At 35.7% G+C, this 72,089-nt stretch overlaps 1 protein-coding gene across 3 annotated transcripts; it reads right to left on the bottom strand.

The window, feature by feature from the left end:
- Positions 1–37,357: 37,357 nt before the first annotated feature.
- Positions 37,358–68,466, bottom strand: LOC131162440 (biotin--protein ligase 2-like). 3 transcript variants are annotated; one of them, XM_058118902.1, is made up of 10 exons: positions 68,284–68,466; positions 67,851–68,118; positions 67,711–67,772; positions 67,485–67,633; positions 62,861–62,981; positions 62,465–62,620; positions 43,443–43,488; positions 42,537–42,603; positions 40,244–40,320; positions 37,358–37,679 (listed from the first exon to the last, which is right to left on the bottom strand). In XM_058118902.1, exons 1-10 carry the CDS (start codon positions 68,414–68,416, stop codon positions 37,637–37,639), a joined length of 1,122 nt encoding a protein of 373 aa, XP_057974885.1. In that variant the 5' UTR covers positions 68,417–68,466; the 3' UTR covers positions 37,358–37,636. The 3 variants fall into 3 exon arrangements, with proteins under 3 accessions (XP_057974885.1, XP_057974887.1, XP_057974886.1); XM_058118903.1 differs by lacking the exon at positions 37,358–37,679 and adding an exon at positions 39,093–39,435; XM_058118904.1 differs by lacking the exon at positions 68,284–68,466 and having other exon boundaries at positions 67,711–67,782; positions 67,851–68,001.
- Positions 68,467–72,089: the final 3,623 nt, after the last annotated feature.

Raw genomic sequence — 72,089 nt, 5'->3', positions numbered from 1 at the left:
AATATTATCAAAACATATAAACCATGATAGTGTAGCTGTCAGGGCTAACAATATATATATATATATATATATTATTGGTTAAAATGCTTTCACTAATAGAGGCATATATAGTATCCATTAAGAGTCAAAAGTATGAATAAGGTGTAAATAATGTTTATTGTTTCATTAGAAAATGATTGATGTAGACCACACATACACGCACAATCCAAATACAATCTTGCATCGGTATGCTGCACTAATAAAAGATACCAAAAATATCTATTATTGGTCAAAAGTTCAAATCTTATGTTAGCTATAAAGACAGACAATATTTGCCGTCAGTCATAAAGTTCGAATTTATTTCTAGTACATAATGGTTAATGCAAAGTTGCGTATAAGTTACGCAACATCTTTATTTTTTTAATACTATCTCACTTTTAAAATTACAAAAATATAATATTTTATTCAAAAAAATTATGTGTTTGGTGGTCGTAAAAACAAAGCATAATTGAGTAAGAAAAAAATGTCTAATTAACCAAAATAACTAATTTATTACCACTATCACGCATAAACTTATGAACTTGTGAAGAAAGAACTTAAAAAAATTGTCACTTTACAAATTAATTAAATCTTTTATTCACTTAATGGGAGTACACTATTATTCATAATTATTTATTTATTTATTAATGTACAATATAAAAGGTACAAAGATAAAAACGGTTTTTATTACCATCTAATTGAAGTGCAAAGAAACGGAAAAAGAACTCACGAAAACAATATCTTCATATTTGTTACATCAGAATAAGGACAAAAAGCACTAACCTTCGTTGAGATTTGGTAAAAAGATATTGATCTCCTCTCACCCCCCCCCCCCCCTCTCTCTCTGAGGTTTTAAGTATTCTAGGGACTTCCCCTAAGGTTTGCCAAAAATATACAAACCTCCTTTTCTATTTTGAAAAAGGACAAGTCTTTTGAAGGGAGGCTTCTGTCGTTTTGGTAAGCCTCAAAGAGGTTAGTGTCATTTTTGAAACCTCAAGTGAGGTTAGTGAAAATTTTGAAACCTTGGGGGAAGTCCCTACCTTTTTGTCAAACCTTAGGGAAGGTCAATATTTTTTGTCCAAAAAATTAAGAAATTTTAAATTTAAAAAAAAAAAAAAAAAAAAAAAAAAAAAAAAAAAAAAAAACATGCTCTATGTTCAATCTCAAATACATCTCTCACAAAATCCCATGACCAAACAAAAGAAATAGCAAAACTTAATTTATTTTTAGGTAAGAGATGCAGATTGAGATTATCTTGAAATTTCAAGTTAGACCCCATCATTCATACTTTTGTCATTTTTTGTCATAGTTCATATAGATAAGTGATTTGAGGCATCCTTGAGAGAGAGAGAGAGAGAGAGTGATGAGAGAGCGAGTTACGATAGGCACCAATTTTCTTGCATTTGAACTTCATAATGACAAATGATAGGCCATAATTAATGGAAAGCTATTAAAGGGTAAGGAGAAAGGGTAAATACTAACAAAAGGCTTGATGATAAGGTATGAGATTTGTAATACAAGAGTTACATAAAAATATAAGGGCCAAAAAAGATACTCACCTCCCATGAGATTTGAAAAAAAGACAAAGACCTCCCCTAAAATTTTAAAAATTCTAAAGGCCTCACTTGAGGTTTGAGGTTTGGCAAAAAGACACAAACCTCCCCTTATATCTCGAGGTTTGTGCCTTTTTGTAAACTTCAAAGGAGGTATATGATATTTTTTAAACCTTATGAGAGGTCTATGGCATTTTTGAAATTTCAAGGGAGGTCTTTGTCTTTTTATCAAACTTTAGGGCAGGTAAGTGTCTTTTGTTCAAAATATAAATATAAATAATTTTTCATTAGCCAAAAAGAATGAGAATATGTGTATTTTAATAAGAATTTAAATATAAAATTATAAAAAAAATAGAATTTAAATTTTGGAGCATTTTTAGACCACAACCTCTTGATTTGAGATATTAGTATTGCTGTTGTTGAATAAAAAGATTAAAAAAAATACTTATAAGGTATGTTTCCTATATATACTAAAATTTGAAACACACCAATCATGATGTTATATTAATATTTGCATTTACACCAAATCAAAACTCTTATTGTGTGGGTTTAAATGTTAATATAATATCTTATAAATTGGTGGATTTCAAATCCTATACATGAAAGAAAAATACTTACAAGATTTTCTTGAAAAGAAAAACATTTAAATTTTCATGTTTGGGAAATCAAAATTTAAGATTGTCGCTGCCTGAAAATCGGACGATCTTCGTGAATCATTCTCCGATCACAACCACCTGAAAAAGATCAAGCAATAATGGCTTGGAGGACCCGGGGTGTACTTCGGGGGATCACTCTGATGCCTAAGTAAAGGACTAATGAGTGGCTCTGAATTGCAACAGTAGAAAGAAATTGATATGAATGAGATGCTTACCTCTTCTCCAAACCCCTTTTTTATAGTGGTGGAGGTTGATCCTTCATCAATCCAACATTGATGATCATTTATTATGCTGGTGGGGGTTATAGAGGTTTTATGAGCATTTATGTGGAGTTTTAAGTATAGTTTTGTATTGTCCCTTTCATGAATGTATATGCATTAAAGTTTAAACGTAGGTTATGCAAGGAGGTTTGATGGTGGATTCGAAACCGTTCCTCCTTTTGAGTGAAGAAATTTTGAGGTATATCAGTTGTCCCTCCCCTCTAATTTTGAATTTTCGAAACTTTTTTTCCAAAGTTTGAATGCTTTAGAAATTGTCGAGCCCCTCTTTTTTTTTTTTGGAACCCATGTTGTTCTTGCCTCATCCAAGAAAATCTAGCTTCTACTGAGCCGTGTTTTTGACTTATATCATGTCCAACTCATCTGAACCATCTTCAACTTCAGTCGAGCCATGTACTCGACTTGCTCTTTGCCTTTATCGGCTCACCCAAGCCTATTGGGCTTACACCGAGTCTTTTACCTTTTTTTATTCAAGCCATCTCAACTCATCCAAGCCATTTTAGGTGTTATCGAGTCGTTCTATCAACTCGTTTTGTTCGGCTCATCCGAGCTTATTGGTCTTATGTTGAGCCCTTGATGTATTCTGCGTTAGAGCCATCACGGCTCATCCGATCCGCTTTAGGCACTTTCCAGCCAGTCTGTTAGCTCGGTTCGTTCCATTGTCGGCTCATCCGAGCTTATTGGGCTTGTACTGATCCTTTAGCTATTCTCTGCTCGAGCCATTTTAGGTGCGGCTGAGTAGTTCTATCAACTCACTGTGTTCTGTTGTCTACTCATCCAAGTTGATTGGCTTATGCCAAGCCCTTAAGTTATGCTCCATTTGAGCCATTTTTGCTTGTGTGAGTTGTTTTGGCTTCTAATGAGCCATTTTTTGGTGGTTGTTCAGTCGTATCATTAGCATAATCTAATCAGCTTTTAAGCTTTAAATGAGCTATTTTGCACCTCCCAAGTAGCTGCTCAAACGACCTTTCGTTGTTTTTCAACAATCCGAGCAGCTATTTCATTATTTTCCACCAATCCGAGCAACTGTTTCGTTGTTTTCCATCAATCCGAGTAGCTATTTCATTATTCTCCACCAGTCCGAGCAGCTGTTTCGTTGTTTTGCATTAATTCGAGCAATTTTTTTCGTTTGTTTCCCATTAATTTGAGTAGATCTTTCGTTGCTTTCCATCAATCCAAGCCAACCTTTTGGCTAGATTTTCGTAGATTTTTTAACAATCTGAGCAACTTTTTGGTTGAATTTTTCTTGGTTTTCCAACAATCTGAGTAGCTATTCAGTCGAATCTTCATTCCATGTCAATAATTGTGTTAGGGGCCTTATGAGCCATGCTCATCTATTGGGCCTATATCGGTGAGCAGTGCTCACTTGCTTGCCTCATGTGTGGTGCTCATCAGTTGGGTCGGTCTTCAGGCCTCATAAGTTGTGCTCATTAGTTGGGTCAATCTTCAAGCCTCATAAGCCTTGATCATCAGTTGGGCTGATCTTCGGGCCTCACACCAGTTGGGCCAATCTTTGGGTCTCAAGAGCTTTGCTCATCAATTAGGCCAATCTTCAGGCCTCGTAATCTTTGCTCATAAGTTGGGGCCAATCTTCGGGCCTCATGAGCTTTGCTCATCAGTTGGGCCAGTCTTCAGGCCTTATGAGCTTTGCTCATTAATTGGGACAATCTTCGAGCCTCATGGACTTTACTCATCAGTTGGGCCAATCTTCGGTCCGCATGAGCTTTGCTCATTAGTTGGGCTAGTCTAGAGTACGAACCATTTTTGGGTTCCAACCACTTTGGGATTTGTGCCACTATAGGGTTCGTGCCGCTTTTGGGATTCATGCCTCACTAGAATTCGTGCCACTCAGTTTAAAGCCAATTTGGTTATATAAAATGCCTTCTCCCCTTCATTCTCATCTTGTTTCCAATGGAAGTTTTTCTTTAGGCATCACGCACACCCTTTCTCCTTTCTTCTTCACCTTTTATACTTTCGCTCAACATACTTTCTATTTTGTATGCATTTTGAGCCTTTTTATAAATTTTGGCATGTTCTTCACATGTTTTTTACGTGTTCTTCGAATCTTCTTTGCATGTTCTTCGTGTGCTTCTTGTGTTCTTCAAAAATTTTCTTGAAAAATTTTTTCTTGATCTTTAGTCGGTAAGAGTAAAAGATGTTTTGTGTTGTTTTCCTTTAGGAGCCCTTTGTTTATGATGGAAACTTTTGAGGCTCACTCTTCATCAGTAGTTAGTTTAAGCAATGCTAGGTCTTCCCTTACCCCCGAGGATTTGTTAACCCTACGCCGTCTATATTTTATTCCAAATACCATCCATCTCAGGGTTCCTGGCATCTCAGAATCAACCCTTCATCCTAGTCCAAATGAGGTCTATTTATATGCTAACTACTTTGATATTGGGCATAGGCTACCCTTTCATTCGTTTGTATCTAACGCTCTGCGATTTTACAACCTATCCTCTTGTCAATTAGCCCCCAACTCATAGCTTACCTTGGTATGCTTCGCGACACTCCTCATCTGAAAGGGCTATCAGCCTTTGGTTATGTTGTTTCAGTCCTAGCATCAGATGAGGAAGCTTTTTGTGGAAAAGGAGGTATTTTATTTCAACTTCCTCCCAGATTTCAAGTTTTTGACCCTTGGCACTTCATCTATCCATCAATGGAAGTATAGGTTCTTCTTTGCTTTTGGGGAATTGAACTTTCATGGGTGGGTCCCAAATCTGGTCAACCCCTCTTGATGGTGATATCTTATCATGTCTTTCCTTTTGTCTTTCTATTCACCATTCTCCACGTCTAACTCTACCTACCTTTTTAACCCACCAGTGCTACATGCTCCCTAGTTTGTTCCCTATAGAGCAAGCCATCCTTAAGGAGCTTCATCTCGAATCTCGTCAAGGAATTGTTCCGAATTCCGAGCTACTTAAGGAATGAAACCTTGTGCAATGCAGTTTCAGCCCCGTTCCATATGGTCCTCACCTTTTATTTCTATAGCTTAACTTTACAGTATTATTATTATTATTATTATTATTATTATTATTATTATATGTGTGTGCGTGTGTGTGTGTGTGCGTGTGTGTGTGAGTGTGTGTGTGCGTGTGTGTGCTTACATCACTCTTCATATGTCTTTCTCCCCTTACAGGCATGGATTGCAGTCACTTTGAGGATTTAAATTCCTAGAAAAGGAGATGGAAAACCAACAAAAAGAAAGCTTCACTAGGGGGGTCTTCCAAAGTGGAGGACATACTTGATACTATTGATGAAGTCCTAGCCCCGCCACCTCTACCTGATGCACTTGATGGGTTAGGTATGCATGACTCTGCGGTTTCAGGTACAGCCCTCTAGTGCGATGTGTTACCAGAGGATTCATATGAATTGAAGATAATGCTCCCAAAAGATCTCACTTCAATTGCCTACCATGCCGCTTACTAGATATGTTTTTGGTGTCTTTATGGGTTTGTTTGATTGTTCACCCCTTTTTACTGATTTTTATCATTACTTTTCAGCTGGCAACCTTGAAACTGACGTTAGAAGACAAGGTAAGCAAGATGTACCGGGTTTCCATAGAATCGCGATAGCAAGCCTTGGATTTACAAGAATAGTTGAGAGTAAGTGCTACCCAAGAGAAAGCCCTTGAATAGAAGATTACCCAAATTCGGAATATGGAGATCCTAGATGCTGTTGACTTTTCTTTAAACGATTACCCTAATTCGAAGAGATTTTTTCAAGATATCGTGGAGGTTTTCAAAGATGTCGTGAATAATTTAAAATGAAATACCCTGATGTCGATACATCTGGTATCTGTTCAGCGTGATATGGCAATATTAGTCCTCCATCGGGAGAAAAGGACAAGGACAAGGACAATAATGACGAAGAAGATGACGCAGCAACAAATTCTAGGAATTAAAATTTTTTCAGCGAACTTATTATTGTCATGTAGTTGCTTTGTAAGTGTAAAACTATGAATAATATTTTTTCAATATATTGTAATTCCATGTGTTCTAAATCTTTTTGCCCTCCAAGTCTTTTAATATGTATGTGCCCAACTTGATCTCTATTGCTATCTGATATGCCCCTTCCCAATTGGGCTTTTGCTTGCTAAGCCCTAGATCAGCAAGATTTTTCCACACTTTTCTTAAGACCAAATCTCCTAGCTTGAAAATACGTGCTTTAACCCGAGCGTTGTAATATTTGGCCACCCTTTGCTGGTATGCCGCCACCTTGATCTAGGCTTGATCCCATTTTTCTTCTAGCATATCTAATTCTGCTCTTAGCTCTTCGTTGTTCCCTTCTTCGTTGAAATTTTTTCTTCGCGAAGTAGGAATTCCTACCACTGCAAGGATAACCGCTTCTACTTCGGAGGAGAGAAGGAAAGGAGTTTCTCATTAGCCATTCTTCAAATTGTGTGGTATGCCCATATAATTGGAGTTCCTCCACCCACCTACCTTACGTTTACTCCATGTGTAGATACTCAAAAATAATAATAATAATAATAATAATAATAATAATAATAATAATAATAATAATAATAATAAAGTAATAAGGAAAAAAGGAAATTTGGTTTGGTACAGGACCAAACCGTCAATCATTTGGGGGAGTCTCAAGAGAACCGTCGACGGTTTTGAGTGTGTATTGTTTAGTGAGGCCAAACCGTCGACAGTTTTAGCAAGCTCAGGAAAATTGTCGACAATTTCGATATACCGAGGTTTATAAAAGCTAAAATGCAATAAAATAGTTTGGTTAAAGACCAAACCATCGACGATTTCAAGGAAACCATCAATGGTTTTGCTTAAGGACGGCAGCCTATAAAAGGCTTCCAAGGTTTTTTTTTTTTTTTTTAGGAAAATCTTTCTCTCACTCTCTCTCTCTCTCTCTCTCTCTCTCTCTCTCTCTCCTAAGTTGTGGTTCTCTCACTCTATCTCCTTAATTTCTCACCCTATTTCAGCCAAAATTGAGAAATAAACACCATTTCGGGATCCCGGCGTAGATTCTCTGCAATTTAACCGGAGCAGATTGGTTGTTTGGGGATTCTAGGCATCACTTTAGGAATAAGGTAAGTGGAATAAATTATGTCAGGTATTTTGAAAATTAACTGATTAATTTAAAGCATGAGAATATGAAAATATTGTATATGATTTTCTGACTTATCAGGCATATGAAAATAGTGGTTTTGGATTATCATATATTTTTCTGGGTAATTATTATATTATGAAATATTACTTAAAATTTGTGTCGCATGAGAAATGGTTTTGTTACTGTACAATAAACATGTGGGAATATTTTATGATGAAATGTGATTTATACTGGTTTTATGGGAAATAATGAAAACACGACAAATATTGTGAAATGATGAAATATGATTTTATATTAGAATATGTGACGAAGGTTTTATACCGAAATACAAACATGATATTTTTGATACTGAGATATGGGATGATGGTATTATATCGATAAATGAAATGATAGAAATGACAGTTTTTATACTGATATGTGGAAATGAGAACCCTGATGGACCAGTGATGTACATGAGAGCATGGTATCGTTGCTAGTGAATGAGTTAGTGCAACCACACTACTCGGAGAGAGTGTTGGTATTGGAAGTCGATTGGGCCTGCGAAGAGATGTTGACCGCCCCTAGGTCTGAACTAGACTGCGGTAGGCCAATCATACTACAAACTCGTACAGTTTGACTTAGCCTAGTAGGTCAGCCATGGTTAAGTCCTGCCTTTGGGCCGCACTACCCAGTCATGTGGGGTTATTACATGACAGTGATATAAGAATGTCCACTTAGGATGGTTCCTCAGTACATACATGATGATTCTACATTAACAGACATGTTGTGTTTCATACACAAAGAAACTTATTGAGTAGGAGCATTTTTTTGAGAAAAATATATGATTGCAAATGTAAATATATATATATATATATATATATATATATGGTTATGAGTACAGTTTTTATGATTCCTCAGTTAAATTAATTATTAAATGGATGTGTTATGATACATTGAAACTCATGTTGCCACACACTAACAATAATTTACTCCTTCTTACTAAGAGGTGTCTCACTCCTATAATCTTTAACATTTCAAGAAATCTAGCAAATCGAACCTAGAGCTCCCCAGGGTAGGAGTGCATAGTGTTTTTGTTCAGGGTAAGTAATTGTGAGATACAATGATGTATATGAATATACTTGGTGTAAATTTGGGATGTGATGGATTTTTTGTTTGAGGATATATATATATATGTTTGTATGTATATTTATGAAGACATTAGAACTCTGGTATTGTATATGAGGATTAGGTATATTATGCTTCCGCTATATTGTGGTTTGTGTTAATGGACTGGTGTATCCCCAGTACCCCACTTTGGGTCCGGGTCGATATTGTTGAGATTATTATTATTGGTATCAGAGCATGTTTATAGTAGTATTTATAGAGTTGCTACAATTGTGGTAGCAAAGCATGTTTATAGTAGTATTTACAGGGTCGCTACAGTTGTGGTATCAAAGCCTATGTTGTTAGGTTATGTAGACTTTAGTAAATAGTGGATAGCAATACCAGAGTATAGGAATGGATCTTGATGAGAGTAGGGAATGGATAGACTAGGATTTTAGTAAGTCATTGTTGGAGGTTAAGATTGGAATTTAGGATTTATCTCGCAACCTGAAGACAGGAATTTCATGGTGGTTTCTGTGATTTTCCTGAAACGACGGTTTCAGGAAAGCCATGGTAAACTAACGTCGGTTCTTATTTCTGAGTGGTAAGACTGTATCTTAAATTAGGAATAAGGACGTTAAGTTGATTGGTTGTAGGAGGATATCTTATGGTTCTTAGTTAGATAAATGCATTAGTTGTGTTATGATGATAGGATTCTAAGACTATTTTCGTTTTATTTTCAGGATGGACCCTAGGAGTAGCAATGCGAATCCTGGTGGTGGTAACAATGAGGGGCATTTCAGCATGGGCGGAAGGGATTCTAATACGGTGTTGCACAGTATCACCCAAAAATTCATGGTGGAGATAGTGAGAAACTCGGGGGAACATGGCTGCCCACCAGCTCATTAGGGTAGCACCATAGAGCAGTTCACCCGGATGAATCTCTCGGCTTTTCCAAGAAGTACTGACCCAACTATTGTAGAGAATTGGGTACAAGAGATTGAGAAGATCCTAGTAGTATTATGTTGCACTGATGAGCATAAAGTTCTTCTTGCTACATTCAAGTTGACGAGTGAGGCTGAGCAATGGTGGTTAGCAGTGAAGCTCCTAGAGGAGTGAGGCTAGTACCCATAACATTGACTTGGGGCCGTTTTAAGGAGATCTTTTTCGACTAGTACTTCCCCGCCTCCTTTAGGGATGCTAAAGTCGAGAAGTTTCTGAATCCTACTTAGGGCCACTTGACAGTGCAGCAATATGCCCCCAAATTTGTGGAACTGTCTCGTTTGGCCCCATACATGATTCTAGATGAGTCTTGAAAGGTGCAGAGGTTCAGATAGGTCTGATACAGGAGATATATGAGTAGGTGGCGATGTTGTAGGTGCGATATTTTTTAGAATTGGTGGATAAATCCACCGTAGCAAAGACGAGTTGGTAGAGAGGCACAGGGGTATTGAGTTAGAGGAATAGGCCTATGCCTCCCGGTTTTTAGGCAAGTACTAGCCAAGGTCAGTAGAGGAGAAACGATGGGGGCTAGCGGCAAGTAGTGAGACACCGAGTCCCTTAGGGTAATCCAACACCCCTTACTTGCCCTAGATGTAATAGGAGACATTCAAGGGAGTGCCGAGTTAGGGTGATTATCTACTACAGATGCAGTCGGCCTGGCCACATGGTGCGAGATTGTCGGGCATCACTAAGTAATTTTGTAATGAATCGAAGAATAATGATATTTAAATAATAGAGAAAGGGGTAAACGGGAACACAAAAAGGCAGTAGCAAACGTGGTGTTTTAGGCTCGTCGATGAGGGTACGCTTCATCGATGAGAAAATACCGAGATGACGTTTTTGGAAAATCTGAATTTCATTAACGAAGGGGAGAGTTCGTCGATGAGAAGCCTTCTTGACCTCGTCGACGAGGGACGTGGCTCGTCGACGAAGCCCATAGTATAAATAGCCTAAAACTTAGATTTTTATGCAAAAAATTAGCAAAAATTCTCTCTCTCTCTCTCTCTCTCTCTCTCTCTCTCTCTCTCTCTCTCTCTCTCTCTCTCTCTCTCTCTCTCTCCCTCCTTTGCGGTTTCTCTCTCTTCTCTCTTCGATTCCTGCCCCATTTCTTGCCGGATCGACAATCTGAGGCCACCACGACGCTCTTGGGGAAGTTCTCTCCAAGTCTACCAAAGCAGATCATTGGTGGGGTAGAGTTGGAATTCATCCCTAAGTTAAGGTAAGGTTTTTCATGCAAAATTTGGTCTTTCCATAGTTATAGGAAATGTTATTCATGGAAAAATACTGAAGTTTAGTTTTGGGAGTTGTCGTTTTCAGGGTGTTGAACGGGGAATCCTGCGGGTGCAGAACGAGTGTATTTTAGGGGGTTTCTTCTCAAGAATCAAGTAAGGGAATAAACTAAAGCAGTCATTTTCCATGCAAACTATTATTATTTATCATTAAATTAATTTTTCGAAAGAATATATTTTATATATATATATATATATATATATATATAAGTAGATTGGTAAAAATGCATATTTGGGAAAATACTGCTATTATATTGAAATGTATATATATGTATGAAATTCCATAAATTATAATTTTAGATTATAATGTATGGTTTTATACAGCAATGTGTGGCATGAATATTATTTTACGTGAGAAGTATTATGATATGGCAATTTTATGAATAAAGTATGTTTTCAGGAATTGTGAAATCATGCAGTACAATATGGTTTCAAAATACATGATAAATGAATTATTTACTCAGAATGATATGTATGAAATGTTCGGTGCAAGGCCGTGATTGATAGCCGGCGCACGGCCATGTTATATGTATGATTTCGGCGCAATGTTGTATTTATGAATGTTTGACGCGAGGCCGTAGATATGAAAGAAACTGGCATAAGGCCATATGTATGTATGTTATTTCAAAAAATGATATCAATATATTTATGTTAGACAAGTATATTATCATATATTATGTGTTATCAGAACCCTGATGTTAGTTCAGTTCAGTTACAAGAGCACGGTACCGTTGCTATACAGATTAGATTACTATGTTCAGACTTGTGCTAACCACCCCACGAGGGGGCGGGAGATGGATAGTCGATGTGGCTTTCAGTGTAGAGTTGTAGACGTCCACCTAGTAGTAGGGACCAGGGTGTGGCGAGCTTATCATACTTACAGACATTTTTAACTCGGCAGTGGTCGGCCAGCCATTGTCGGATCCTGCCTTCGGGTTGCACAACCCATTATGGGGGGTAATACATGACATCAGCTAGCTATACATCCTAGGTAAATTTTAGTATTATCAAATATATCAGATATTTCATGATCAGTATAAATTATTAGAAATTATGAAAGTGTATGATTATTCAGATAAGTTATCATGAATGTTTCCAAGCATATGAAATGTATTGTATATTTATTATAGCTCTAAATATTCATGTTGCCACACAGCTGTATTTAGTTTATTTTCCCTTATTGAGAGGTGTCTCACCCCTAACGTTAAATAATTTTCAGGAAACCCAGAAATACCGGCGGATCGAGGCCGCCGTTGAGATAGTATGTTATTACCCCGCTAGGAGGGTAAGTTTTGATCTAGGAACAGGAGATTTGCGTTATGGGTTCCTAGATATGTATATATGTCTTTTGTATTTTTTGGGATTGTATATAAACACATATATTTGGGAATGTAGTTGACTTTGGTATTTGTATTTTATGGTTGTATGAATGTCAATTTATATTTACTGCTGCTTAAGTTTCCGCTGTGAATGTCATATGTGTCCCGGTTACCCACAAGGTTCGGGTTGACTTTATTATTAAATATGTTTTATTATATGATAAGATAAGCAAGTCGTTACAAATGCTTCTGCCCCTAAATAATTTTGGGAAACAACTAAGCACCCCGAGACAACTAGTAGAGGAACACTGCTCAGGCGCGGGTCTACTCTCTCACACTAGAGGACGTAGAGACTGCAGGAGATGTGGTAACAGGTATTACTTTCATGATTTCAATTAAAGTTGTTGTTTTGTTTGATTCAAGGGCAACCCACTCATTTGTTTCTCAAGAGTATATCAAACTGTGTGGGATAGAAGTTCAGCCACTGGATGTTAGCCTATCTATAGCCACATTGATGGGAATAGTAGTAGCGTGTAGAAAAGTGCTTAAAAGTTGTCCCATGGAAATTCAGGGGAGAATGCTACCAATTGATTTAGTGGTGTTGTACATGCACGGGTTTGACGTGATCTTGGGAATGGATTGGCTAGTAGCCAATTATGGCAGCATTGATTGTCGTCAGAAAGAGGTAATATTCAGACCTCCTCGGGAGCAGGAGTACAGATTTGTGGGGTTGTGTGTGTGCTCCTCACCACAAATATTGTCAACTATTCAAGCAAAGAGGCTACTTTGGGACGGATGCTAGGGGTACTTGACTTGTGTGAAGGAAGCGCCCGAGGGAGAACTAAAGTTAGAAGATATTCCAGTGGTGAGATAATTTTTAGATGTTTTTCCAGAATATTTACTTAGATTGCCTCCTGATCGTGAAATTGAATTTGCAATTGACTTACTTCCTAGGACGGAACCAATTTCTATGGCCCCTTATAGAATGGCCACAGCTCAATTGAAAGAATTAAAGGAGTAATTACATAAATTACTGGATAAGCGGTTCATCAGACCTAGTGTGTCACCCTAAAGAGTACCGGTTCTGTTTGTAAGGAAGAAAGACGGGTTGATGAGGATGTGTATTGACTACCAAGGTGACAATTAAGAATTAGTATCCTCTTCTGCGTATTGATGATCTATTTGACAAGTTACAGAGAAAACGAGTTTATTCTAAGATTGACCTCCAATCCAGCTACCATTAGGTGAAAATTAAATCAGAGGATGTTCTAAAGACAGCTTTATGAACCAGGTATGGCCACTATAAGTTCTTGGTTATGCCTATAGGACTAACCAATGCTCTTGCGACATTTATGGATTTAATGAACAGGGTCTTCCATGAATAGCTAGCTAGATCAACTTGTGGTGGTGTTTATAGATGATATTCTGATTTATTTAAGGAATCCCGAGGAGCACGAAAATCATTTGAGGCTGGCACTTTAATTGTTAAGGGAAAAGAAGCTTTATGCTAAATTCAGAAAGTGTGAATTCTGGTTGGAACGAGTCACAATCCTCGAACATGTTATATACGGGGATAGTGTTTCTATAGATCCAGGTAAGATAGAGGCGATAGTGGACTGGGTGAAACCGAAGAATGTTTAGGAGGTCAAAAGTTTCTTGGGATTAGCACTATCACCCGTTTGTGAAAGGATTTTCCAAACTATTAGGTCCTCTGACACGATTAATGAGGAAAATATAAAGTTTGATTGGACAGATGAATGTGAATAAAGTTTTCAGGAATTAAAGTAGCGACTCATCACGGCACCGGTGCTGACTATTCCATCAGGAAATGGTGATTTTGTGATCTATAGTGAGCGTCTCAGAAAGGGCTTGGACGCGTGCTGATGCAATAGGTGAAAGTTGTAACTTATGCTTCTCGGCAACTCAAGGAGTACGAGAAAAATTATCCTACGTACGACTTGGAGATGGCAGCTGTGGTTTTTGCATTAAAAATATGGAGGCACTACCTGTATGGTGGAAAGTGCAAGATCTTTATAAGCCACAAAAGTCTTAAGTATTTCTTCACGCAGAAGAAACTAAATATGAGACGGAGAAGATGGCTTGAGCTGATTAAGGATTATGATTGTACCATCAGTTAGCACCCAGGGAAAGCTAATGTGGTAGTTGATGCGTTGATCCGTAAGTCAGGAAGTGCATCAGTATCAGCAATGGTAGCTCAACACCATATCAGGATGGATCTAGAAAGGCTTGGTGTGGAACTAGTGGAGGGAAATCATCAATCATTTATTGTTAATCTCGTACTTCAGCCAATTTTACTAGAAAGAATTAAGACTACTCAGATGAAAGATGCAGATTTGGTAAAGATTATGGATAAAGTGCAGAATGGATTAGGAGCAGATTTTAATATCTCAGATGATGGAGCTTTGAGGTTTCGTACAAGGTTATGTGTACCTGATGACACTGATATTAAAAGAACTATTTTGGAAGAGGTGCGTCGTTCCCTGTATACGGTGCATCCAGGAAGCACTAAAATGTATTGGGATTTGTGGGAATCCTTTTGGTGGAGTAATATGAAGAGAGAAATTGCCCGATACGTAGAGCAGTGCTTGACATGCCAGTAGGTGAAGGTTGAGCATTAGAGACTAGCGGGGCGATTGCAACCACTCCATATTCCAGAATGGAAATGGAAGCATATCTCCATGGACTTTGTCACAAGATTTCTATCAGCACTGCATGGGCAAAACACCATATGGGTAGTCGTTGATGGTTTAATGAAGACTGCCCATTTTCTTCCAATCAGGGCTAACTATTCCATGAATAATTCGGCCAAGTTGTATATCCAGGAGATAGTTAGATTTCATGGAGTGCCTGTGTCCATCATATCAGACCGGGACCCACAGTTCGCATCTTAGTTTTGGAAGAGCTTACAGAGAGCCTTGGGATCCTATTTGACTTTTAGCACGACATTTCACCCCCATACTGATGGATAGTCAGAAAGGACCATTAAGATATTAAAAGATATGCTGCAGGCTTGTGTGTTGGACTTTGGGGGCAGATGGATTTAGTATTTGTCACTGGTGGAGTTTGCTTATAATAATAGCTACCAAACCAGTATTGAAATGGCACCGTATGAAACATTATATGGTTAGAGGTGCCGAACTCCACTATATTGGGATGAAGTGGGTGAAAGGCAGATTTTGGGGCCGGAGATTGTACAACAGACTTATGAGAAAATTAGGCTTATTTAGGAAAGAATTAAAACAGCTCAGAGTCGATAGAAAAGTTACGTAAATACCTACCGATGAGCACTGGAATTTGGTGTAGGAGATAACGTAATTTTGAAAATTGCACCAATGAAAAGGATGATGAGATTCGAAAAGAAAGGTAAGCTAAGCCGTAGGTATATTGGACCGTTCGAGATATTAGAAAGAGTTGGTCCCGTTGCCTATAGGTTAGCACTACCCCCAGCATTATCCACGATCCACGATGTATTTCATGTATCTATGTTAAAGAAGTATGTCACAGATCCTTCACATGTAATAAGTTATGAGGCACTAGAACATGGAGATACTCTATCATGTAATGAAGTTCCGGTTCATATCTTAGACCAGAAAAAACAAGAATTATGCACCAAAAAGATCCCGCTGGTAAAAGTGCTCTGGTATAATCACGCAGTTGAGGAAGCCTCATGGGAACTAGAGGAGGAAATGCGCTAGAGGTACCCACACTTGCTCAGCGGAGCATGGAGTTAGAAAGATAATGTAATGATTTAGGTAAGAATTTAATTGAATGTATGTAAAGACCCAAAAAATTAAAATGATTAAAATAATTAGGAAAAATAATAAATAAAATAATTAAATAAACAAATAAAAGGAATAGTAAAAAAAATTAATTAAATTAAATTAAAATTATTTATTAGTAATTAATTAATTAATTAAACATTCATAAATTGAATTAATTAAATTGAGTAAAATGATGGTTATATATATATATATATATATATATATATATATATATACATGTTATATAAGTATATAATATAATATGTTATATAAGTATATAATATAATATGTTATTATGTTAAAGTAAGTGAAGGAAATTAAAGTAAGTGAAGGAAAAACAAAAAAAAAAAACAAAAAGGAAAAGGATAAAGAAAGCTTCCTGAAGATTTCAGAGAAGTTGCGCCTCTCCACTCTGCTTCTCTCTCTCTCCAATTCTCTCTCCTTCGTCCTTCTTCTCTCTCTCTCCTCAATTTCTTTTCCAACACTCGGCTGAATGGAAAACAGAAAGTACCGTTGGATTCCTAACTCCACAACCGATATTTCTACTGGAGCTATATATATATGTGTGTGTGTGTGTGTGTGTGTGTGTGTGTGTGTGTTATATAAGTATATAATATAATATGTTATTATGTTAAAGTAAGTGAAGTAAAAACAAAAAAAACAAAAAGGAAAAGGGTAAAGAAAGTTTCCTAAAGGTTTCAGAGAAGATGCGCCTCTCCACTCTACTTCTCTCTCTCACTAGTTCTCTCTCCTTCTTCCTTCTCCTCTCACTCCTCAATTTCTTTTCCAACACTCGGCCGATCAGAAAACGGAAGGTACCGTTAGATTCCTAACTCTGCCACCGATATTTCTACTGGAGTGGATTTGTCGTGAGAGCAGCGTAGACATCATTTGTTGGGGTAAGGTAACATTTCCCTATTTTCTCAATTTCTCCTTAAATCTACCGCTAAATCGACGATCGGACACCACCACGGGATCCTAGTCACGATCGTCGTTATTTTTTTTTTAGTAAATTTTCAATTTAGGTATCCTAGGCACCACTCCAAAGCGAGAGTGGGATTTGAGGAAATAAGAGAATTGGTTATATTTGAGGGTATAATTATTTATTTAGAATTTATAGGCTTAGGAAATATTAAAATAATATTTTATTTAGGGTTGATTTAATGGAATTAGGATTTTTTATTTAGGACTCGAGTGAGCGTTGCAGGTATCTTTTCGAGATCCTTATTAACGTAATTCAAGAAACCAGGTAAGGGGAAAAATATATATTAAACTAGATTTTTTATGAATTTAATGATAAATGAATTTTATTATATATACGTGTATATGTTTCGGTATGGGTTTAAAATGCCAACCATTTAAATTATGTTTTCCGAACTTAGGGCTATTTATTAGATACGTATATGCAAAAATGAACTGATCAAAGTGATAGATATTTTCAGGATAATTATGTAAGAAATGGAAGGTATTTTCAGTATAAACGTTAAATGTTGGTTGGCTTATTTTATGGGCAATGTATGAATTTTATTACTAAATTGTGTAGCATGAGTAAATGTAAGTTCTGTGCAAATATATGTTAAATGTATGAAATGCAAGCTAAGTAAGTAATGCATTGAGAATGAAATATGATATGAACTATGCTGCTTGTGTATATTAATGCAACCATGTAAATGTAAGACAGCTGAAAAGAGCCGTGTTAGCAGATTCTAGCGCATTTCTATGTGGACTAACTGATGATAGCTAAAAGGAGTTGTGTTAGCATATTCTAACACATTTCTATGTGGACTAACTGATGACGGCTAAAGAACAGCTATAGTACGAGTAAATGAAATGAAAATGGAATGAAATAATAATGAAATGACAATTGAATGAAATATGAAATGTGAACGATGTAAATGGGAAAGATTCACTTAAAGTGAAATGAAATGAAATGTTAAAGTTATGAACATGAATAGATGTGAATGGTTGAATAATGACAGAAAAAATAATGTATTATGATATTAGAAGTATTTATACTAATATAATGATATTAGAAGTATTTATACTAATAGAATATGTTACAACTGGGGCGGGGCATACTCTTCGCCCGAGGGTTTACTAAGAAAGGTGAGTGCGCTAGTTAGGGGTGTACAAAAGTTACCGAAAAACCGAAAACCGGACTGAAACCGAACCGAAACACATTTCGGTTCGATTTTTCGGTTTGCGGTTTCGGTTTCGGTTTTGAAATATCAAAAATTTCGGTTTCGGTTTCGGTTTTGGACCAAAACCGAACTGAAAAAACTGAAAATCGGATTAATAAATAATAATTGTAGAATTTTATATAATAGTGATCATGCTGCCTGTTGGATCGCTAGTCGCCGGCGAGAACCACCTCCGAATCCACCATGGCTACCGCCTACCAAAGTCAGAATAGTTCAAGTGCTTATGGTAGTTCTTCAAGGTTTAATCGTCAATCTCCATCTTCGATCTGGAATGGACTCTAACCAGTCCCGAAACTGTTTGCATCCTCGGATCTGGGTAATCAGCATTCAACACCAGATTTTTCTTTCCACGCTTGACGCCATTGGGGCCTTCAAATCTGCCGCCAACATGTTCGACGACTGCAACTCCATGAACTCCGGTGAGATAGCCTCGCTGAACAATCTAGCTTGCAGGCTGCAGCCTTTCCCAGTGGGCGGCGACCTTCTCATGCAGAAAACCAGAGAGAAGAAAGATGCAGGAGCAGGAACCACAAGAAGGGGAAGAAAGCAGAGACAGGCAGAGGTAGAGAGGGAGGTATAGACAGAGGAAGAAAGTAGAGACAGGCAGAGCCGCAGAGGTAGAGAGGGAGAGGGTGCTCCGTGCTTTCTTCCTGCATCCCACATCGGTTGGGAATGGGAAGAATACAAGTATCCCCACCCTATATATTTTATTTGGATCCGACGCTTTGCAAGTAAAGCCTTGGCCCATGAGTTATAAAATGGGTTGTGGCCTATTGATGCAGCCCAACTTGGGTTTTGTTTCATAGTTCAAAATTTAGTAAAACCGAAAATAACCGAACCGAACCGCAAAGTTTACGGTTTGGTTTGTTCATAAACCGACGGTGTACGGTTTGGTTTCGGTTTAGTCATTTTGAAAACCGAGGAGTTCGGTTCGGTTGGCGGTTTTGGCAAAAACAGAACCGAACCGAACCGTGTACACCCCTAGCGCTAGTAGTATTAGATGTAGCAGTAGGCTGCATAATGCACTAGGGCAGAGGGAACCTACTTGTATGGGCGGGTAGATTTTCCTATCCTTGGGGCCTTCGCTAGTAAACCTTTATTTGAACTGTGTGAGTACGAGTTCAATCTAACACTAGAGGGTTTACTGAGTAAAGTAAGTGTCCTAATATGCTTCAGTAGTGACCTTCGGGTTGCCAAATGTATCAGAGTAGAGGGGTGCTATTTGTATAGGTGGGTAATATAGGGTAATCTCCTTGGTTAAATCTTTTGCATGTGATTGATTAGGTTTAGAGAATGATTTCAGAAATTATGTTAACGATTTTCAAATGTTAAAGATTATGTTGTTATATAAACTCATGTTAGCCACACGCTATTTTAATATATTGTTTCTTCCCTTATTGAGATGTGTCTCACCCGAATATGAACTTATCTTTTTCAAGACCTCCACAAGATCGAGCTTAGAGAGCTCAAGGTTATTACAACATTTTTTTTGGGTTATAAAAGGGAAAAAGGGTATAATTTTGATGATATTTTTGGGATATATATTAAGTTATGCTTTACATTTAATATTTTAAGTTTTCTGAGATATGGATGATTGTGAATAGTGGATGTGTATATATGAGAATACAGGTGATGAATAGTTATTTTGGATTATAAATAGAAACAGTAAACTCTGGTATTATATTTGTGGAGATTATATTTATGTTTCCCGCTGCGTACATGATATTAGAATGTGGATTATCAGATAAATGAATGGATTAGTAGCACTCTGAGCCCATGTAGGGGGTTAGGGCGTTACAATGTATGTATGTTTTGAGTAGACTAGCAGTTGTGTAGTTAAGTGTAAATTTACATGATGTTTTGAGTAGATTGGCAATTGTGTATTTAAGTGTAAATTTACATGTAATATTTTTATATTTTGGTGTAGTTTTGGGAGAATTTTTATGTGATTAATAGTAATCTCGCAAAAACCTTTGATGTAACCACAATATTCCTCCGCCACAAGTGAGAATTATTAATAAATTTGGGACAGGGTCACTATGTGGGTGGCCGTCAGCTCTTCTTGGAATCAGGTAAAACCTTTCAGTGATTTACAGATTATGATATAAGTATGGTTTAGCAAATTTTGAGGATGAAATTTTTATTAGGAGGGGAGGATGTAGAGACCCAGAAAATAATAATAATAATAATAATAATAATAATAATAATAATAATAATAATAATAATAATAATAATAAAGTAATAAGGAAAAAGGAAAATTTGGTTTAGTACAGGACCAAACCATCGACGGTTTGGGGGAGTCTCAAGAAAACCGTCGACAGTTTTGAGTGTGTATGGTTTAGTGATGTCAAACCGTCGACACTTTTAGCAAGCTCAACCTTCTTCACTGGATCAAAATCCCTATTAGCGACTTCTGGTGGGATTAAAACCTTCCCATCTGATTTGGGTTCTACTCAGCTAGGATGAGGAGCATGTTCCTTATAATCCCTTTTCTGCTGCAGGATCATAGTGAACATGTCCTCCATCCTTTTCTGGAATGTAAGGAATTCACATCTCGTTACGCCGGAATTATCAACTAGTGTTGAATGTATGGATTCGGGTGATTGATCACCTATAGCAGGTTTTGACTTTGAATTGCATGAGATAGTCATGATCAAGGATTGGAAAAACCTCTCAAAAGAATTCCCACAGATGGCACCAACTGTTGCTGCTTGAAAATCAAACGATCTTCGTAAATCGTTCCACGATCACGACCACTTAAAAAAGATCAAGTAAGAATGACTTGAAGGACCCTAGGTGTACTCCTCACTCTGATGCCAAAGTAAGGAACTAATGAGAGGCTCTGAATTGCAACAGTAGAAGGAAGTGGATATGAATGAGACGCTTACCTCTTCTCCAAGCCCCCTTTTTACAGTGGTGGAAGTTGATCCTTCATCAATCTGACATTGATGGCCATTTATTGTGCTGGTGGGGGTTACAGAGGTTTTATGAGCATTTATGTGGAGGTTTTAAGTATAGTTTTGTAATTGTCTCTCTCATTAATGTATATGCATTAGGGCTTCAACGTCGGTTATGCAAGGAGGTTTAATAGTGGATTTGAAACCTTTCCTCCTTTTGAGTAAAGATATTTTGAGGTATATCAAAGACTTAAATTGTATTTAGATGAAATATAATATGAAATTGTGATACATGACCTAGAATTCAGATTTCAAAACATCTCCTCAAAGGAATTCAAAGTTGGGAGGATTTAGAAAGTGAGGTGGGAGGAAGAAGATGGTCCATTTTCAATTTGTCTATAATAATCTCTATTGTTACTTGAACAAAGAAAAGTGATTTTTAATTAAGATTTTCTTTTTCATAACTACAAAAAATTTTATGAGTCTTGTAAGTTTTATTAAATAATAATATTTTAAATCATGAATATATAGATCATTTGAAAAATTAGTTTTTAATTATATATTATTAAACCATTTCTAGAACTTCATTCTCTGAATACTAGACAAAGATGAAACACAAGCAGAGCATGTACATACTTAGTTTGAGCTAATTTTATTCTTTACATTAATTAATTGGTGTGTGGGATTTTATTTTTCAGTATAAAATTGTAATAATGTAAAGATTTGAGAACTTAAAAGAAGTATTTCAATAATAAAATAACTTTTTCATTAATTTTATTTTTGAGAACAACTCGTTTAAAAAAGATTTTTATTTTTTTCAATTTTCATTGCATTAAGATTGTTCTTGTAATACCAAACAGTAGTTTTGAGATATAATAACTAAGTAAAAATAATTACAATAATCTATATTTTTTATTGTAATATTTTTAAACTTTTATTTTTATATTTCTATTATTTAAACGTGTTTTTTTTTTTTACTTAATTTGAGGACAAAGATTATGAGGAAATTAAAAAAAAAAAAAGTAGAGGTAGGATCAAGGTGTCCAAGAAGCTGTGCAGCCCGTTTGGATTAATGATTTTAGTTGGAATAAGAAAGAAAAAGAAAAAAAGGAAGAAACTCATTTTCCAGCATATTTTCCTTCTATATCAAATTCTATTAAAAGTGAAAGTTTATTTTTATATGACTAAAAAATAAGAAAAATCAAATATTAATTATGTGTAAAATTAAAATTTTGTTAATGAATTTGGTATGTTTTTCATTTTCTCTCTTACTTTCCTCGATAACCGTACGTAAAAAATATAGATTCCTTAATATTTTCCTTTCTTTTCCGTAATATTTTCCATGGTACATCGAGCTTTTATGTAGGATAATTAAACTAAAAAGTAATTTAGAAGAGTTGCGATTTTTTTTTTTTTCAATTTTTTAAAGTAGCAACCACTCAACATGTATCCCACCCCAATTAAAAATGCAATTTAGAAAAGCTTAGAATCTTCCTTCTTCTTTTTTTAAGTAACCATTCAACATGAATCCCACCCTACCTTACCTAGACACAAATAGTACTTAATGTTGGTCAAAAGTCCGAACCTCGTTTTACCAATAAATACACAACTAGTTTGAAAGTTCGACCTTCATTTTTGTATATACTAAAGAAAGAATTTGAAAAACGGCAAATTAATTAGGTAGACAAATTTAAAAGAGACCCTAAACCCACAATTATTAACAAATAAAACACTATAAAAAAACAAATATTCAACAAGTGAAAATTCAATTGGAATGTGGTGCAGTGAGCATTCAACGGATAATACTTTAAAGCCCAAAAGAACATGGGCGTTCAAATGTAGTCAATACAAATCTGTGTTTTCACTAAAAGGAAAAGAAGGAAGGTCACCGAAAGAGAATTTCCATTTAAAATGTTCCATTAGAATGAGGCTGCTGAAATTCCAGATATTGAACTTAATTGTTAATATTATTAAGAACCCACCTCCTTTGTTGACTAAAATTAATTAAGGGACACCGAGTGGTGTCAGAGGATCCTTCCCATAAGCTTCTTCCACTTTCTTTTTTTAATAATGATCCTTTCATAATTAATTAATTAATTAACTTTTTGTAGCCCTAAAGGTTTGATCGACCTATGTGATGTTGTACGATGGAGCTTATATAGTTATTTGCTCTAATTTGTTTAATAAAAAAATCAAGCGCCTTTGAAGTGATGATGTGATTGTGAGACAGGGAGATGTTTGATTGGCTGCAAATGAATTCGTTATGTTAGCCCATGTCAAAGTGTGTAAAGATAAAGATAATTTGAGTTATGAAGTCGCAAAAATCATAAAAAAAATAAATAAAAGAAAATGAGGAAGGTGACTGGAACTAAATTAGAAGAGATATGAAAAAGGAGAGAGCAAAGGATAAACTAAGGGAAATAAAGGTAATAAGAGATAAAGTGCATAGATGCCTAAGGGATAATTGCTTTTCACATTGCGTGAATTGAGTTGAATCTATTGAAGGTCCATTGTAATTGAAACTAATCACATATTTTATACCCTCCCCAAGTCAAACTTAAAGTTACAATTTACCCCAAATTGTGCTCAAAACATAACTATGGTAACGACTAATAAATTCAAAACATTTAAAAGTCGTTTCACATATTCTAACTTTTCTAAGCATTAATGGTCTAACTATTATAGAAGAATATCATGTCCAATGATTGCTTGCCCTATCGTCGATAACTGGGCGACTTTTTCTTGATGATTAGTTGACCTCTATAGCCTGGGTTGGCAATTAATTGTTCGTCTACCATGGTGAGTGGACAACCATCGGACAAATGGGCAAGGTTCTTTGCAATTCCCAATACAGTTTAGTGAGGAATGGTTCGCTTCGCATGGATAAATTCTATATGTCCAAATGACACTTGTCACATGCATCACCTAGGTACTTGTCATTGTGGTACTTATGGTTTCGTCTAGGCAAGTGATTTGCCTTTGTTTGCCACATTCATAGGCAATTTTCATAGTCAGATGACCATTATCATATCCCAGAAGGTTCACATAGATAACATAAATAATTGTCCCCCACAACTGTTCCATTTAGTTACTTATAACGCTTGTAAATAAACAATTAGAAATCACGAACTCAATTTTAGCAAATCACAAATTATTATATCCTTCCTTTCATAAGCAATCCATATTTGGAATATTCTTAGGCAATTCTTTATGTCATCCAGTGCGAGAGAATGCCACCTCAGTAGCCTAAAAAGGTGATATTTGCCTAGGGAAGGGGTTTAAGCAAACTAGCATCCCGCTATGTCGATTTCCTTTGAACAATCTAAAGCTTGAATTTAATCTCACAGTATTTAGGAGATTCTGGATTCATGTCTCACTTAAGCACCTTCAGCTTTGTTGCAAGATCAAAATTTTCCCATTTCAAGTCTTTGGATTTGTAAAATTAATCACAAAAACATAAATGAAATAAACCTTAGTCTTCAACTCCTTCTGTCTTCAAGTCCAATGTTTGTCAATTCTTCAGTTCTTCTTTGATTCTGTCTACAGTCTTTAAACCAGCTTCTTTCCTTTACAACATCTCCAACTCCCAAGCTCTGTAACTCACCCTCGATTATAACTCTCCAGCTTTTGCTTTTATGATTTGTCTCTCAAGCAGAGTTCCCTGATCTTTCGTCACGATTGCCTGTATGCTCCCCTCTCTATGATTCTCTGTGATCGTGTGTGTCTTTCCCACTTTTTGAAGCCTCTATTTATAGACTTTGTGATTCAATCATCTTAATGTTGATTTAATCAATCAACACTTAATTTCATCAATTAACATTTATCTTCAATTTGCACATTTTTCACATGTTTTGATTTGCTGATTTTTCCCTTTGTAGGTTCAAGTTGGAAGCTTGAAGATTGCAAGCCCATTTTTTATTTTTTCTTTTTTTCTACTTTTATTTTCATCTTCCATGTAAACTTCATTTCTATATATATTCATTTTATGAATTAAAATTTTGTTAAACTTTTTTATATAAGCTCCGGACAAATTGGGGTGTCTACATGCACCTTAAAACAGAGGGTGCTTATTCAGGTCTCCTATAATCCAGTTGATCTTACCATTTTTCTTATCCTTCCTAACCACCGGCAAAACTAAACTAAATGCTCCTAAGATGGCTCTTGTGTAAATACATAGTTTAAAAACATTTAAAATATTTTGGGAAGCTACACTCAAAGAGAAGATAGCTTTGGAAGAAGAAAACGATTTTAACATTTCCCACAATTTTTAAAGCTTGCAACAAGAGCTGCCAAGAGCCTTTTTCTGCATTACTTGATCTAGATTTGAAGTTTCACCTTCACAACCAACACAATACAAAACTTTGCCTCACTGTGCACGACTTACCTCAATTCCACATGCTTTTTTAAACTTTAGGCAATGATCCAAAGCACTCTAAGCACTTGGACTTTTTTTTCTCCTTCAATTCAAATTTTATCCTCTAGGTCATGGGTAATTTAAGTATTAACCCATGGGGGATGTGCTTTTATTGTTCTTCATTGGTTACTCAAGGGAGACGTGAAGAAGAAAAGCTAGCCACAAATGTTAAAATATTGTTTTGTTAAATTCATGGGGTATTTTGTATATTGTAGGTTAATCACCCAAGGCACCTTGAAAACTATTTGTCATTCTACTCGGATCGTTCTTGTTGGGTTTATAGTAGTAATATATTTTTTTGATTTGTACACGTCAAATTCCTTGTTTTTGATACTAAAATTGTTGTTTTTTATCCCACATTGATAGAATAGTTCCACATTAGTATAAAAAGTTATTTTGAATTTTTTATTTGCTTGTCCCACATTGGTGAGGAGTGCTTTTTGGACTTAAGGTTGAAGCTATATAAAGAGCTTAACTCTTCATTTGTAAAACACACATCAAAATTGTACTTTGTCAAGAAGTAGTAGATTGATCGTCGGCACCCGAAGACGTAGGTAATTCTGTATCGAACCTCGTTAAATTCTTGTCTTGTTCTTTTTATTGTCTTTTATTATTAGTTTCTGCATTTGCTTTAGTTCTTTATATTTTCAATAGCATTAGTTGTAGTTTTGGTATTTGGCATAAGTGGGGTGCCCAACACAACAATTGGTAGTAGAGCTAGGTTGAATAGTGTCGATACGGAGGTGTTCCTCTGATAGGATCCTTGATTCCATGCTTGATGCCTAAGAAAGACATTCTCTAAGCGAGTGCTCAAAGACCATTACGGCTTAGTCGCTCTGTAGAGACCCGAAAAATTTAATTTATGTAGTGATAAAGGAAAAGAGGAAGGGAAAGAAAAGGATGAAAAAAAAAATTCAAAAAAGGAATCTCCAGGGCTTCGTCGACGAAAGCCCTGTGCTCGTCGACGATGACATGTGTCTCATCGACAAGATGTTACCAAAAGGGGTGATTTGAAGACCTTCATGCTCATTGATGAACTTGTAACCTTCGTCAACGAACTCCCTTCTTGGGCTCGTCGACGAGGCCATGTGGACAATTGCCTATAAATAGCTGAGAGTCAGGACTTTGCGAGAGAAAATTTTTTTTTCTCTCTTTCTCTCTCTAGAAACGACAGTTCTACCTTCTCTCTAGGATTTTGGCCCCGTTTTTGGCCGGTTTGATGATCAGGAACTACCATAGTGCTTATGGGAGAATTCTCTACAAATTTGTAGAAGCTGAATTTCAGTTTGGAGTTTTGGGGCAACATCCCAAAACCATGGTAAGTTGAGTATTTTGGAGTTTAATGATTTATTTGAATTATTAGGGACCTAGGATGTGTTTTATGAAAATTATTTTGGGGTTTTGTTGAATGTTGTGGGAAATGAGTTGATTGATTTGGTAAAAATATGATTTTTAGGCTTTTGAATTGGAAACACCAAGGATCGTCAAAATTGGGTGTTGTTGTGAGCATCTCAATAAGTCAGGTAAAGGGAATAAATTATAGTAGGTATTTTTGTGAAATACTGGGTGAATTATATATGAAATGAATTATTGTATTTTCCCTGAAATTATTATGATATGATTAATAAATGAAATTTGTGTGGCATATGATCATATGAAAATGATGAAATGTTAATTACGATTTCTGGATAATAATGAAATGGGATAAAAGGATGTATGGAAATGATTTTTATGAAAACAGTGAAAGTAAGAAATACTGATATTTGTGTATATAGAGAAATGTGGAATTATGTGAAATATGGAAAGGGTTTTATGAAATGAGGTAAATATGAAATATTGATATGTGCATACTGGAAATGATGAAACATGTGATATGTAATATATATATATATATATATATATATATATATATATATATATATATATATATATACACATATTGTTATAAAAGGAAACTGGTATTGAAATTCTGAGAATTTATCAATAGACAAATGTGAATTTATTGGGAATATGAACATTGCAACTAACAACTGCAATGAATATTGAATTTAGAAATGCTGATATGAGAAAAGTGAAATAGTGGAAAAGAAAACCTTGATGGAATGGATATGTAAACCCCAGCGATGGGTTATGATATCAAGCACAGTACCGATGCTAGCAAATGAAAAGTGCAACCACACGGACTCCTGGAGCGTGTGGCGAGGTAGTACAAATGGGCCAAAGAAGGGTTGTATATTGCCCCCAAGATTCCTGACCAGGGTATAAGGCAGGTCATTCGTTACTACAGACAGGTATATGGTATTATTTAATCTAACCAAGTCGGCCAACCGCGGTAAGATCCAGCCTTCGGGCAACACAACCCTAACCATGGGGGGAAGCATGGCGTGGAGAAAGATCCTCAGGGAAACCATGAGTTACATACATGGGTGTATAGGTTACCAAAGATACTCATGTGCTGGATATGGAAATGGAAATGGAAAATGGAAAAGAAATGGAAATGGAAATGGAAATGAAATGAAAATGAGAAATGAAATTGCGTGAGTAAATAGATAATTAAAGTGAAGTAAGAGACACCACCTGAGGGCTTACTGAGTAAGGTGAGTGCTCTGATAAGTATCAGTTGTAACTGAACCCGGGTTAATCGAGGTAGGCTACAAACGACTGCAGGGCAGAGGGAAGTTGCTTGTATGTGCAGGTAAGTTTCCCTATTCTCAGTAACTTTACGGGTAAACTTGGATTATGAATGAATGATTATGGAAATGATATATTTTCTCAGAAAATATTATCACTAATATGTTATATGCTATGAAACAATGAATCTCATATTGTCACACACTGTAAATAATTTATTCTGTCTTACTAAGATATGTCTCACCCAATCATTTAAATATTTCAGGAAACTGAGATCGAGCTGGTGATAGAACTCCCAGATAGAGTGGAGCTGGTACCCTAACATACTGGGTGAGTGTGTAAACTAGGGATGGATGATTCTCCTAGAGTTTTGTTATTTTGGGATGTATGTTGATGTATAAACTTCTAAATGGTTGAAACTCTGGTTTGTGTATTCACTGGGAAGTGGTTAAGCCTAGAAATCCTCCAAATAGATCCCACCTATGTTGAAAAGTCATGTGTTACCCTTAAAGCAAGATTTAGGTCAAAATCTTGTGAAAATTGAAGTATTGACTGAGTTCGGTCGACCATCCACAAATGAATTAACACCTTCGGTCGACCGTGTGGTTGATTTTGATCCTTCGGTCGACCATCCATTTTTGAATTGACAAACTTTGGTCGACCGAACAGACCTTCGGTCTACCCCTTGTTCAACTGAACTCGAAGCTGAATGCTCTTCAGTCGACCAACCATTACAAAGCAAAATCTTCTTGGTTGACCAATCCTCGGAAACCGAAACGTCATTTCAAGTTTCGATTGACCGTACCTTGCTTCGGTCAACTGAACATATATCGTTGGTGAAGAATTTGAAGGGTCAGTAGACCGAACTTCCTCCTGGTCGACCAAACCTCGCAGGCCTATATATATTTGCCGCGAGAAAAAGCTCATTTTCACTTTGAAATTGAGAGCTTTTCCTCTATTTTCTCAACCCTTTTCATAAATCTTTACCCTAGCACTAAAAATCCTTCCACCATCCTCCATGGTCAAACCAGATGAGTGTGTTGATGCCCAGGATATTGCCTACACTCAAGACAACTAGTTTAGGATCAGATACATGAGGGAGTTTCGCCCCAAGGAAGTAATACTTGGTAAGGTCCTCGATCTTTTATTTATGGAACTGCATTTCGGAAATATTATGGATATGTTTAGATTTCAGGGATGGGAGTCACTTATCACATACCAGCCTAGTGGGCACTATCCCACTTTTGTTAGATTATTTTATGCAAATTTAGGAAATGATGAGGACGGATATTATTCCTAGGGTTTTGGAGACCGACATTAGATTTGATGCTGAGTATTTGTCGGATGTTCGTGACATAGGGCGGGATGATTTTGAGTGCCCTGATTCAGTGACCAAATAAATAGGAGTTTTCTATTAGAACATTTGCAAACTTAGTTATGACTGACCCACTTACAAACCCCAATCACCCTCCAAATTATAGGTCCTTCACCCTAGAGGCCAAGGTAGTCCATCATCTAATTACGTACAATATTCTGCCTAAGGCAAGATCTAGGGTGCATGTATTTCTTTTGGACTGCTTTATCATGTGATGTCTATTTGCTAGAAAGAAACTTGACCTGCCCAGTTGATGATAAGATGGATAATGGCTAAGACCATTGGGCGTAGGATCATCATGCCCTATGGGGGAATTTTAAATAGGCTATTCCTAATAATGAAAGTTACCGATCTAACCTTGCCGTGCTAAAAAGGAGGAGGAACGTAGACATGTTCTCCTCGGTTACCCTGAGGTTGATGGGTTATGAGTTAGTTGGCAACATGTAGTTGCCCACGAGTGTTAGGAGACTAGCATATCAAAAGGAGGTCTCGCAGGAGATGCCACCACAGCCTGCATAGCTGACGAATGTTGACTTGATGGCAGCCATCACTGGGTTTGCAGACTCATTTGCTCAGTATAGAGATTCTCAGTCTCAGATCACTCAGTCCATACAGTCAGACATCAGAGAGCTGAGGGATATGGCATCTTCATCTAGTGTACAGTATGCTACTCTATGTGATGACTTCAGATAGTTTTAGATCTCTTCAAAGAATAGGTACAGAGAGTTAGAGAGAATCATAGCTATAAATTTCAGTGAGATGAATGACTGCATTCATGAGCTGCACAATGATAGCGATCAGGAGATGGAGGAAACGATTTTGATGATGGGGATGGTATGTAGACTCAGAGAGAACACCCTGTAGAAGCTGAGACTTTTATTATTATTATCATTATTATTATCTGGTCTGTATCTATAAATAGATTACATTGTTTTGCTTCTTTTTCTTTCACTGACTACACTACACTCACCCACAATCCATTTTGTTTTATGTTGATAGTTGGGTCATTTGCAGTGATTTACATTTATCGGTAGTTATTGCCTGAGGGGGAGCCTTAGTTGGTCATGACTCGTATATTTAAATGCTCCTATGATCATGTTATTATATATATCTAGTTGCTATTCTCTAGTCTTTTCATGAATGTTCTTTGATGGATGACATATTTATATGATTGTTGACTACTTCTTTATTGCATGCTTAGTTTAGAATGCCTCATGCATGGAGGATGCAGTGGATTTGAAATTGCATACTAGTAGATGATTATAGGTTCTCACATGCTTAAACTAAGTTATAAAATGCTTGTTTGAACCTTTCAGGTACATGTTTTTATGGGAAAATGTCCAATTTATAGACGGCATGCTACTGAATTTTTTAAAAAACTTTTTCCAAAATAAAAACTAGTACATTGATGATTATGATAAAATACAAGTTAAAATCTTTTGAAAGGATGAATGAAAACTTAAATGATAATAAATCTTCATCCTGACATAATCATCGAACATTTAGAGGATCTAAGATAATTGATTACACTTGGCATGTTAAATGAATTTCATATTTAACTAGGGTAAGCAGATCACTCCATCTAAGCTATCATTCAAATTGAAAGGGGAAGTATCTAAATGTAAAACTTCTATCATGTTATGCTTACCAACATTTTCAACTTAGAAGTATCTTGAAATTAAATGTGGCATGCGCTTCCTAAACATAACTATTTTGAATACCTGAGATAAATATCTTCATGGTTGCCACGTAACTCCCGTGTTTACCATATGATCTTGCATATGACTGCTAAATACTTCGAATCAATGTGGTTATATCTTTCTGGTCATGTTTATTTTATGTGTGCCTAAATAAGATACCAGAAAACTTTTGTTTGCATAATTCTTAAAGTATCTTTCTTAGCAAGCACAACCCCAGTACCTTTGACATTATCATAAGGGGGCTATACATATACTTATATACCTGTACATACATATATATATATATATATATATATATATATATATATATATTCTTCTAGCAAGAAATATTGTTATTTTTGTCACATCATACTCTCTTGCTTGTGTGCCCCAATGCCATATTTTTACAACAAAAGGGAGAGTGTGTTAAACAAGGAAAATTTTTTTTGGGAACTATATTTCTCAAGCTAAGATATATTTTAAAGTCATCAAATGTTCTTTTCCTTAGCTCAACTTTTTTACTAATGCCAAAAGGGGGAGAGGTTTCTTGAGCAAAATGCATGCATGCGCCTTATACGCTAAATGCAATTAATATCATCTTATGTCTTGTGTCTTCTTTTCTAAATATGCTTATTCTATGGTGCTTACTTTTACAACATGCATATTCTTTGGGGCAGCCTCTTCAGGCTAAACCCATTTTACTCATGCGTGTTTGTTATCATCAAAAAGGGGGAGATTGTTGACTCTGTGAGTCCGATCTCTATTTTGATGCTGACCAAATACTATAATCTTATGTGTGTATTTAGCATGTGCGTAGGTCTATTATTGAGATCACACATAAGGGACAGGGAGCATAGAGGTCAAGACGGATTATATATATTCACCTGGCGAACCTCATTGAGTGAAGGGCATGAAGACTGAAGATTTTTTGCGATCATTGTAAATTGCATTTTGATTTCAAGTTTGTAATAATCGACTGTATTATTTGCATGTCATGCATAATAAGATATAAGCTCAAAGACGCTAGACTGACCTTAGGACCCAAAGCATTGCATGAAAAATCCACTCCCTATATTCATTGGTCATTTATTTTGAGCGAGATTGTTTTTACATATTCATTATACAAGCTCACACTCTCCCTTATTCATATTTGATAGTGCATTGATTTTTTAAAGAGTTGCTTAAGGCTTTTCCCATAATATTTCATTCATAAATATTTGATTGGGAAAAACCCTTACTTGGTTTAGGATCTTGCATCCTCATTGCAAGATTCATAAGCTTGTTTTGTGCTTTAATAAAAACATTTTTAGCAAGCATAAAACTCTATTATCTACTGTGCTTTATATTTGAGAAATATTTTTGTGATATTTATTTAGGGTTGTAGAGGCTGTTTGATTATTCACACAAGAAGCATATTAGCTTAAGATCAAAAGTCTCACTCTCACATACACACATTGATATACCTTATGTTGAGAGTTAACACATTAGTTAACAAAATCTCACTTGAGTTTAATATCCTATCATATATGAGTGCATTATTTGGTTGATGTTAGGATTGGTGTATTCCCAAAAGGGGGGGTAAATTGGAATTTTAAACTTTTTCTCCTAGGTTAAGTAAGATATCAATATTATTTCGCAACCTAGGGCATTTCTAAGCAATCCCATATGCACAGATAAGATTAATTAAGTTTTAAATGTATAATTAAGTTTGAATATGCCCCCTAACTTCAGCCATCTTTATTTTATCCGTACATTAGATAGTTTGGGGGAAATATTTATATAATTACCACATTGAAACCTGGCCAAAATTTTAGAAAAATAAATAAAATAAAATAATTTATTAATTCATGTTATTTTTATTTATTTAACATAAGGTAAATAAGAAACATTGATTTAATTAGTCTCATAAATTTCTATATACTTTGGCCAGAGATTTAGTTTTAAGTTCAAAACGTTACATATACTAAATTATTAAAGCTAAAAAAATTCAAATTAAAATAATATATATAATCTTTAACTTTTACGTTTATTCAAAAATTTTAAAATTAAGTCTCATTCACATAATTTGTCAGCTTTTTATCTAGCTACTTGACAATATTATTAATTATAAAATAGAGTAAAAGTTTAAATATTCAATTTCAAAAATATGTTTAATTCACATTATTTGTCAATTGTTTTTATCCATCAATTAAGTTCTATTATTAATTGTAAAATATAAAATATACAACTATGTATAAAAAAAACAAAAAACTACTACTTCTACTGGTGCATCACACATTCACATAATCTATTTAGGCACCTTCACTTAATCACAAAGTCAATTTTTTAGAATCTCGACACAACAAGCACCTCGAGTTTTACCACAAAAATTAAAAATTCAAATCATATAATCTAATTACATGCTATCAAACATGTTGTTGTGAATAAAAGATATAAGAAAAAAATACAAATCATATAATATAATTCCATGTTATCGAACACTTGATTTCATATGCATTCATCATTAATTCAAATAAATTTAATACTCAAAAATACAGACATGAAAAAAACCCAAACCTCAAATTGGGGGTCCCAAAAATATGTTTCAAAACACCAAATTCACTTCAATATAACCAAATTCAACATATAAAATATCAATTTCTACTACAAACTAACACAAATTTCAACTCAAATTTTAGAATCTCAGCACAACAAAAACAAAGTTTAATGTAGGAAAACATACCTCATTTCCCTTCCTTATCTAATCATTTCCATTCCTTATATACTACCTTCCTAACGTTCATGTTGTACTTTGTGGCAAAGCGTTTGATTATACAATCCAGACCCAACGTTCACTTGCTAGTTCAGAGAATCGTTAGGTCACCCCCCCCCCCCCCCCCCCTCTCCTTGGCTCTCTCCCCTCTCACCCTCCTCAGCGAATTGCAGAGAGAGTGGAAGAAGAAATGATATGGCATAGCAAAAAATGCTACTTGAGATAATGTTTTTTCAGCCTCCACACGTCAACAGGCTATGACATCTCCCAAAACATTAAAAGGTCCAACATCTTTTACTAAAAAACGCTTGATGGGCCAATATTTTTTGAGATGCATCAATTCTGAAAATAAAGTTTCACTCGAACTTTTCTCAAATATTTTTAATTAAAATGAATTTAAATTCAGAAAAAACTCTAGTTAAGGATTTCTACGAAGAAAGGAGAGATAAGAAGCCTAAAAAACCAACTCATAAAGTGTATTCCTTGATGCATATCTCTCCCAGCTTAAAAGAATAGACTCTCTTATAAGCCTCAAGAAAGTAAAGGGTGAAATTGCACCAAATATGAAAAAGTTGGTGAGACACAAAAGGTCCTCAAAGGTCAAAGTACTTGCCGGAGGGACAGCTAGCTCCTTGGTGTATCAACTAAGGCTTCAGCTAATTGACGACCTCAAGAACAACCCTAGGAGAAGGAAGGAGCCTCCAGGCTTCACTTAAACATGTCCTGGCCCTAGAAGTACCAATCTTTTGGAACAAGAAGCAAACCTTTCAAGCATTGTACTTTAAAATTTTTGGTTGAGGCAATTTCCACAAATACCTAGCACATATGCACCCTTGCCACAAAACAAAATAGAATGAAGTTGATGGATATTTGGAATAGAAAAGTAACAAAGAATCCCGAGAATCATTGAAGTAATTTTTCAAAGGGGAGAAAAAGTTAGGGGGGGGAAGTAGTGGAGAGTCGAATAATAAGAGAAAGAAAAGTGAGAAAAGGATTGAAAGTTTTATAATGGAAGCCTGGGATTGAAAAGATATCAAATACAGCCCCTACAACAAGACCGTAACAAGTATCAAGTCTATTGCATTGGTAAAAAATAGAGATGCAAGACCTTGAAAAGTGCAAAGGTGTCATTAGTTACCTATGCCCTTAATTCGTCCTCCTATTTAGATTTGTGAGAGATAAAATTTGCATCAACAAGGACAAAAGTTGATGAATAAAAGAAAAAAATTTGTTTCTTTCCCCACGATTGATGGAAAAATGAAACAAAACAAATAAAAATGAGTTACATTATCTTATTTTCCTTATTTCCTCCTCCAATATTAGTCTAAATTGGATGGAACGGCTTTTATGGACCTAGGCAGAACATTTAGTATTAGTATTATTATACTTATACTAGTCTGACAAGTAACAACCAATGCTAGTGGTGTGCATTTCCTACAGTGGGGTTTTGGTTAACCTCATCCACTCATAGCAAGAGGGTAAGAAAGATTTAGAGCCTATTTGATATCTTCTTTTTCTATTTTTTATTTTTATTTCTTCACAGTGAAAAAATAAAAATACGTTTGTTTGTTTATATTGTCAGTTTTTTATTTCTATTGTTAGTTTTCAGTTATTTTCACAATCTATTATCAAAAATGGTAATATCTAGAAATAGTTTTTTGGATTAAATTATTCATTTTATATACTTTTAAATTAAAATTAAAATTAAATGATAATATAAATGTAAATATAATTAAAATAAAAATATACATAAATTTTAAAAAATAATAATGAATCTAATTACAAAATACTTTTACTACTTTTGAATTGTCATGTCTAATAAAATTTTGATTGTAAAGTAAATTTTGAAATTAGAACAATTCAGTAAAATAATTATAATAAATTTTATTTTTTATCATAGTAACTGTTTTAATGTGCATTATTTATATATTTTATTATTTTAATCATATTTTTATAATATTTTTTATTTAAAGATGAAAATAAATATTTTTAATTAAAATTTAAATTTATTTTAATTTTGTAAATATTAACGACATATGTTACTGATTTCAAATTTTAAATTTTTATTTCTATATTTTTTTTTTTTTATTTCTCTAATTTTTTATAATGAGGCGCACCTGTGCTGGGGACACGTCACATGTGCACCTCATAAACTGGGGAGAGACGAAAGCAGAATTTTCTTTCAATTGCTCTTTGCAGCTTTTTGAGTACGACTTCACACAGTGCATTGATGGCATAGTAAACAATTTTATGGTCAAGGCAGGGGGTGGGGGGCTGCATAGTGCATCCTGCACAATACAGACGAATACAGAAACAGACAACATCTTCCTTCAATGCACCAGTGGCCATCACAGCCATGCTGTCTCCTGCCATAATGTTTGATGACAGGAAGGCTTTTTGGGAGGACGCGGTCGGTGTTTACTACAGATGTATTGCCAAACCCCGCAACCTGGTTAAGGCAAACTAAATCCCTTATAGTAGTTTATAATCTCTCTTAGAAATAAATAAATAAATACAGGATAAAATAATTATCCTACTCAGTCTAATCCAATGCTAGAAGGTCTTGACTTAATAAACAATTACACCTTCATTTCTCCTTGGGCGAAGAGGAGGAAAACAGTTCCAATCAAAGGAGGTAATGTAGTCCCCAAATTAGGGGGATAGAGTTGGTGACCCCTCTCTCTCTCTCTCCCTTTCTCTCTCTCTCTCTCTACAAAACCAGGAGAGGGAAATGGAACAGAAAGGCTATGACAACACCATAAGCCTTCCCCAACCTCCATGCATATTGAACTGTAGTAATGTTTGAGTGGGCAACCCATTGTTAGTTCCTCGGGAAGATCCATCCGTGCACGTTTTAACCAACCAACAGGAATAAAGGCATAAAATCCTATTTTGCAAGGCATCCATCTGGATGGAGACCTTAGGGCACCCGGGTCATAGGGGGGTTGCTCGGGTCACAGCTAACCCAACCAAGGGTATTGACATCATTTTACAGGCAATTTGTTAATGTTTATTTTTAGTTAGTTTTGATTACATATATGCATGTTTAGATTATTTTAGTTGGATAATAATTCTAATTTTTTTTTAGTATTGATTTTGATGTCTAAAATAATTTTGTTAGTTTATTTGTAGATCTCATATTTCTTACTTGTAACCACAGTATTCATCCGCTATAAGCGATGATTATCAATAATATTGAGGTTTTCGTAAATTAACAAAATAAAAATAAAAAAAACCATGCATAGTTCCATTTTCCAGAACCTTTCAAGCTAAGTAAGAATATACTAATATGACCAAACCTGCCATAGAAATGACCTTTCAGAACATTTCCTAGCTGCAAAAGACAAGAAAGCTCCTGCAATTGATTAATTATTAGGGAAGACCACGACCCATTTTATATTTAATCATATATATAATACCCTGTTTTCGGTTCACAACTGCATGAGAAAATTGTACAATAGCTTTGGTCGATGAAATCCAACCTAATCTGTACTGGGAATTCATGGAAGATTGAAGGGTTAAAAGAAAGGAAAAAGTATATATATATATATATATACATAAGGCCAACAAAACATCCCCAAGTGCTGCACATGGTCCACCATGATGGCTGCTTTCAAGAAAAGGTGCCAAGGAATCTTCTTCACTCCAGTTTTCTTCTGACGAGCCCTTTGAAGAAGTCAAAACTGTATAGCCCAAAGGCCAAAAAGGATTAACTTATATTTATATTGAGATCATAATCAACCCAATACTGCGCCATTCTTTTACAACCAAAGCATAAAAAACACCAATTTGTACCCCACAAGCACAACGTTCTGGTAAAGTTTAGGTAAGCAAAGGGGAAAATGCATTGCTGAGGAACACGTCAATAACATAACTTGTAATTTTAATATGTTACTCTGTTAATCATTTCTATAATTATAATTTTGAAATGTTGATAAGCAGTTTAATTGTTTATTAAATAAAAAATAAAAAATAAACAGAAACTCCAATAGCCTAGCGGTCTAAGATATTTTTTACCACCCTGAGCTCAAAATAGGGTTCTGAAGAACATGGTCCCTAGGCATTGTCGTTTTCCCACATGCCTGCCAAAATGTTCATGAACGAAATCCTCAACCATATGCTTAGTCCTCACAATCTGGTCGGAGACAAAATATGGAGGGACCGCCTGACACATGACTTCAAATACAAGCTTCTAGCTGATGTAGGAACATAACACTACATTCCGGTAAAAATATGGAAGGACAAATATATTCGAATGATTGAAAGAAAAAAAAGATGTTTTCATGAAAATAGTTCCTGATATCCAAGAAGTGGTCATGATCATCAGATGCATAGGGAGAGGGAGGGCACCAAACTAGTAGCTCAGAATATGCAAGAAAGCACTACTCCAATGCTCTTATTATTACTCACATAATGCATTATGTTGTAAAATGGAGAGAGAGAGAGATAGGGAGGGAGGGAGAACCAAAATCGGTAGCTAACGAGTAATCTGCAAGAGAGCACCTCTCTGATGCTCTTATTGCTCTTATAATGGTGCTGTAAAATAATCCAGGCCACTAGGGTGTGTTTGATATGGTGGATTGGCTACGATAAACACCCTTAACTTAGGTTTGGCACAACAAAGGTGTAGGATAGAGATTGGCCAGGAGTGATGATCTTAGTCCATATACATGGAACAAGGCTGGCTGGTCCCTCCATATGGTCTGGGAATCATAAGCAATAAAAGGACTAGAATGCCCTTCATTTTTTTTTCATTTTTGTTGTATTCTTCTTTTCATTAAGGGTTTTTTTGGTCTTTTAAATGATTAACATGTCCTTCATACAAGCAATCTAAACATTGAATTGAAAAAAATCATTGCCAGCCCGGTCCAAAATAAGCATCAGCCACCAAAATAAATGCGCCCTAATAAAACAATTTGCAATACTTCCGTTATACAACTAGCGGCAAATATGCACAAAGCATCAACTTGAATGATCAATATCCGCTATTAGCTTCATCAAGAACTAAGTGGAAATAGTTCAGTAGTTCAGCAGCAATCTAGGAGAATGCTAGAGACAGTTCAAACAGGACTATATGGATTAAACATATGCATAAATTACAGAAATCGATTAACTTCTCTTTTATTTATGTAAAAAAATTGCAGTTTCTACAATAAATGTGTCCCATATACCATAGCTTGACTGGCTTTTTGGATCCAGATAAAGGAAGCAATGGGTTGGTTATTAGTCCTCCTTTAATTATCAGTTCATAGCATGGTGTCAGGGTCCCACATCGGTTGAGTACTAGGGAGATCTTGGGGTTATAAGGATAGTTTGGGCCCCAACTATGTGAGACATCTTTTATAGTACAAACCCGTGAGACCAATGGGCCAAAGCGGATAATACCTCACGGAGTTGGGCCAAGACTGTTACACATGGACTCGCCCATTTTTGTAGTCCCTAACCAAAAAAATCACACACTAAGCATAGCAATTATACCAAATAGTCAATTGAATTTTTACTTAAACCTATACAATTAGAGATCCAAAGCTGTACCAATTATTGCATGACTAAATTTAAGACGCATTTATCTGAGTAAAAGCCAAATAATGAAGCATCTTCTCAACCAGAAATTAAATTTTCAGAAAACAAGCTAGGTTTTCTAGCCAATAAATCATCCTACTTAAAGGTAATAAATTTGAACAGTTAAAAAAGATCTCATCCAGTCATCAATGACTTAGAAATGAGGTGATAAACATCCATAGAGAAGAACAAGTGTCAAAACATTACCAAAGGCACAATGCTGCACAGATCCATCATCAGGAGAGGAAATTGGCCATACAAATAACTTATAGGAAAAATAAAAAGGATTTCTAGTCCTTATGGGTTAACATTGTAAGTCATCTTTGGGCCTGTCTTTTCTACCACAGTTACGGATGAATAGAGCAAGCGAACTTTAGTTTTCCCTTCTGTTAGTCTTTCGACCCTTAGCAGTGTTGCTTCTAGCTTTGTGCTTGTTCTGTAGGTGGGTGGGTGGGTTGGTTGTGGATATTTTCATCCCAAATCTAAGTTGGTCAGTACAAATGAAATTTTATTTTGCTTTCTTAATGGGAAGGAGATGATTGTTCATCACATGACTATGTAGGATAACATTGATAAACAAAACTAATTCATGTGCAAAATCTACATTTTCTTCAACCATAAATGAAGACTATTATTATCCATCTCAAATACATTCATTTCGGCAAAAACTGATTAAAAATCATACCTATTGCCATCAGGATGAAGCTCACACATTTGATTATCATCACCCATAGCTAACAAGTATCCAGAGGATGTCAAACCCTGCAATTGAATCAAATGGTGATTGGAAACCATTTAATTGAAGTTCCTGCAGCCGTTTAAATGCAATGATATAGAAATTGATTCCAGAGTCCACTTGAAAGTCACATACATAAATTGCTAGTTTTTATCATATCATTAACCATCTTCTTCACATAAGAAAATATCTGGTTCTTTCAATAACAAACTCAATTCAACTCGGCTCAACTTTAGACTTAGTCCAATTACTTTGGGTTGACTGCATGAACCATTTTTCAACATTATAAATGAAGGCAAGGAGGGTGATCAACATTATAATGAAGACCAAGGGGTTTCTTTTAGGGGCAATTTAAGTAGTAGAGGAACCCAAGACTATTTAGGGGATAAATGTGAGGGTAGTGGGGTGATTGTTTTGAGAAGGGAGAATTTTGCTGAAGATTCAAAGTGTGGAATCTCTTGGGTGAAGCAGGAAATTCAATCAGCCAGAGAGCAGATTGAGGAGAATCTTATTAATGGCTCGGGTCAAGAGGTAAGTACTTCGGGAATTTACAAAATGGAGATGAAAGTATGAAAGTAAGTTGGCTGTAGTTACAAAGGGTTTACAAGCACTGATCAGCAAGGAAGGAGGGGAAACATAAGAAAAAATCTGCTTGTAAACAATTCTATGAATTCAAAGTAGAAGGGGAAAAAAATTTAAGAAATAGATGACGATGGGAATTTTTATGATGAGTCTCAAAAATGTTCTATGGTTGATATGGGGAAAACTGTGAATAAAACACAGAGCGAGAAAAAATGGGAGGTTGTCTCACAGAATGATAGTGATTTTGAAAGTGATTTTTCTTGTGATAGTGGTCTATTGTTGGATGTGATATACAAAAATCTATATTATGGATCCAATTCATCAGATGTGTTGGGGAATATTTCTTATGTGCCCCCTTCTCCGCTTGAAGGTTTAGAGGATGTTTCTATCTTTGAGGAGGGGGAGCTGGGTGAGGATTTGGTAGTGAGTAATCAGCATAAGGATGGGGTACTACCTATTCCTGACCCTGTGGAGAAGGTTATTGAGCAGAACGTTGCTGTGAATAATCAGCGTAAGGACGGGCTACTACCTACTCCTGTGGAGAAGATCAATAAAGAAGATGTTGCTGCTCAAAATATTTTGGATAGAAAGGGATTGTGGATGACAGATCATGGAGGGAATAAAGTTCAATTGGATGGATCTAAAAGTAAATCTAATAAAGTTCAGCAGGAATTAGCAAGGCTTCAAAGTTCTGTCAATTACAAAGGGGAGCATTTTAAGAAGGTTTTTCTTAATTAGGATTTGATTTAGTTTTTTATTTGTTTCTATTTGTTGTTTCTAGATTTTTTAACTTCTATTTCTTTGTTTTCTGGGTTTTGAAGATCTCGCCCTACCCCAGCTTTGTAACTTTCTCTATTCTCATTCTTAATATATTTCTTTTGCTATCAAAAAAAACATTTTTTAACTTTCAAAGATTTATGTTTATAAGATTACACTATATTTTTAATTTGGTTGCCAACATAACATAATCTTAGTCTTTCCTCTAGATTTGAGAACAGCAAAGATTTACACACAGGACACAAACTGACCTGAACTTGTGTTCCTTCAATATCAAACAAATCAAATATCTTTTTAATAGATACCTCTATGAAATCATTTAAGTCCTAAACTGAGGTAGGCACATTCAAGGGAATAGCAGCATGAAAATTCACTTAATGAAACTGTAGAATCGCCTGAAAGAACTAGTTTGGATAAGATGGGAGTGCACATGGATATTTTCAACCCAATTCTAAGTAGGTCAGTGTGTTCATTGTCTATCTGAATCCACTTCCGTACCAGTAAATCAGCAAGGCAACAATTTCAAACTATTTACATGAATAGTAACAACATTTTCCACCACTTGGCCCTCATTAAACCTATCACAACCACTCCTTTCTCTAGGTTTGACAACAGCAAAGATTTAAACACCAGACAACCTACACAGCTTGTGTTCTTTGCTTCTTTCAATATATAAACAAATGGAATAAAAATCATGAAAATACAAAAACAAAACTGTAGTTTTAAACTATGAAATCACCAGTTTGGATCAGACGTTCGCAAATAATTTCAACTCAGATCTACGAAACAGGTCACAGCATATGATATTTTATCAGTTTCTTATCTGCATCCAGTTCCATACTTAAGCCAGCAACAAAGATAGCAACTATTTCAAACTGTTTACCTGAATGGTAACAACATTTTCCACCAACCGCCCCTCATTCTTTTCCTGTATTATTACTCTCTGCCCACTGCATCCATATAGCAGATCAAAGTCATGACCAGACATGGTGTTGGGCGCCATATATGCACAAGATCATAGTTTTCAACAACCTAAACTAAGAAAATCACCACACATGTACAAAAAACAATGATTGGGACAACTCAACAATAATAGGAGATGAACAATGTCAATCCAGTTCTCCCTGTGCTAATACATATAGTTAAAGAAATAATATGTCCATAAAGCAAGAATTCCTGCCAAGAAATTTGGAGATTAATGAGGGGTATGAAAAAAGGAATAAATTCAAACAAAAAACATCTGTCTGAAGACAGAGACAGCAAGGAAAAGAAGAGACCAACGATTACTCCTAAGGAGTGACATGGCTTAAGCTGAATGCACAACAATGAAAAGAAGAGGCCAATGATTACTCCTAAAGAGTGACATAGCTTAAGATGAATGTACGACAGGGGCAAAGAAAAGCTGGGAAAAAAAAAAAGAAGACAGAGAGAGAATACAATCATGACTGCCAAAACGACCCACAATATTAAGATAAACTATGGCCCGATTTAAAGCAATGAGCAGACAATAAGACATGGCTCAAGGGGAATCTGCTCGCACTCCAAGAGTAAAAAGTTCAAGCAAGGCATGCTCAATGTTAGTGTGTGGGATGAAAGATAAGTGGCTAATATGCTTCAAACAGTGGTAACGTTATTATGCATGAACACCCAGCCCAAGCATTCCCCTTCTATTTCTTCAGTTTCTTGCATTTTTCTCCAGTTTTCTGTCTGATAATGAGACCAAAAAATTTTTTAATAAAACAATCTGAGTGTAAACAATAGAGTAAAATAATTAAGATCCACATATTACCTATGTAGCCATGTCTTATAGTATAGTTCCTCAAGAGATTGAAATCCTGCACAAATGAGCAACAAAAAGAGCTGTGCATTATCCTCTGTATCCTACATGCTCTCTGAAAAACACCATGGTAGTCACTGACCAACATTGCATGTGATTGCACCAAAAGAAAGTGATTGTACCAAAAGAAACTCCAAAACAAATGTTCATAGAACAATTGGGTCCATTGTACTGGTATGCAACAATTGAACTACTTGATGATAATGGGAAGTGTAAATTGTAAAACATCAACATATCCCTAGGTTTTTCTAGAATACCTTGATCATTGGGTATTTTGACAAATTACCAGGTATCAATTAAAGAAGCTAGATAATTAAAGAAATAATCAATATAATTTAATACAAAGAAAATTTTGAAACTTAAACAGAGCATACACACTGAGGCTTATTTTTACAATGCCATAAAAGGCTCAAACAAAGGCTTGCCTTGAGGCTTATTTTCACTCAATGCATTACACATTGAGGCTTACGCATTTGTACCAAATGGCACACCTTTTGCGTCTTTTTGGTTGAGTCTGAAGCATTTTGGGTGTGTAAATCTCAAGTTAGATTTGGCTAGAAAATATTAAATACATGTTTATACTAAAAGAATGTCATAATATGAGTCAATTTCTAAAACTCTTGAACCTCAATTTTTCCAAAATAATCAAGAGTTGCATCTTAGATCTTAAAAATAATTGAGTGTTGCATCTTAGATCTTGAAATAATTTGAACTTTGTAACGTTATAACTATCTCTTTGCATGATTTTTGGAATGGCAAACAAGTAGTTTACAAATTATACTTGATTTTTCCTTTTACATTTGATTCGTAGTTTTCTTAATTTTTCTTTATTTTTAACATTTTAAAAATATATGTAATTTATTTACAGATTTTTATCTAAAAATGAAATTCTTAAAAGGCTTGTACCTCGCCTGTTTAAGGATTAAAACACCTTACCTTATGCTGTTGCCTTTTATAACATTGCTTTGACATCAACAAATAAAATGCCACGCCAAAAAAAAAAATTCATCTAAAGAGATCAGAGCAACATTCTATAGGATTGCTAGTGATCACACAGACAAAATTAATATTCCCAGTTTACATGAAAAGCAAATTATTTGAAGGTTCACACAAACTGCTCACTCAGAGGACTTCAGAAAGTCAACAGTAATAACAGATTCAAGACTGAGGAAAGTAAATCATACATGTCTCTATTCCCTTCCTAGATATACAGATAGAATAGATGTCCATAGATAGACTCCATTGATTCTTAGTTTGATTCTTAGTTTTGGGGCTTAAAAACCTTGTCAATCCAAATTAATCATTCGCCCCCCCCCCCCCCCACCACCTTGAAACTGACCCACAGCACAATGCCCATTCGCTTCGCGCCCAGGAAGGCAACGAAATTCAGTTCATGAGACCGCAGTGGAGTGGAGCAACCGTGACATTTTTTTCCTCAGCTAGATCTCGCTGATGCTACCTAAACAGTAGGTATGCGGCGAATGTGTGGCGTGTAGAGTTGTTGTTCATGCACCTGTCCCCAATGGAAGAAAGACTGACCTGTTCCCCTGCAGATCATGGCCTTATCACTCAGTCCCCGATGGCCAGCGGGGGATCTAGTATAGCAGCTCACGTTCATTTGTGCTACGCATTCCCACTGGACTGGACACGAGTTAGCTGTAGGAAGTATGGTTCTGAAAGTGACTTCGGTTCGCCAATTCAGGCTCAACTCCTCACTTTCTGTTAGCAAACCTACAAGTGGGACGATGCCAGGGAGAGAAGGGAATGCATCGAGGCAGCAAACAACAACAAAAAAACTATATTTTGGCTTTTCCCTCCATGAGATGAGCCCAATGCATCGGACAGATGGATAAGAGACCCAAAAAGCGGTTGGCGCTCTACGTACGATGTAGACTCCATCAAATACATATCGATTTCTTTCTAATGGATCCAGAATAGATAGTTGTCTCATCAATAGATAGAAATAGGAGATTTTCCCTCATTATTGATAGATTCCCTCTATAAATTCCTACTCTTTCAATCTATTAGAACAGATTAGGCTATCAGCACATTCATATTGCTTTTCGTTCATTTTCGCCATGCCAACATAACCGCCATAATAAGAAGCAAGAAAAGCAACTAGAAGCGCTAGCTTCACACCCTTGAATTCTTATTCACAAATGACTTGGGAAAGCCAACAAAAAGATTCGATTCTAACTTCGTAGAGTTGGTGCTGTTGTTGCCTACGCATAAGGCCATCCACCACTCCTGTCCCAGGGCGCTAACGGGCATTTGTTTTTGGAACAGACGGCAGTGTTTTGCTGACGCCTCGAATCAAGCTTTCGTTGCAACGCGATATGTTTTCTCTCCCATTGCTAGTAGGTTGATGGGTCGCACGCCCGACACAGATGCTTTGGCCTTGTGTGTCCATAACTAAAAATAGTGACCTAACAGCCACCACCCGACTAAACATACCAATAGTCACTAGATTCATATGGGCTACTGGGAAGTAAGCAATGATTTTCTTAAGATCAATCTGTCTTGAAGTGATCGAGGAAGTATACATTATAGCAATCGCGCTTGGAGTATATATGAAAGGACTAGAATAAAGTGTTGCTTCGGGAAACATGGGTATCGAAAATCTTAAAAACCCGTGGGTTCCCAATTTTAAAGGAATTCATGCCAAGATGATGGATCCTGCTGTAGGTGCCTACATGAGCTTTGGGTAACCAAATATGAACCAACACCATAAGCACTTTGACGGCGAAAGAAGCAATCCATAGAAAGATTTGGCACCGCTCACTAAATTTGGTGGTTAATGAGATTTGTAAGTCGGTGATTCCTGTTTGGAGAAGAATCAACAGAATAGCTAATAGGATAATGTAGAAATCCCTACAGTGTGAACGACGGCCACAGTTGGTGAATGACGATCACCTCCCACGGTAGGTGAGCCACCGCCACCTACCATGGTGGGTGAGCCACCACCACCTACCATGAGATCTTGCCACAAGCCTGAGGCTATAAATTGAGACACCCCCCCCCCCCCCCACTGAAGCTAAACTACACATCTCATCTGTAAGTTGGGTCCTCTTCTGTTTTTCCATATTTTATTCTCTATATACATGTTAAATAGGGACCCGAGTATGTAAAGAATATACAATTGATTCATTCTCATTCTCTACATGGTATCAGAGCTAGTTTTTTCCTAAACCAAGCTAACTATGGGCGACAACTCCATCAACAGTCGAGAGTCGACAACCTCAGAGACTCAAACGAGTCGAACCAATGCCATCATAAGTTCGAATGGACTAGATGGCTCTTCAGTTCAACTATCGGCAAAAAAACTCAACGGGAAGAATTTCCGAGAATGGGCCCAGTCCATTAAACTCGCAGTCGACGGCAGAGCAAAGCTCGGGTATCTTACGGGCGACTCAAAGGGCCGCCTCTGGTGTGAACATTGCCGAAAGCCTGGCCATTCCAAGGATAATTGCTGGGAGATTCATGGCAAGCCAGCTGATTGGAAACCACGGCAAAGTACCAAAACCAAAGGCTATCAAGCTTGTTCTGAGACTCAACCCGAGAGGCAACAAGTGGCGAGCAACCATTCTGACAGTGGCAGTAGTAGCACCTCCAGTCATGACCAACTACAAAAAATCATGGAGAAGCTATCTGCTCTCCAAGCCTCGGGTCAGTCACCAAAAAATACTCCATCTGGTAATTTGGCACACAGAGGTAATTTCTCACGAGCCCTATACACTTTTCATAACCATACACCCTGGATTATAGATTCTACAGACTCTGATTATATGAAAGACTCTTATCACCTTTTCTTATCATATACCCCATGTGCTAGTAACCTAAGAGTCAAAATTGTTGATGGATCTCTAGCTCTTGTTGCCGGCAAAGGGAGTATTCAGATTTCTAACTTGATTACTTTGGAGTCTATTCTTCATGTTCCAAAATTATCTTGTAATCTTTTGTTTGTCAGCCAACTCACTAAACACTCCAATTGCTCTACTAAATTTATTTCATCCCATAGTGTTTTTCAGGACCTGTCATCGAGGACGACGATTGGCAGTGCTAAGGAGTATGAAGGAATCTACTACTTCGAGGAAGCCAAAATGAGTGATCAGTGTCAAAGTAATTTTGTCTCTATCCCTAAGAATAGTGACCTAATGTTATGGCATTCTCAGTTGGGTCACCCCAATTTTCAGTACATGTGTCATTTATTTCCTTCGCTATGTTCGAATAAAATGTCTCTTGATGTTCAATGTGAAGTGTGTGAACTCGCAAAACACCAAAGAACTTCATTCCCAAAATCCAAATGCAAACCCACAAAATCTTTCACAATCATTCATAGAGATGTATGGGGACCTTCCCGGATTTCTAATCGCACTCACACAAAATGGTTTGTGACATTCATTGATGATCACACTCGTACTTGTTGGGTCTACTTGATAAAAGATAAGTCTAAAGTACATTCGGTGTTTATTAACTTTTATGCCATGGTCCAAACACAATTTCACACCAAGATTCAAATCTTGCATACTGACAATGGCACGGAATATTTCTAACCTTGACAAGGTCAAAATTCCAAAGAACATTGAGGCACTTGAAATTCCAAAATAGAGAGAGGCTGTAATGGAGGAGATAAGGGCATTGGAAAAGAATGGAACATGAGAGGTTATGAATTTTCCATTAGGAAAGAGACTAGTAGGCTCAAATGGGTATTCACTATAAAATATCGAGCAGATGGGACGGTTGAAACATACAAGGCCTAGTTGGTTGCAAAAGGATTTACTCAGACCTATGGCATCGATTACACAGAAACCTTAGCACCCGTGGCAAAGTTGAACACTATCCGAGTGCTCCAATCCTTGGCAGCCAATCTAGACTAGCCACTTCAACAACTCGACATCAAAAATGCATTCCTAAATGGTGAGCTGGAAGAAGAAGTGTACATGACATTAACCCCTGGATTCAGTAAAACAGGCGAGGAAAACAAAGTTTGTAAACTAAGAAAGTCCTTATATGGACTCAAACAATCTCCCAGGGCATGGTTTGATAGATTTACAAAGCTGATAAAAGGAGAGGGATACTGCCAAGGACAGTCCGACCATACTATGTTTTCAAACAAAATAATGGGAAGTAGACTATTCTGATTGTGTATGTAGACGACATTATCCTCACCAGAGATGACATTGAGGAAATTGGAAGATTGAAGAAAATTCTAGCCCAGAATTTGAAGTGAAGGATTTAGGGCAAATGCAATACTTTCTAGGGATGGAGGTAGCTAGATCAAAGAAGGGAATTAGTGTTTCACAACAAAAATACACCCTTGATCTCCTGACCAAAACGGATATGCTAGGTTGCAAACCAAGCGACACACCTATTGAAGCTGAAAAAGGAACAGAAGATGTTGGGAAGCCAATAGATAAGGAGAAATATCAAAGATTAGCTGGCAAACTAATCTACCTATCACATACCAGACCAGACATAGTTTTCGCAGTAAGTGTAGCAAGTCAACATATGCAATCTCCAAAAGAAGCACACCAGGAGGCAACCTTCAAGATCCTAAGATATCTAAAGGGATCTCTAGGGAAAGGCTTATTGTTCAAGAGAAGTGAACAAAAGGAAGTGGCAATATTCACTAATGCTAATTGGGCTGGCTCTACAGAGGATAGAAGATCCACGACTGGATATTGCATTTTGTATGGGGAAATCTGGTCACTTGGAGAAGCAAGAAACAAAATGTTGTGGCAAGGAGCAGTGCAAAGGCAGAATTCAGAGTTGTTGCTCAAGGAATATGTGAAGGATTATGGCTGGAGAGGCTATTGGAAGAACTACATGTTGAGTTAGAGTTACCTATCAAGTTGTACTGTGATAATAAGGCAGCTATGAGTATCTCTCTCAACCCTGTCCAGCATGACAGAACCAAAAATGTGGAAGTTGACAGACACTTCATTAAAGAAAAGGTGGAAGAAGGAACTATTTGCATGACATATGTCCCTACTAAGGAGCAGATTGCAGACACATTCACCAAGGGACTACCTCGACAACTCTTTGAGGATTTCATTGGCAAGTTGGATATGAACAACATCTATGATCCAACTTGAGGGGGAGTGTAGAAATCCCTACAGTGTGAACGACGGCCACGGTTGGTGAATGATGGCCACCTACCATGGTAGGTGAGCCACTGCCACCTACCATGAGATCTTGCCACAAGCTATAGGCTATAAATTGAGACCCCCCACCGAAGCTAAACTCCACATCTCAACTGCAAGTTATGTCCTCTTCTATTTTTCCATATTTTATTCTCTGTGTACATGTTAAATAGGGACCCGAGTATGATATACAATTGATTCATTCTCATTCTCTACACATAAAAACATATCCAAGTATAAAGGAAAAAACTATATGTTGCCTTCATCTTTCTTTGTCTCGAACCCCATACCCCTATAATAATGGTAGAGTAAGGGGCGGCCCCAAAGCGGAATTGACTGGTGGTGGTTGGTCAAAGCTCTAGTAGGTAGCCACTCCCTTCTTAGGGAACCATACGTGAGACTTCCGCATCATACGGCTCCGTCCCAAGCTTCCGTCATCGGCCCTTGTCATTAGACCACTATCTATGCATGTATTTTTGGCCTAGGCTCTAGAATCTTTTGCTTCTCAAGTGGTAGCGAACAACGCTGCTTGCATTGTGGGAGATGCCTGCTTGTAGGGCTTAGCCTACTTCCCGCCCAAAAGAACTACTCACTAGCTAGATGGACTAGTAGGGGACCCTATCTAGAGACATACTAAAAACCATTCCTTTCAAACCATCACCCGTCTTCCAAATCAAAAGATTAATAAGCTCCAGGAGGAAAGATGGAATGTGGCCAGTAAAGCACATCTAACGCACAGTCAGTTGCTCACGCAACAGATCTCTCTCTATCTAAAGATAGAGAAAGAGATGTGAAAGTAATAGTCTTATGTTATGGCCTCCCCTAGACTTACAGTCTTTACGCTACTACTACTGTGATGTGAGTAGCTCAAATTGCTTTGATCTTTCCACTAGTGTGATGTGAGTAGCTCAAATTGCTTTGAACTTTCCCAATCATCTTGGCCAGAAATTGTACGCAGCACTTGTACAGGAAAAAAGGTTTGGAACTTTCTTATATGAATTTTAAGGAGGACCCCACCCTATTTCCAAACCCTCCACTGCCCTACCCGCATTTCCTTTTGAAGGGGGCCAAAGACCACCTCCTGCCAACAACCTTTCTTCGGAATTATACTAAACAAGTCGATCCTTCCTTCCCATTTGTTTTAGCAACTTATCCTAAGGTCTCCTCGCCAAGAGCTCCCTAGTGATAACAAAGGAACCAACCCGCCTACTGTGGTGGGGAAGCTTTTTTGTATCACAATAAGACTTGGACAATTATCCCTACACTCTCTAGCTTTATGAGTTTATGCCCATCCCTAGTCGGGTACAATTTCCTTTCAATTTCTCCCTCGTAGCCGTCATCCAAATTTGCACGAGTGAACCCACAAGTGTACCCACGCCCCCCAAACTGACTAGATGAGGAATCCATTCTCGCGAACAAACACAACCCCTACACACACCAGAGCACCCCTTCTTACATATCCATACAAGACCCAAGTAGGCGGGTTGAGGTCCTACGAGGTACCCACTACTCGAAGTACCATCCCAAAAGGAAAAAGATGTTTCTATCAGGTTTTGTTCTTCTTAGTTGACTTAGGCGAGTTCAACCAGAAATGCTATGCTTACACACAAGACTATCCCTCTTCCCAAAAGCTTCACGGGCACTACTTTATGACAACAGACGACTGCCTGTAGGGGGGTTTACTGCACAAGGCCCCTACAAAGGAAAAGCTTTATCCCAACGAATAGAAGATGCTTACCTCCACACAGCATAAGGATTAGAAATTCACGAATTAAAGATGTTGTAATATACTCTTTCCCACAACTTCTCATACTAGACCAACCCACTAAAATGCAAATAGGGATCAGAAATGTGGTCAATATCACAAAAGAATAAAGAGATACCATTTATACCCAAATAAATGTTTTCTTAAGGAAGCCATCGAAGGCTTTCCACAAATTGAGATTTTGCCATAGAAGGATCGAATTGTATCTGAGGAACAAAGGGATACAAAAAAGTAATAAGAGAAGCGCACAAACCAATCAATCGTATTGGTTGTATTCTTGAATTTTGAATGAAAAGAGTAATGCTTCCTAGCATAGGATGGGACCACTTAGATCGGAATAGCATTCACAGAAATGTTCTAACATAGAGTAGAGTCAAACATTGAAGATATTAGTTGACAAAAGACAATAAAAAGATGGGCGCCTGATTCCAATACAATAGGGGTCTATCGGTGCAAATCAGCTGAACACCGTGATTGATGAGTGGGTAGGTGGGTTAGGCACACCTCTCGCCTATGGGAAGTAATGACGCTAGTCTCCCCCACCCCCCTAGGCCGAGAAGGAGGGGCAACAGCCTTGTCAAGGCAAGGGCCAAGCCAACTCAAAGTGAAGCAATTTATACCAAGCAAGAAAGCCAGACATTCCTTCTTTGTAGAATTCAAGTATTGCAGGCCAGCCCGAACTGTCAGAGCTTCAAACAAAGAGGCAGGTCCGAGTCTTCCTTAGTTGAAGTACCAAAACTCCTCCTTTATCTTCTTCCTACCAAAATATTCATCAGAAAGTTTTTGTGAAAATTAATGAGGAGCAATTTCAACATTTTTTTTTTTATAACAAAAGAAGATATTTCATTAATAAAAGAAGAATTTATGAAGAGGGAAATACGACATCTCCTATCAAAATCAATTTCATCATATAGAATAGCACTTCCAATTCTAAGGGCAGAGGCTAGTTGTGGAAAACAATTTTCACTTTCCATTTTCAGTTTTCCAAATATTCACAAAAATGCCACCTCATTTTAGTTTCCAAACACCTATATAGGAAAGTCAGAAAACATCTTTTTGTTGTTTCCAAGTTCTCAATATAAATGCTGGAAAACTGGAAACAAAGTGACCCTTTTGCTTGAAACAGTTTTCCATAACTGAACAGGCTATATTTTTTGTATTAATGCCTAGCTAACAACACAAAATTGCTCAACAATGTCCTGGTTGTGAGCAATTGATAAAATATTTAGTTACAATATTGTCATGTATTGAAGGTGCCTCAAAAAATTCATTTGGTTTTCTGTTAAACCTGAGTGCACGTCTTTGTTGACATTGAATGTATTCATCACTCAACAGCTATAACTAGGCAACAACTGCTTGCTGGAAGACATCTCCAAAAGATGCTTTCAAGTTGAGTAATAAAAATATTGTAATATAAATTCTCCAATGTGCAGAAATTTCGTAACAGTTCCTTCAGGCCTAGCTTTAATTATTTCCTGATATTAATACATAAGAACCACAATAAAACTGCTTGCTACAGGCCATCTCCAAAAGACGCTTTGAAGTTGAGTAATAAAAATATTGTAATATCAACTCTCCAACGTGCAGAAATTTCATAATAGTTCCTCAGGCCTAGCTTTAATTATTTCCTGATATTGATAAGTAACAACCACAACAAATTTTCAGTTTGGCATAAAGCTCATTGACCATGACTTGACCTCTGTCCCTTCAATTTTCTCAATTGAGGTTTTAATAGATATCGAGAAATGCTAGAGTTGCTATGTGTGAATGGTTATAGCTGAGCTGGATATCCCGACACCTAGCATTAAGGAAGTTGGACAAGGAGGCACAGGATGAATTTGAGACCATGAACTTTGGGGGCCTAGTGAATCCAATTCCAACCATTGACCTCCTACAGTCACAAAGAACAGCAGCAAAGAATGCAATGCCCAATCAATGTGTATCAGACTCTCAACAGATATGTCAGTATTTATAGTTTGTTTAGTATGATTACACATGTTAATAACAAAGAGTTAATTAGGGTATTAAGGTCATTATGATGTACTCAGGATATAAATAGAGGGAGAGAGCTATTGTTGTTATTAGGTCTTCCAATTTACACAATACTGTTAACATGGTAACAGCATGGCCCTGAGACCTAAACACTAAGTGCCACAACCACCGTCAAACCAAGCCCTAAAGCCCTAAATCCTCTACATGTATACTGCCATAAGAGAATTGCTAGCACCACCTTGAAAACCAGCCAACTGCTGTCAACTACTACTGGAGGTTGTTTGTCAGTTGTAACTAAGTTCATTAGGGCCTGAAACAGTGTTATTTTGCTGCATTTGTGATTTGTTCCGGTTCATTGTGTTTATGATTTTTTCTGGTGGTCAAGGTTGTGTGTGTTGGGACGGAGCCCATGAATCCCAAAAGTACATTTCCATCTTCGTTGCCACAAATTACACTGAGAAGTTGGGTGGAAAAAATTATGTGAAGTGGTCTAAGGCTATTAAGATCTATTTGGCAGGCTTGGGCAAATCTGAACACCAGTTCAATGTGACAACAAATGGAAAGAAGAATGGTTTCAAGAAGATGTGTTGATCTTCTCCTTTGGAACTCTATGGAAAACCCTAGATTGCACAGATGTGCGTGCACCTTGACGTGTGCAATGAGATTTAGGATTACGCCTAACTGTTATATTCCAATAACATTAAGGAAATGTAAGATCTCTCCTTGGAGTACTTTCAATTACAAGAAGAATACAGGAGTGTCAGTACGTTGCAAAAATGAAGTGCATCCACAAGGAACTCAACTTTGTGCACCCCTAACAGCCGATTTTCATGAGATTCAAAAGCAAAGGGAGTAGATAACCTTCAGGTCCGAGCAGATTTGGAACCCTAGTTCAAAGAGTCCAGCCGAGAGCTGCCATGCTTTGCTAATGTTTATTTTCGGATTCTTCATGCTTCCTCCAGCACCCATTCCTCAGCTAGTTTTGATGTTCAGTCTCTAGCTCCGAGAAGACTACATTTGTTACACAAGACAGTCTTGGTTTTCAACCGAATAGCTACAGAATTACTCAGGGTGGTTCAAGTGGTCACAATGGAAAGGATGCACATGATAGAGCACCCACATGCAAGCGTACTCATTGTGGACAAGAAGGTCATACAATTGAGCAACATTCAAATCTTCAAAGTAAATCCCCAGCGTTGCCAATTCAGCCACCATAAATTCCATTCCTTCCACTTCAGCCCATTTTGAAGGAAGAATATTCAAAGTTCCTACATTATTAGGCATCCCAGCAAGCTTCTCTTCCCATTGCATCTCTCACTCAAATAAGTAATCCTACACCTTGCTTGTCATCTAGCATTTCTCCCACTAGTCCTTGGGTTACAAATTCAACCACTACAGACCATTTACAGGTATAACCAATATCTTTTCCACCCTCCTAAAAGCTTACATCATGTTACCATTGCTGATGGGTCCATACCATTAGGAATACAACAACAAGCCTTTAGTCCCACTAGGTGGGGTCGGCTATATGAAGCTCTTTTCGTCAATTCACCCGATCAAGAGTGTTTTCCTCTATTACATTAAGGGCTATAAATCCTTCTTGACTACATCATTCCAAATTATTTTAGGTCTACCCCTACCCCTTTTCATGTTAGAAACAATAACTAACTCACTCCTCACAGGTGTTCTACTAGGTCTGCATTTCAAATGCCAAAACCATCTAAGCCACCCCTCCCTATCTTGTCTTTAATCAGTGTTATGCCTAAATTATTGCATATATGCTCATTTTTTACTTATCTTTTAATGTTATACCACTCATACACCTTAACATTCGCATTTTAGCAACTTTTACTTTTTGTGCATGTTGTTTCTTAGTTGCCCAATATTTTGAACCCTAAAGCATAGTCTGCCTTATAGTCAATTATAGAATCCCTTCTAATTTTAAAAGGTATTCTACAATCACACAACACACCTGACGCACTCCATTTTACTCAACTTTTTTTAATTCTCTGTACTACACATGGTCTTAAATTTCCACAAAATTGTCGAAATTTTCGTCGAAATTTCCGGTTTCTGTCACCCTCAAAATTGAAATGGCATTCGATTTCCGTCTTGCATAATTTTCGTCAAAATCTCAACGAATCATCCAAAATTTATCGAAATCTCGATATTTTAGCAAAACTTGTCAAAATTTTAACTATACAATAAAATATGCTTAGAATTCAAATAAGAGATTTAGGAATGACTGAAATTTCTCTCTTAATTTTATTTTATTTATTTTTATCGAAACGAAAGATTATTACAAGTGTTTTTGAAATTATATGAAAAGATAAACTTACAACAACATTTTATTTAACCATTCATGTCTAAATTATCATTATTTGTATAATAAATAATATTTAAATGATTTATGAATTGCATTTGTTTTAACTGAATATGTTTAATGTATATTATTTTACAAATATGTTTGTAACACATACTATTTTACAACTTTTCCACCTCATACACAACACAGATGTATTTAGCTTACAATATATTAGTCCTAAAACTTACATTATTATGTCTATTAACCATTTCTAAAATTTCAAAAAGAATTTCATGCTTTACTACTAATTTCCGTTATTTTTTCAAATCGAAATCAAAATTTCCGTCAAAATTTTCGTACTTTTGGAGCTTCAAAATTTGAGTCAAAATCGAAATTTAAGACCTTGGTACTACGTCTTCCTCAATTTCCCCTTCCACTTGCATAATAGATCCAAGATATCTAAATCTATTAGTGCTATTATTCTATTAATCACTTGATTATCAATCTTAATCTTCTCTTCGCTACTACTCCTTACATTAGTGAAATTACATTTCATATGTTCTGTCTTATTCCTACTGATCCTAAATCATTTAAACTCTAATGTGGCTCTCCAAAGTTCTAGCTTGGATTCCACTCTACTCCTACTGTCATCAATCAACACGATATCACCGCAAACAACATACACCAAGGGATATCATTTTGAGTATTCCAAGTTCATCAATCACTAAAGTAAAAAGATAAGGACTCAAAGTAGAACCTTGATGTACACCTATTGTGATTAGAAAATATCTAGATTTCCCCTCCTACAATCGTAACGCTAGTCACTACTCTATCATACATATCCTTAATGACATCAGTATATCTACTGCAAGCTCCCTTCTTTTTTGAGACCCACCAAAGAACTTCCCTAGGTACTATATCATAAGCTTTCTCTAGGTCAATAAAAACCATATGCAAGTCCCTTTTCTTTTCCCTAAACTTTTTCCATTAAGCTTCTTAAAAGATAAATAACTGTTTTTGTTGATCTCCCAAGCATAAAACCAAATTGATTTTCTGAAATTCTTATTTCTAGCATTATTCTATGTTCAATTACCCTTTCCCATAATTTCATCATATGGCTCATAATCTTAATTTCGCGATAGTTATTACAGTTTTAAATATCGTCTTTGTTTTTGTATAATGGTACTAACATACTTTTCCTTCATTCTTCTAGCATTTTCTTGGTTTTTATAAAAATGTTGAATAGATTATTTAACCACATATTTTCTTCATCCCCTACACATTTCCAAACTTCAATTGGTATTCTATCTAGTCCTATAGATTTCCCATTTTTCATCTTTTTTTAATGTCATTTTAACTTCAAGAACTCTAATTTTGTGAATAAATCTCAAATTTTTAATCTTCTCCTCATTTGTCACTTCCAAGTTCAATCTTTCATTTTGATTTCCATTAAACTAACTTACCAAAATATCCTCGTCACCTCTCTTTTATGCCTTCTTCTCTAGTTAAGACATTATCATTCTCATCATTTATACATTTTACGTCACTTAAATCTTTGCATTTTCTTTCTCTAACTCTAACAAGTTTATTAACGTCTTTTTCTCCTTCTATTGTATCTAGTTTAGTCTATAAAGTATCATAAGCTTTATGTTAAGCTTCACTAATAGTTTTTTTTTTTTTTTTTTTTTTTTTTTTTTTTTTTGCATTTTTTCTCGCCTCTTCATATTTTTTAAGATCTTCTATTTCTCACAATTTTTCCATATTTTATACCAAATTCTTTTTGTCTTAACAGCTTTTTGGATTTCTTGATCCCACTACCAACTTTCTTTACTACTCAAGTATCTTCCTTTGGACTCACCTAAAACCTCTTACGATAGAATCAACCATTTTATTCTAAAGAGTATTTGCATCTATCTTATCCCTCAAGTCCAATCACTCTTTAATCATTTTGTCTTTGAATTTTACTATATTATTTCCCTTCAAGCTCCTCCATCTAATCCTTTGGTGTTGATTTATGTTACTCTTTTTCTTCCATTTTTTATAATATATATATATATATATATATATATATATATATATATATCTAATACTAGGACTCTATGTTGTGTAGCCAAACTTTCACCTAGAATAACTTTATAATCTATACAAGATAGGCGACCCTCATTCCTAGTTAAGAAGAAATCTATTTGGCTCCACTCTTGAAAGTTATTAAGTGTTCTTCTCTTTTTATAAAGCAAGTATTCAATACAACCAAATCCTAAGACAAGGAAAAAACTAAGATTGTATCACCAGCCTCATTTTTATCTCCATATCCATGACATCCATGTATCATCTCATAGCCTATATTATCCTTTCCAATGTGTCCATTTAAATTAGCTCCTATGAATGTCTTTTCAGACGTTGGTATCCCTTGTAAAATACTATCCATATCTTCACAAAGTTGTCTTTTAAGATTTTCTGCTAAGCCTATTTGGGAGCATACATACTAATGGCGTTCACTATTTCCAGGCCTAGAGCTATCTTGATTCTAATGATCCTATCCCCTATTATTTTAACATTTACTACATTATCTTTTAGATCTTTGTCTACAATAATTCCCACCCTATTTTTATGTTTATCTTTTTCAATGTATCAAAGTTTAAATCCTAATTTTTCAATTTCTCTAACTTCCTCTCCTAACCATTTCGTCTCTTGAAGGCAGATTAAGGTTGATTTTCCTTCTAAACATTATTTCCACTATTTTCATATTTTTGCCCATAAGAGTCCTTATATTCCAAGTTGCTAATCTAATCTTAGTTTGTTGTGCTAGCTTATTAGCCCTCTCCCTTGTATATTGACCTGGTCTATTCCCTTGACCTAGGTGAATTTGGTAAGAATTCATGATAGTAAGATTTGACGAAGTTTTACTTGGTTTTCAACTACCTAATACAACCCTACTCCTTTATCCAGGCTTAGGACCTGCGGTGTGTACAAAGATAATTTTTGTTACACAGGTGAAGTACACATTTTGATTTTTTTTTTTTTTTTTTTATGCAGACTTATTTCACGTAGACAATTTTCTAAATCACATCCTACAAGCTACAACCAGTAGAAACCACACAAACAACACAATGCATTTAAAAAAAAATTTAAAGCATACAATTTTGGGTGTGAATCCAAGCTAGACTAAAATCAAAAAAAAAAAAAAGTGCAATAGTACTTTTTGAAAAAATTGTGTATACTCCAAGATTTGCAAATGGAAAACACAAAATTGCATATATTAAGCCTAAAAATCATAAACACAAAATCTCCACTACTAACCAACTATTGAAATAATAATAATAATAATAATAGTAATAAGAGAGCAAAAGATCTCACCAGTGGCTGAAACTAATAGGTAATGACAACCGATTGAAAATATTACAATAAGTACCCTTTGGCACCGAAAATTTGATGTTGCTAAACGAAAAATCAATCAAGATTTGAAGACGATGACAGTAAATCCTACTTCCTCTATCTCTCTTTCTTGTGTCTTGTATATTCCTAACTTCTCCTTTAATCTTATGTGAATTAGCAAAATTACAAAATCCATGACTTGTTCCTTTAACATTCTTTCCTCACTCTATTTCCATTCAGGATTTGTAGACGAGGAAGATGATTGGTGGAGGACATGAGGCTAGTAGACTTCACTACATGAGTTGCTAACTTGCTATCTTCTTCTACTGCCTGCACTACTACTACTTCAAATCCACACCACTTCAAATCCATTTTCGCCTTGACCATCCTTCATTGTACAAATTAAAATAATTGGCTCTTATTTTGAGTTTCTATGTCTAGTCTTGAGCATGAATCTTTTCAAGAAAGTATAACCATTTTTCATTTTCTTCCCAAGTAAATAAACAGGTAGTAAGCCCTTTCGTGTTAGTCAAACCTTATTTTTGGCTCCTAGCTGGTTGTTTCAAAGTTGGTTTTAGCGTTTTCTCGCTTTTGTAAATGGCTACTCAAGGATAACTTGGCTTATTTAATAAAGGATCGTTATGAGTTACTTCATAACTTTTGGGGCTTTTGCTCTAAAGGTAAAGACTCAATTTAATTTATCTATCCAGATACTTCAGTGATAACACTAAGGATTACTTCAATACCCAGTTAACTATCTAAATGATTAAGTCTCTTGTGATTCATTAGTCGACTCGTGCCCACACTCCACAACAAAATGGAGTTGTCAAAGAGGAAAAATAAACACATCCTTAATGTCACTCATACAGTAATGTATTATATTAATGTCCCCAAGCTGTCTTGGAGTCACAATGTCATCCTCTACTCTTTTTTGCCCTCCTCCCAAATGCTCCTTTAGTCTCATTACCTCCTTGTATATTCTGGTGTGTTCGTTGTCCATCAATTAACTCTATAGGTGGATAAGTTGGATCCTCGAGCTGCCAAATTTATTTTTCTGGCTCCTATGTACTCTAAAAAGGGATATCACCACTATAGCCCTACCTTACATTGCTTTTTGTTTCTGCTGATATTACCTTCTTTGAACCTGCATCATAATATTGTGTGGAGTCCTACTGCTCTTGATCAGTCCCTTCTTCTACCTAGACTTCCAAATTCTAACCTATTATCTCTGCCCAGTCATCCTCTTGCATCTTCATCTAGTTTGTGGTCCGTCTACTCACTTGGATCATCCTATTTTGCAGGTGAACACATGATAGCAACTTGAGGGAAGAGAGTCTCCTCTAGCTTCCACTATCAAACCTTTGGTTTCCTTGTCTATGATCAAGTTTCCCAAGCGGTTCTTAGTGCAGTCTACAAAGGTAAACGCACCTATACAGCATCCAATATCTAATTTCATCTGCTTTGATTTCTTGTCATCCTCATACTACTCTTTGTTAGTACTTTATCCACTGTTTCTGTTCCTAAATTTATCTCTGAATCCTAATCCCATTTTCATCTCTAAATCCTAGTCTCATTTTGGGCGGAAGACTACAATGGCTGAAGAGATGTGTGCGTCACAAGACAATGACACTTGGTAACTGTTATCTCTTCTTGCTATAAGTCTGCGCATGGTTGTTCCTAGGTGTATACCAAGGTCAATCCTCTGCAGGCTCATCTTGTTCATAAAAGAAGCATTTTCTATAAGATCCTGAAACCACCAGCCACCCCGACCTTCCAGGTCATGAATCGGCTCTTTGCCCAAAGGATCCGCGAGTGTACAGTTTGGATTATTCTAACACATTCTCCCGATCATCAAACTTGCCTCAGTTCATTTGTTCATCTCCTTAGCAAAAATGCCACCTTCCTAAACAGTGATATTCAAGGTGAAGCAACCACCCGAGCTTGTTGCTCAAGGAGAGTAAACATTGGTGCCTCTTTGGTAGGTTCAAAGTGGTTGTGCTTGGTTTGCCCTTCATCAATGTGCCTCCACTGCTGCCAATAGGATTTTGATGATCAAAATATCTGAAGCTTGAAGCGGTTTCTCCAGATAAAGTTTCAAACTAAATATTTGGGTCTGTTAAAATGCTGTTCATATAGAAGTATCCATATTCATATAGGGACCATTTTGTCACAAAGGAAGTGTCTTCTATATCTTTTAGATGAAACTAAGCTACTAGGACCCAAACGCACCAAAACAACTATGGACCCTAACAACAAATTATATGATTTTCTGGCTATCATGAACGACTTGAGACTTGTTGGTAAGTTAAACTACCTTACAATCACACGGGCATACGTATCGTTTACAACATGTGTTGTGCCAATTCCTAGATTCTCCTCGAATGAGCCACTGGGATGTTGTCATTAACATTTTTACAATACCTCAAAGGTGCATCAAGAAGAGGACCGGGGGCTCACGCTCATATTCAAGGTTATACATATATAGAGTGAGACCAGCCACCCTTTGACTGGAAATCCACAATAAGGTACTATATGTTTGTTGGTGATATTATAGTATTGTGGAAAAGTATGAAACAAATTGTTGTGGCGCAATTAAGTCTAAATATAGGGCCATGGCATACACTAAATGTTAATTGGATTGGTTGAAGAACATGTTAGAAGAACTTCAGTTTCCACAATCTTAGCCTATGGAGTTGGTGTGTGATAATCAGGCTGCTATTCACATTGCATTCGATACAATCTTCCATGAGAACGAAGCATATCGAAGAAGACTATCATTTTTTCTCAAAAAAACTTGTACAAAAGCTCACTGAAACTATCATGAAGTTCGAATATTTTTAGGTTTAATCATTTTCTACAAGCTAGGAGCATATGATATCTATACTCCAGCTTAAGGGGGAGTGTTATTGATTATTGCTTATTTAGTGTTATTACCTATGTTAGTAACTGTTAAGGTTCAGTAACTAATTAGTGAGGGTATTATGAATATATGTATATACGTATATATTATAACCTGGTGGGGGGGGACTTATTGTTGTGATTAGGTCTTCCAAATTTACACAACACCGTTAAAACTATACATAGATAAAAGAACTTTATTTAATTGCATATGCTTCTTCCACCAACAATATAGAAATTTACCATCCATAGTTATGGTTTCACATTTCCCTTCTCAGTCTCTCCAAAATAATAATTCATGTAAATGCTGTAAGTGTATGCAATTAACCCAGGCATGAGGAATGTGAACATCCACGAAAAGCATCAAATTTCCTAGCTGAATGTGAAATCTAACGACAAAAGTTTCAATACAACAAGGCAACTAACATATTAGACAATTGCAATGTCATCACTCCCACTTGTAAACACATAAATTGCTTATAGGACATTAATTCACCTTGATTTATGAAAAGATGAAAAAAATTCTCGAACTTATTAAAGAAGGATGCGATAATATCTTCTCTTCTAAAACTGTAAGCAACAGAAGAGAATTCTCGCATTACTGCATTCAAGCATGTTGTTGGCTTCTCATTATCAACATTCAGTCCTATACCTGCAAAAGCATAATATAATTATTCGTCACTACTATATAAATTTATATGTTGCCTTCCCATAATGAGAGACAGGAAACCAGTGGACAAAAAAGAATGTAGTGGTTAAAACTATAATTGAGCAGTTATAACTCTAATTGAATATTTGGAAGGAAGAAAGGCTCAAAAGAAAATCAATCTTGCCAAGTAGGGATGTGGAATTATGATTGGCTACAAAAGGACTGAAGAACAAGTTGATTTACCAGCACTGACATTAAACTTCTTTGATTTGTATGTTGATGTGCATAGAATTCCACCAATTTTAAGGCCATTTAGGTACAAATCATTGGGCCACTTTATTCTAACATCAAGATGCGGCAAGCCCTGAACAGAAGATGTTCTCACAATGAGGTTATCAATAATACAAACTTTAAATCAAGAACTAAAAACAAGCATACATGGGGTGCATGTTCTGACAATAACAGCAAAAACACAAAATAGTTCAGTCTTTTCCATGTTACACAAACTCTGGTCAACAACTTTAACAAAATAATGTATGAATGGTTAATTTTGAAATCATGATAGGATGCTTAATTTGAGAACAAAGAACAAAAACCAAACTTTCATTATCATAGATGAAACTTGACAAATAATTATCAATATTATTACTACCATGCTTAGAGTAAACAAAGCTAAATGCTTCAACATACTTGATTTATTTCAAATATAAGTTGTCATGCATATTCTTCAAACTGTAAGTTTAGAGATTTTCCATTATTTTCTTTTGTTTATCAGTCAAAAGGTGGTTGTCGGAACCTTTTCTCAGAACTTAAAGCCTGTCTAAGAAGCTTTAGGGCATGGTTTATAACATCGCATCTCTTTAGAGTAGGAGGGCTAAATGCTTCAAGAACTTTCTTAAGAATTTAAAAATATTTCATTAAAGGGATTAGGAGAAATATTCCCAGAGCTCCAAACAAAAATAGTAAATTCATAATCACATCCATCAATTTTTGTGTAGTCCCTCCTTCCAGTTGCAAGCTTCGCTGCTGCCCTTCAAATGCACCAGAAAATGCATGAAGGCGCTAGATCCCAAAACCTTTTATCAATCTAACAAGTCTGATCATAACCCCTGAACTTACAACCAAGAAGAAAAGAGGATGTGTTGCGTCAGCCAGAAAACCTTGAATTGCTGCCAAATCAGGCTCCAAATTTCCCATGCAGAGTTACCATACAGCAGAATATGGCCTGTGCTTTCCCCATCTAGAGATAATTACAGATAAGTAACTCTGATTTCCACCTCCCCCCAAAAATCCCTGCTTCTTCACATCATCTTTGCACAGCTTCAATATCCTAGCAAGACAAGCTAGGAGAGCCATCTACATTATAATTGTTCCATCACCATTAATCAAAGCTCCTTCTTTCAACCACATATGTTCAGACCAGGACTTTTTCCTTTAGCCATATCCCCTCTATCTAGCTGCAAGGAGCATGATCATATGTGGATCTAGGCTGAGTAAGATAAAGGAGTTGGATGTCAAAGAAGGGAAGGCTAATTTTAAAGGCTCATGGGATTGGAGGAAAGGTTATCCCTGTACTCAAGATCTATTGATCAAGGAAGAGATTTCCTAGAATCAGAAATCCAGGGCTTTGTAGCTTGCTGAAGAGACAGCAATACTAAATTCTACCACAAGACCACTCATTTTCATGGAAGAGTTAACATTAATAGAATACACATTGATGAGGCAACTCTCAGACTGTTCCATTGCTCCTCGTTGATTCATGTCTAAAATGCATATGTTGAGGCATAGATTCATTTGTATTAGCGATTGGTTGTTGCACTACCAAAAAACTATATTTTCCATTAGTAAATACAAAATTATTATCATTCCATTTACACAACCATAGCAGCCTTTTACACCTTCTTCAGTGTCTAGTGCTGCTAAAAGCCCATATACTATTTTATAAATAATCAAGAGAAGGACAAATTCTTCTTCAACTCTGAAACATTTTGTCAAACATCGAACATTTTTAATTTAATAATACCAACCCTAATGATAGGTCAAGAATAATCATCCCCAATTATTACCAACCCTCAATTGCAACTCCCTATTGGTATCAAACCACTCCCTTTGGAACAACAGTAAAAAGAACATATCAAACCCATGACATAGATATCATGGAAAGAACCGTTACATAAAGAAACCATTGTGATGTCCTCATCATCTCAGCTATCTATTTCCACACTAATTAAGCTTAGCCGCTGATCCTTGTCCTTCCTATCTTCTTCTTTCTTCTATAGAGGTCAATCCAGCTTAAGGTACCCCTTCTGCTTGCACGGAAGCATCCTAGTTTCTTGGCCCATGACTTAGACCTCAATTCACCCTTCTTATTCCCCTTGATGGAAAACATATTTTTCTGCATTTTAAACAGTTTTATAAAGGCATAGGTTTAATTATTAATTTGGGGTATTAGCTTATTTCCGGGAATTTTAGGGTTCTTTTATAATTTTTGATTGCTTTGGGGTTATTTTGAAATTTTTGATAGGTTTACTTTATTGGTTGCCCATAAATATAGGCTTACGATGTAACAGTAATTTAATTTTTGAATGAATAATTGTATCGTCACAACTGTATCTCTCTCATTCTCTCTCTTTCAAGATTGTCTCTCTCTTTCAACTTCTTCTTCTCCGTTCTCTTTCCTCTCCTTCCTTTCATCCTCTACTTTCTCCATTTTATCCTCTATACATCAAGACCTACACACCCCCCCCAAAAAAAAATCTCCTCTCCTATGTTCACCTTGGCAACCATGCCTTTTGGTTTACAGTCCTCTTCATTGAATTTTCTTTAACCTTGTCAAACTAAGGAGTAAGGACTTCAAAAATATCTTCGAAGGACAAGGTTTGCTTCCTGTGGAGCAATATTGTATAACTTGTGATCAAACAAAGTCGGAACTTAGAAGAGAGTATTGCAGCATCAACGCCTTATTTTCATCTTCAATCTCTACATCAAGATAAAGCAAATTATTGATGAACTAATATTGATTAGATTAATTCATATGCTAACGCACATCTCCACCCCCATGCATACATGAGTGGGTATTGCCTTCTTTAGCAATACCTTGTTGTCGCTGCTTTTTGTGATACACAAGCTCTCCAATTTCATCAAGATAACATTCGTCTCCTCTATCATCCCATGTAGAAGACTCAATCCACTAGACTCAACCAGATGGCACTAACACAAATTCTTCTAGTTATAGCATTTTCTATGGTTTCTTTCGGTGCCTTGTACACCTTAGCCAACAAATTTATTTTACCTATAACTAGTGCAAGTTGAAGTTCCCCTTTCCATTGAACTTGTGAACTTAGTCTTCACCCTACTCATCATTGCTTGGATGTTAGATGCAAAACCCTAGCAAAACACTAGCACAAACCTAGTTCTCTAATATCAATTGTTGTGAAGACAACTTGTAGGGATATGCACAAACACACACAAAGCACATAGAAAATAAATGAGATAAACAAAGAAGAATACAACATATTTTACATGGTTTAGCAGTGTATAGAACACCATGAAATCTACACTCCACAAAAAAATTTACTAAGGGTCTCAATTCTCGAGAATCTTGACAACAAATACCATGTGAAAGCCTCAAAAATGCACATATACGGCAATATATGGACACTGCACACTGGCTCAAGGCCATTCACGCCTGTCACCCTCCATGTGGAACCCTCTCATCTCTTAAAGACTTCAAGAAAAGCACCCTTTCAAAATAACCCAAACTGAACCAAAAAGAAAAGGCAATGATATGTTTCAAATTATGACGCAATTGTTAGCCTGTAAAAATCTCCAACAAAAAGATTCAATGCATTGTTAACAAATTTATGACAAGACCACCAATAGTTTAAAAACTCATACCAATTGGCATAAATGAATACCAGATGCTATTTTGTTCAACCATTAGACAAGTTTGAGATTTCAATTTGAAAAAGGCAAGCTTAAGATTTGAACATAAGAAAAAGTATTCACACCATTTTGCCTCCAACTAGAAACACAATCCAACACAAAATGGGATCATAAGAAAGAACAAAAGCTAACTGTCTTAGAAACAAAGTTTGAATAGAAAAATAAAGAAATAGGATATTCAAAAAGCTAGTCAATACATATTAAGAACCACATAATTGTCATACTTACCATATAAAAATTTGATGATATTGATTATTATAGTAATATTTTTTACTAGAAGCTAATAGTATGGCAATGTTCTTTAAAAGTTCACATTTGTATTATTAATTCATCAAGCTAGTGATGGCAGCAATGAGAATTCATGGCACTAGAGACACAGTCGTAGTACTTCAATAGGTCAATGGCTAGGAAATCCGTGCTTCTTTCAATTTAATGATTGTTTTAAGGTGGGAAAGGATGCCATCTATTATTGAGGAAAAATATCTTTGCAAAGGTTAGATTTGGGCGTGATAAACCCATTGACTAGAATGCCACTATTATATTTTACATTGCATCTTGAATTACAAAAACATATTAACTAGATTAGGGTTGTGTTGATGGTGGCCAAAATCCATTTTCTATGACAGCTTATTTATGACAATAACTATCTAAAATTCAATAATGGCATGTCAATTTCCATAAACATCTAACAAACCGTAATTGATTCCATATCTTAAATTCATCTCGCTTGTTCAATTTTTTTTTATTTTCTCCTGATATCAGCATCAACAAAAGACATCAAATATAAGAAGCTTCTTTCCATCCATTACTTCTCAGTTATCATATTTTTATAACTTAAAAGAAGGAAAAAAGCTCAACCCCAAATCACGTGCTTATATGCTTAATAAAAAATAAAATAAAACACACAAGTCACAACACTTACATTTGAATCACAAACATCTTTTATTGCTTCAGTAATTGCAAGAGACACCACATACTGCAAAAGAGGCACAATCCGTCCGTCCTCCATTTGTATTGTAAAAGAAAACATAAGACAACCAGCTGGAGATTCCCACGGATTCTTTGATCTGCCTACAGAACAGTATATTTAATTACGAAACACTACATCCAACTGCAACAAACAACAAATTTCACATGCGCATTCAAACCTCGGCCTTTGAACTGAACATCAGCAACACAGACTGCGCCGATTGGAAGCTCACAAAAATTGCTGTTGAAAACTAAACGACATTTTAATATCTACAAAATCATGCTAAATTATATGAAAGTTTAATGTCTTAATACTTACTGAGAAACAACATCGTGCGTTGACGGCAAGCGCGGAGACCAAATAAGAAACCTTCCAAAGCAAGTCGTTAAAAGAGAACTCATGAACAATTCAAACTGAAAAGACTCCTCTTCGCAAGGTTTTACAGTCTCCGAATGCAAAAGGATTGAAATCTCGCCATTGTCTGGAAGTTTTAGACTGCTATTGCTCTTCAAAGATTTAGCAATTTCAGTCTCAACTGATGATTTTCCACATAAAACCAGCGTACAAGAAGAGGTGCAATCCATCACTGAAACAGAACAACAGATAAAATTCACGGAGTCTATTAAGCTCAAACAATGAAAAATCAAAGCTTTTCGCGACATTTTCTCCTCCAAGTTTTTCTCGACAGCCAAATGAAGCGTAGTCACAAGACAATGTGAAAAAAAAAAAATTCAGAGAGCGGAGATCAAACCTTCGGCTTTTGCATCTGACGGAGAGAGATCAAAAGGCTTCTTGGGGCTTGGTGTGCAGAGAGAGAGAGAGGAGAGCGAGCGCTGAAAAGGCTTTGCAGCGAGTGAAACGAGTGAAAGAACCAAGGACTTCATTAAGCATCAACATAGCAGAGCAACTCTGAAAACTGAAAAAGCTGTTTCCTGCCTTTCTATTTTTTATTTTTTATTTTTATAATCACGTAAATACGTATTTTTTTTATTGTTAAGTTTTTAGCAAAAAATAAAAATTAATTATGTGATTTTCTATTATTGTAACAAGCTCTTACACAATACTTAAATATTTAAAATTAACTTTTGTAATTATCATTTATTTAATATATTAATTTTTAATTAAAATAATTATGTGAATTTAAAATATAAATTAAAATTAAATTTTCATTAACTTTATAAAATTAGGAAAAAATCAATTCATCGAAATATTTTAACTGTTTTTTAATTTTTTGTGCAATAGGATTTTTCTTAAAACATGGGAAGTTTAAAATTATAGTAATTAAATAAAATAATTTATTTATTTATTTTTTCATGCAATAGGATTGTTCTAGAATGCTAAAAAGGGATTTTAAAAATATAATAATCAAACATATAATATTTTTAGTTTAATTCTTTTATATTTTTATTATTTTGATATTTTCTTAACTATTATTTTGATTTAAGGACAAAAATGAATATGAATTTAATTATATTTTTAATTTACTTTAGTATTAAAAATATGAATTAGGTATGTTGCTAGTTTATAACTTTTAGTTTCTATTTTTTATTTTCAACTTTCATGTCCATAATTTAATTTATTTACTACCGTGCATTAATGTCATTAACCTATGCTTGGTTTAACTAGTTGATTATCATCATTATTCTCCCTATAATGATTTTTGTTCAATGAACTATATGTTGTTCAAAAAATGAATTTGAAACAGAATGCAGAAAATAAATTGAGAAAAATTATCAATTGAGTCATGCATAGCACTACCTTTAGGTGAGATTTTGTCCCTCTAATATTGTGCAAAAGGTACATTGGCATCTACCCCGGAATACAACAACCCTTCCAATTGATTTGCACTCACCAATCATTAGACAAGAATAGCACGACTCAGTTAACCCTAGCATGTATAAATGATCATAGGAAAGAAACCACCAATCGGACCAACAATAATAAAAATTTTAGATAGAATAATTCGTTAGGAAGAAAAAGCACTAGCAAGTACCTTTTATATATCTCTATCTTGATATACATATATATATATATATATATAAACAATTAATTTAAAATTGGTAACAAAACTATCATAAAGCAGCCGTAAAATGGTCACAAAATGGAAAAACGGTAAAAAAATAAATAAATAAAAAATGATTAACAACAACATCTAGAAATGTTTTATAATGATTAATAAAATTGCATAAAATATTTAAAATATCATTAGAGAATTAAAGGCTTTTGAAATACCTTTACATAAAATATCAACAATCCCCCTTTATTTCAAATGACTATAGAATATCTAATTAGCCAACTAGAATATAGCACATCTTATCTAGTGCCTTGGCACATACGTCTTGACCCGCAAAAATATGGTGAAGCATTAAGTTTTTATGAACCATAATTTACATTTTAAGTTTAACTATTTTAAGTTAAATAAGCTTACCATCTACATTATAATCTTAAGCTTAGTTGTTTAATGCACATTCGCACAAGTAGGCGATGCACCTCACCTAGTTTTAATAAGTGTTATAACAATTCTACCAAAGATTAAAGAGGAACGACCCCACACCATACTAATATAGGTGAACCCATCAAGCATGCACTGCAATTAAGCACAACATTTATAAGAGCTACAAAATTCATTAAGAGCAAGTGTCAAGTGTTCAACTTCACATATCATAGTTTTACACTATCCTCACCATAGGAATTAACATTTATAAAATAATGATAGTGCATGCTAGGTCAATCGATGATTTATTATTACCCATATGAACCTACTTTATGAGATCTACAATCATGTAAGTTAGATTACCATCATCTTTGACCCTTGGATGAACCCAAGAGATCTCCAATCACATAGGTTAGGTTACTATCATCTTTGACCTTTGGTTTAGGCATAAGCTTCATTCCCATCAATAAGTCACACACTAGCTTTCTACCTAGTGTTTTAGTCAAAAGATATGATAAATTTATCTCTAATCTCACATAATCCAAGGATATTACTCCCCCACTCGGCAACTTCTCTACAACATTATGTCTTAGGTGTATATGCCTGTTTGTTCCATAATAAATTTTATTATTTACACAATCTATCGCAACTTGTTAATCAAAATGCATAGACATATTTGGATTTGGTTTCATCCACAAAGGGATATCTATTAAGAAATTTCTTGGCCATTTAGCTCTAATTTCTACCATTTCCAAGACAACAAAACTCAAACTCCGTGTAGATTGAGTCATACAAATCTGTATGGATGATTTCCATGACACAATACCCCTCATAGGGCAAAGACATAACCACTAGTGGATTTTATCTCATCTGAATCAAAGATTCAGTTATCATTATTGCAACCCTAACACAAGAAATCCAATACACACATGTTAGACCATAATCCATGACATCTCTTAAATATCTTAATAGCCTCAATTAAGATATTGATTATATTTACATAGTTTATAAACTACACAAGTTATATCAAAATGAGAATAATTTATTAATTGCAATAAACTTATAATGATATTATCATATTTAGACCATGATACACTATCACCTCTATTTTTATTTTATTATGAAATTCATATCAAAGAAGTGGAAACATGTAATAATGTTCAAGGTGAATCCTTTAATAGCATATGCTTTCTTTTGTATTTCATATGCTACTTACAATATTCCAATATTCTAGTAATTTTCAATGAGTCCCCTAACTACAAAGGCATATGAGAATATTAGGTCCTCCAACAATATGTCATACTGATTTGGGACTACACATCCTTATCATTAGTCAATTCATTAAAATAGAGATTGATAACTTACATACTAAAACCTCGATGGTAACTGATGAAAATAATTTCGACTATAAATTTACTCTTTAAATAAAAATGACACAGTGATTAAAAAATCTTCACAAATAAAGAATCTTCACAAACAAAAAATAGTTTCAATTGATTATATAAAATAATAATAATACTACTAATAATAATAATAACTCTTGGTTACTTTATCAAAGAACTTCATCTTATTCCATTACATTGCATGTTTCTTATGCAACAATAGATTATACCATAGTAACCTTTCTTGTGCTCAAACATGCAATGATCGTCTACAATATTGCAATTGTAGAAATATATAACAGTCTCAAACAAATCATTTTAGCAATTAAAGAAAGTTATATACACTAAGCTTTCAAATCTCATGAAGTTTTAATCTAAGATTTAATAGATATTGAATTGAGTGCCCCATCAACAAAATTTATTGACCCAGCTGACCCTTAGTTATCTTGTTGACAATTACCTTACTTTATAACTATTAAGTAAGTAAATAAATAATAACAATATTTTCCTCTCGAGTTTTCTATCTAAGTTATCATGAATGAGAATTAAATAAACTTACCTTAGGGTCATATAAAAATGATAACACAAGCTATGGTTTGTAAATCAAGAAAACAACGTAGTCAACAAATTCAATTGTTAGGATAAATCAATTCAACAGGTCATAACATATATTCATGTACCTTATCAATCATCATGTTCGGCATAATAATAATAATAATAATAATGAAATTGCTTTTGAAT

The sequence above is a fragment of the Malania oleifera genome, chromosome 8, assembly GCF_029873635.1.
Source record: "Malania oleifera isolate guangnan ecotype guangnan chromosome 8, ASM2987363v1, whole genome shotgun sequence".
In the NCBI taxonomy this organism is placed as follows: Eukaryota; Viridiplantae; Streptophyta; class Magnoliopsida; order Santalales; family Ximeniaceae; genus Malania; species Malania oleifera.
The sequence above is the reverse complement of the archived record's forward strand: the minus strand, read 5'-3'. Positions and strand labels throughout refer to the sequence as shown.

Bases quoted from the DNA above. Each gene is read 5' to 3' on its own strand.
- LOC131162440 (XM_058118902.1), bottom strand. From the start codon at position 68,416: ATGAAGTCCTTGGTTCTTTCACTCGTTTCACTCGCTGCAAAGCCTTTT. The intron at 67,634-67,710 runs GTTTGAATGCGC...ACTGTTCTGTAG, and splicing joins TGTTCAGTTCAAAGGCCGAG to GCAGATCAAAGAATCCGTGG. The intron at 42,604-43,442 runs GTAATATGTGGA...ATATGGATGCAG, and splicing joins TATAAGACATGGCTACATAG to TGGGCAGAGAGTAATAATAC.